This window comes from Cavia porcellus, unplaced genomic scaffold (assembly GCF_034190915.1).
Source record: "Cavia porcellus strain 051 isolate PalLab524CR breed Dunkin Hartley unplaced genomic scaffold, mCavPor4.1 scaffold_14, whole genome shotgun sequence".
Taxonomy (NCBI): domain Eukaryota; kingdom Metazoa; phylum Chordata; class Mammalia; order Rodentia; family Caviidae; genus Cavia; species Cavia porcellus.
The window spans coordinates 7,272,945-7,345,033 of NW_026947497.1; the positions used below are offsets into that span (position 1 = coordinate 7,272,945).

General features: G+C 39.4%; 1 long non-coding RNA gene across 1 annotated transcript; it reads right to left on the minus strand.

Moving 5' to 3' along the window:
• Nucleotides 1-24,201: 24,201 nt before the first annotated feature.
• On the minus strand, nucleotides 24,202-45,146 carry LOC134470374 (uncharacterized). The gene is made up of 4 exons (XR_010039224.1): nucleotides 45,054-45,146; nucleotides 34,823-34,961; nucleotides 26,867-27,045; nucleotides 24,202-25,668 (listed from the first exon to the last, which is right to left on the minus strand). It is a non-coding gene; the product is annotated as an uncharacterized LOC134470374 (long non-coding RNA).
• Nucleotides 45,147-72,089: the final 26,943 nt, after the last annotated feature.

Consider the following 72,089-nt stretch of genomic DNA (forward strand, 5'->3'; position numbering starts at 1 on the left):
CTGGGCCCCTCACCCCCTCGGACTGGATTCAGCTGGCAAAGGCGTGTCTGCCCTCGGGCAGTTACCTGGATTGGCGAGCCTGGTACGCAGAGTTCTCTGCAGAGCAGGCTGAGAGAAACGCCAATCGGGGAAACCGGGGGTGGAACAAGGAAATGCTTATGGGAGAAGGTCGGCACGCTGATGATCAGACTCAGTTCCCCGGCGCTGTCTATGAACAAATCAATGCCATAGGGCTCCGCGCCTGGAAGCAGGTAAGTGGTGCCGGAACAGCCTCCTTGTGTCTTTCAAAAATAATTCAGGGTACCACAGAGCCATTTGTTGACTTTGTGGCCCGAATGCAAGATGCTGCCGATAAGATATTTTCTGATCCGGGAGTGGCTCGACTGCTGGTAAGGCAGCTGATTTTTGAGCAATGTACAAAGGAGTGCAAGGCAGCGATAGCTCCTCATAAGAACAAGGACCTCAACGCCTGGATTAGGATATGCAGAGAGATAGGGGGGCCGCTCTCCAACTCGGGAGTGGCTGCTCTCCTGGCCGCGGCTGTACAGCAGAGGGGACCTCGCGGGTTAGAAGGGGAATGTAAGGCTAAAGGGTGTTTTGCCTGCGGGGAGCCAGGACACATTAAACGTCACTGCCCAAACAATGCAGATGCTAGGCCCCGTCCTAGGAATGAAGAACCATATGTTTGTGGGCGATGCAAGAAGGGATCACACAAAGCTGAGGAGTGTAGGTCGGTCTTTGATGCTCAGGGCAACCGTATTTGTGGACAAGATGCTAGAGAGCCAAAAAACGGCCAGAGGGGGCCCCCTTCACAGGCGGGCCCCCGCCCCAGAGACAGGACAGCTCAGGGTGGCAGCCTTCAACAAGGGCCACCCCTGGGTCAGCAGGTGTGGACCTCAGTGTCGCCTCCAGACTTATACAGAAGGTCACCATTAGGACAGATGGCGTTAGGACCCTAAATGACATGCAAAAACTATTGGGAGACATTAATTGGATTAGGCCATATTTACATATACCAAATTCAGATCTCAAACCCCTGTTCGACCTTCTGAAGGGAGACCCAGATATAGCCTCCCACAGGAGGCTCACTCCTGAGGCAAGAGCTGCCTTACAGAGAGTGGAAAAAGCCTTAGGTGGGGCTACCTTACACAGAATTGAACCAGGGCGACCCTTTGATGTCTGTTTGCTACAGACTAGTCTACAGCCTACAGCGGTGATTTGGCAGAAAGGACCATTACTGTGGATACACCCTAAGGTCTCACCTGCAAAAGTCATAGAGCATTACCCGGAGGCAGTCGCTTCATTGGCCCTTGAAGCGCATGATAGAGCTGTCCAACATTTTGGCTCAGGACCACAAGCCATCCGAGTACCCTATACCGCCAGCCAGATCAAGACCCTGGCTGCCTGCATAGATACTTGGGCCATTCTGAGATGTGTTTTCCATGGGGATATAAACAATCAATACCCTAAAGACCCTATCTTGTCATTTGTCACTCAGCACCCTATAATTTTTCCAAAGGTTACTGCCTCTGAGCCATTAGTCCTAGCAACTACAATATACACAGATGGCTCCAAGACGGGGATAGGCGCCTATGTGATCCTAGGCAAGCCCCCGGTTACCATACAATTTGAACCAGATCAGCCTCAGGTGGTAGAACTGCAGATCGTTAAAATGATTCTTGAACGGTTCTCAGAAGCCATTAACATTGTCTCCGATTCTAGGTATGTGGTCAATGCTATGCAAGTGCTTGAGACTGCCAGTTTAATTAGATCCACTTCCACAGTGGCTGGACTGTTCCTGTCTATCCAGACATTGCTTCAGAACAGACACCATAAGGTCTTCACCACCCACACAAGAGCACATACATCCCTGCCGGGGCCCATGGCACAGGGGAATGCGGCTGCTGATACTGCCACTCGCCCGTTATGGATTTTTACCTTACTAACACCAATCGAGCGAGCCTGTGCCTTCCATGATAAGTTTCATGTCAATGCCAGGACACTAGCAAACCATTTCCATGTTTCCAGAGCAGATGCACGAGATATCGTGCGACTATGTGACTCCTGTGCCACATACAAACCTGCCATACCGATGGGAGTAAACCCTCGAGGTTTGATCCCTGGTGATGTTTGGCAGATGGACATCACACATATACAGGAGTTTGGGACTCTTAAATATGTTCATGTTTCCAGAGACACCTGTTCTCACGTCATATTCGCAACAGCAGAAACAGGTAAAAAAGTGTCTAATGTGATCAATCATTGCCTGGCGGCTTGGGCCGCATGGGGCAAACCAAAAATATTAAAAACTGATAATGGACCAGCCTATATAGGCAAAGCCTTCAATGAGTTCTGCAAAATGATGGAGGTTCAATTAAAACATGGTATCCCATACAATCCCCAAGGTCAAGGAATCATTGAGAGGGCTCATAGAAGCCTCAAAGAAATTTTACAAAAACAAAAAGGGGGAGTAGGCCAAGGCCTGGCCCCAAAGGCACGATTATCCATGGCACTATTCACACACAATTTTTTAAATTTAAATAATGATAATCGCTCCCCAGCTGTGGAGCACTGCAACCCTTCCCCCAACCATAAAGGGTGGGTGAAGTGGAAAGATGTCCTGACAGGACAATGGATGGGCCCGGATCCAGTGGTCAGCTGGAACCGAGGCGCGGTTTGTGTTTTCCCACAGGAACCGGGACGAGAACCACTGTGGATACCGGAGAGACTGACACGGGCAACAAAGCCCTCGACTGAAGATCAGACCTGCTCTACTGGAGATCCATCACAGACCAACCAATAAGATGAATAGAAATAGCGGTAGCCCGAAATGGACAAGAAGATCCTCAGGCATATGCATGGCTTGCTCAATTGGCCCACGACCGAGTCTAGATATGGCGGGCATCCCTCATTCTCCTCCATAAGGTGACAATACACAGCAGGGTAGGTGAGTCAATGACGGGTAAGAGCGTGCCTCCCCAGCACGACTCGACCTAAGCCAGGCCCTACCCCATCCTGCACGTAAGCCGCTGGACTGTTAGATGCTGCCCAGGTCTAAATTTCTCTCCGAGGGGATTTCTTTACGGAGAGGAAATGAGTGCAAGCTTGTGTGCATCCAGGTTCCGTCCAGTTTGTGCCTGGCCCTAGAAAAAGGACGAGGGCCTCAGGGCCTTGGCAGACCATGGGACGGCCGACCAGGGTCTAAGCCAAGGACCTACGGTGGGCCTACGCATAGGGCATAAGCCTCTGCACCCAGTCCAGGAAGGGCTACGATGCGCACATTCATAAAAAATAAAAAAGGGGGAGATGTTGGGAGCCGCAGCCCCGAGCCCGGTCGCCTCACTTGGCGGACGTGAGGCCTGTAGTAAAGAGTGAAGCCTGAGGTAGATTGCCCCTCCCATCGAATATGTTAGTTTCCTGCTTACCGCGTAAACAACCCGCTCAACAATATAGTCTGCCTGGCAACTGATGATGTTAGCCAATCAGCTTGCCTTGCTCACTTTAACATGATTGGACACTGTACCCGTATATATACCGGTGCCACCCCTGGGCGGAAGAAGAAGCCAGGTAGAAGCCCAGAAGTAAAAGCCCAAAAGGAGCCGCGGAGAGCGGACCGGTAGAGGCTTTGGGGCAGACTGAAGCACAAAAGGAGCCGCGGGGAGCGGACCAGAGGAGGCTTCAGCTGGGAGAACCCAGGGCAGGCTGTACGGAGAAGGAAAATAAAAAGAAAAGGTTGTCCACTACCAGACTTTGTCGTGTGTCCTTCCTGCCGGCCGGGAGCGGACATCGACACTATGAGAAAAGACATTTCTGTTATTTATACTGCCATCTGTGGTTGCTACAGTCCTTGCAAAATAATTTAATATACTTGTAAAATTTCATTCTTTTATACACAACTATCTAGTCAACATGTCTTCTTGGATGATCTAGTAAGCATCTTAACCTTAATATACCCCAAAATAACTTGCCTAAGGAGATGGAAAGTGTATATTCTCACTTGCTTACACCAAAAGGTTTGCAGCCATCCCCAGTCCCTCTCTTTCTCTTTTATCCAAGCCAATCCACTAGCGATCTTGTAGATTAAACTTTCCAAACAGACCCATATGGGACTCTCTGGAACCTCCATGGATGCGGGCCTGGCCTCGGCTCCCTGGTTCCTCACTGGGGTTATGCTGAAGCTTCCTAACTGGCTTTCCTCCTCCAGCTCTAGTCTGCTTTGTTGATCTCCTAGGCATCTCTAAAATTAATCAAGTGACACTCGATTAGTCCTCATACCATTCAAAATAATATACAAAATTCAAAAACAAATAAGAATCATCTTATAAACATGACATTGTGTAAAATAAAGAAAATATCAATAAACTAGGAACATTGTGATGTCACCTTATAAATGTAAAGGCTGTAAAATAACTATTTAAAAGAGAAAAAGAAATGTATCCAGATGATAAGGGCCTAACTTATGTGCATATATCCTTCAGGGAGAGGGAAACAGGCAGAAAAAGGCACAGAAGGGATTCCAACTAGGTTTATAACATGTCCTTTGTAGAACCACTTGTAGACACCTAGATGCCTACTTGAATAGTCTTTATACATTTGTGTTTGTCTGAAATAATCCCAAATAAATGTAAACACAGATAGTGTATGTACATAGACTATAATGTGTGCCACCCAGGAAGAGCCTGCTGTCTCCCCTTGAGCACCCCAGCTGGGCAAGTTGTCTGATGTCATTCCATGAACAACGCGTCTCGTGCCTGCAATTCTGCCTTCCTTGCTGTGTGGTAAATCCGGGTGGACGTTAAAACCTTGGTACAAAGAAAAGAAATCATTTCCTGGCTAATTGGTTTTTAGTCTTTAAAATAAACTGTAGTTATTTCTATCATTTATGTTTCCATTCTATAATAGCTGCAAATAAAGCAAAATTAGAAACATAACTAAATCTCTTTCATCTATGTTTTCAGAAAGACACTCCTGAAGAAATCATTAGGAAATACAGTTTGCAATCCAAACAAAATTTCTTCTTATTAGGCCAACTTGTACAACTTGTTATGCTTAACTCTTAATAATCAGGTCCTCAAGGATACATAAAGGGGGAAAACATGATATAAAATTTGGCATAGTAAGATTAAAAGCGGCAGCAAAATTTCAAGGTGAGATTCACTCTTGCATGTCTCAGGGAGTACAAGTATTACAAAATCACAGACCATAAAGGCTAAAAATGAAATGTACAAATCAGCCCTCTCATTTTACAGAGAGAAAGCCTCACATCCAGGTAGTTCAGAGTCTGTTCCAGATGGCCACTTCCCAGATGTTAGGCTGACAGTCTCACAATATTCCCAGGAAATGCAGCATTGAACGATGTTGCCAAAGAAGGGAAGAGAAGAAGCCAACACTTTTCATGACCCATGCTGGCTGCTGCCAGGTACTTTAAAGAAAGCATCTTTTTTTTGACTCTCACAGCTTTACGAGTGGGGAATTATAGATCTTTCTTGCTGAAGACAAAACTGGGGTTCAGAGAGGTCACTGTCACGCATCCTAGTTCTCATTAGAAACAGATGAGAGAACCAGAGTCTAGGGAGAACGTTGAAAACCCAAAGCTATCTCCATTCTGACTCCTCCTATACATGGCTAATAATGGACAGTCAGGTGTCAAAACGCACATCTGTAATCCCAGTACTCCAAGAGGCTGAGGCAAGAGGATCCCTGTGAGTTCAAGCCCAGCCTGGGATACAGAAGCAAGACCATATCTCAAAAAGCAAAAACAAAAGAAACAAACAACAGCAACAACAAAAATATACACATATGTGCATATGTAATAACATCTTGAAATGGGGGTGGTGGGGATGAGACAGTCTAGCATTAGTCTGTATCAGGCAGTCTCAGCAAGGGTGATTTCTTAAGGCAGTAAAAGTTCTTATTATAATGCTCATGGTCCTCAAAGAGTCCTAGAACATAAAAGGCTATGAAGTCTGTCTATAGCATTAAAATTTCATGGGACAAGGGGAGAAATCAGAAGGAAAAACATGTCTCCATGGTTTACATAGGGGAATGATAATGGGACAAAAAGGTTCTTGTGTCACAAGAACAAACATGCTAGTTAACTATAAGACATTTCTTAGGCTATGTGTTTCAAATCAAAAGTCAGAATGTGTGCTTCTCAATTCTATTCACTGAGTGGTTTCCAGGCCCAACAGTTCTTTCCTAAGCTCTAGGCTTTATGCTGAGCATTGATTTTGGAGTCCGGCAGACTGATCAAGTGGGCAAATCAGCTCAGTTATTGATAAACTTTGCAATAACTGGACTTTCAGTTTCATCTCCAGGACCATGGGAATAATGGACTTGGAGACCATGTGCAGTGTCTAAGATAGAAGAACTGTAAGTCCTTTCTCCCTATGTTTGGCTGTTAATTTGTTGAATAACACATCTCCACGATTAGAAGAAAAATGCAAGAATTGGTTAAAATAAAGATTGTTTTACTTTGGGGAAAGGGCTTAATATTTTTGACTTTGATAAAATTAGGATATTTACAGGTGGTTGTGATATCACACTTAGAAATTGTTGGAGAAGGTTACAAAGGATTATAGCAGTGGGAATCTATGAGGTATTTTTTTTCAATGAGGTATTTTGAAGGAGACCCACTTTAAATGGCCTGAGATGGAGAAATATGAAAGATCATATTTATTTTGGTTATAACCGTTGGTGGCCAGAAAAGCCTATGTTTGAACAATAAAATCATAGCAGATAAATATCTACCAGGAAGGAAAAACACAGGAAGCAGATAACCTTCTTCATATTGGTAAAAACTAAATTAAAATGTAGGCTTCTGCTGGGCGTGATGGTACATGCCTATAATCTCAGCCCTCAGGAGGCTGAGGCAGGAGGATTGTTGTGAGTTAGAGACCATCCTGGGCCACAAAGTGACCTTAAGGCCAACCTGAACTGCACAGTAAGACCCTGTCTCAGAAATCTGGGGGGGAAAAGCTGCATTAAGATTTAAGTTTCAGAAATTGTGGTGTTACCGAGTGTATCTTATCACAATTCCAATACATTTTAAAACTACAAAATACTTTAAAGAATTACATGGCCACCCTTTAGGCTAGCTGCAGAACATGGCTATGAGAATTTTAACCTTTAATATTATTCATATTTAATATTCACATTTCCTTCTATGATGGATGATAAGAAAATTTAAGTAAAGATAAGCTTGTACTACAATTCAGTCTTTAAATTTTTATTTTTTAATTTGAATAAATATACTATCATGTACATAAGGAAAACGTAACACCAACAAATTTCACATGTCAAAGAACTTCTAGTTAAGCTAATATTATTATCAGTCCCCTTAGATTTTTATTTTATAAATCATTAAGAAAGAACACAAGTAAAAAGGATCAAAAATGATGTAATATAATATATGCATATATATTCCAATGAGTGAACTATACGTCCTTACTCTTATCCATCTAAATTTCATGTCTTACATGTTTTTAACAATCTTGCTGTTAAAAACCACACAGATATTATACACAGGCAGATTTTATTTCTCCAAGAAGTAAGGAATATCTTTTCAGCTCTGTGCATAACAGGCAGCAATTTATAAATCCAAAGGATCAAGTCATCAAAGAGTGACTGAAGATCTGAGTAAAAAGATACAGTGAAGAAAACTTTTGAAAGAACTTGTTTGTCTGCTATCAATAAAAAGAACCATCATTGTAGTGGATGCACAGTGATGGCTATAATTATGGGAGAATAAATAAGCTTGTCCAGAAGGTGTCTATCACCTTAAACTGTCTTGCTGTATCTGCAAATAGAAATAGTTTTCTCCCCAAGGGAAGTAGACGCAGGTCCCAGCTACTTAACTCTGTCATGACTCCATGTTCGCAGCACACAATGCTCGTGTCTCTCGCGGGAGTTGGTCCCTGTGCATGACACATCTGAATTCTTCTCCTGCTCCCTTCTCCTGCCCTCTCTGCCCCTTCTCTCCATCTCTTGATCCCTTTCATTTGAATTACCTCTCCCTCTGTTTCTTGTTATCTGTTTTTTATTTTGCTCTTTGGAGCAGCATCCGTTAGAGTGTCTTTTCAGGCACCATACCCAGGGTCAGTGCTCTGGTCACCACCCAAACCACTCCTCGCTACTTAAACCGATGACTGGAAAAGCTGCATCCACAACATTCTTTGCCTCTCTTGTTTTTTCTTACAAACATGAAAATGTTACAAGAATCTGATGATCGTGTTAAATTTAAAGAAGTAACAACTTTTTTCTCTCATACCCTGTCTCAGTAAGTTTCTGAAATATGACAGAAATACCCTCCTGATGGAAGTACCCTCCTGAGTTTTACAGCAAGCCTAGACTTTTGACTAATTACTGTCCCGAGGGTCCTGGATGAGCTACTTTGTGTTACTGTGCTATAATGGTATTGCAAAACCATTAACACCACTTCCATGCAACATTTCCCATAAATGTGTTGACTACAACTGATACGGTGGCTCAGAAGTTGTGGAAATAGACAAAATTCTAAGTGGAAGTTAGTCTGTCAAAAATCGTCTTGTTTAGGTGAATTGGCTTTTCTTTTCTTTTTAGTTGCCTAGTCTCTACCTCTTGTCTAGAATTCAGTGGAACTGAACCATTACCTTGGTAGCCACACTTTGGGGGAGGGGTGCACATTCAAATGAAATGATAAGTTATCATGGAAACGATGAATCCACATTTAACTGTATCACTTTCCCTGTCTTGGAATTTGCATAAGCTTTTTAAGTCATATTATTAACTAGTTTATTTGGGATGAAATACATTACTATTTTATCTGCTCATAAGGAGTAAAATACATGCAGAGCTTTGCACATGCCACAGGCATAAGAAAAATGAACATCCCCAAACTTTTAAAGTCACTTTGTTTTGAAATAATTTACAAGAATGATTTTACTATCTTTTCAAATAAGTATTTCTGCTAATTTTCACATTCAAATGCCATATTCAAATAATTTCCCTTCATGTCAATTAAAAATACGCTGATCAAAACATACCTAACACTGCAAAAAGGGTTCATTTACACCACCACAAGGTGATACTAAAGTCTGCAGAAAACAAACCTGTATTCCTGCTGAAAAAGAGCTGGACCTTTCTACTCTGATCGCAAAAGCTTCTCTGAAATGAACATAGCAGAACTTTGACATAATCAATAACATAATCAATAAACAGGGTTTAAAATCTAAAACATATCAGTGTCACCAACATACTCTTCATAAACTTTAGGTGAAGATTCAAGGTCCAAACTCAGGAAGCCTTCATTGAGTAACGTCCACCTAGTGCCAGCCACCTAGCTCAAGCTTAGTTTGAAAGGGGCTGGGAGGAAGTCAGCTTCCCGTCCGAAGCACTGAGATGGGTTTATTAGGGTAACCTTAGGTGTGAGGGAAGAATCACAGTTTGTTTTCTTCGTGTCTTCACCATATGCATTGAACTCATTTGGTTTGGAATCCCAAGAAATGTTCCAACTTTCTTTCTGCTTCCTTTTCTAAATTATTGGAAAGAAGTCAGTTTTGACCTTCCAGATACCCTGGCAAATGCCATAATATTGATATATTAGCCCTGACATTTCTAATGTTACACAGAAATAAAACATGGACCCATTCTGAACCACGGCAGTAAATGCTCTGCATCAACAAATAAATTTCTAAAATATAAGTAAGTTAGAATGACAGGAAAACTAGTTTAAAAGGTGCCTGCAGACAAGAAGTATGTACCGGAACATAGCTTGACTTAAAGGACGCTCTAGAATTAGATGTGAAAGACTTACTAAGTGAAACAGATTTTGGGGTCCAACCCCTATCAAATATTCACTTTCATGCCTACTTTCTAAGTGCTCCGTGCCAGGGAGAGTGATAAGGAACAGGAAATGAGATGGTCCAGATGTCTTCTGATTAATTTGTTCTTGTAGCATACTCTCATATAACGGAACAATGCTTCTTTAAACTATGACATAAAAAATGGGCCAGAAATATAGAAACCAAGTGCACCACCCACAGACAGGTCACTTTGAAAGGAAACATTTGCTAGATTCTTCTCACGGAGATCAACAAGTCTTTAGCCCCATTAATAAAATCAATATTGTGTCCACCTCAGAGTCCACTACTTGTCATAATAGATTTATTTTCCAACCAACTCTCTTTCAACAAATAGCTGTTTCACAACCACTAGGTAACAGGAGCTGTGTCCTAAGCACTAGCAACACAGCAGTGAACACAAGGAGGTAAAGATCACAGACAAGGACCCAGAGAGCTCCAGTGGAAACACATCTGGGCCACTCAGCATGATGGTAGATGAAGAAAAGAGGAAAAAGTCACACAAAATAAAGGGGGAGGAAGAACAAGACAGGAACACGTGGGTAAGAAGCGGGCCTCCAGTTAACTAGGGTAGGGAACCACCAGGAGGTTCTAAGCAGACAGCAGGCCAGTTCTGTTGGAGATTGCAAAGATATAATTCTGGCTATTGGATAAATAATGAAATAGAGGTGAAGAAGAAAAAAAAATGAATGTCATCATGGATCAATGAAGAGATAATGAATGATCAATGATAGAGGGAGAAATAAGTAGACGGGTATATATAAGATATATTTTGAAGGTAGGCTCGGTAGGATTAGAATTAGAATTAGAATTAAAGAATTATAAATAAAGAAAGAATTAGAAATAAAGAGCAACATGGGAAAATTAATCAAGGACTCTGGGGTTTTCATTTGAGTAATCAGATATGGTTCCCCTTTCAAGATGGGAACTCAGAAACAGAAGATCTATTGCTCAGAGATGTAATAAGCCAGTCTACTAAGGAGAAGCACATACCCAATTCTTTTAAGTTGCTCACGAGAATAAGTCACTAAGTCTAATGCTGCAAATGTTAAAGACACAACTTTATCCACTTTCTACTTCTGACCACCAAGCCTTCCAGCCCTGTCACTGATCTGTTTGTTTGGACTTACACAGTAATGGAAGAATGGTCTAAGATGGACACACCAAAGTGTACACGTTAAGTCAAATGGAAACTGAAGAAGGATTTCATTAGACTGTAGAGGCCAGCATAAAGTCATGTTTCTGAGTTCGTTTTCATTTTATCTCATCTCCACATTAGGCTAACACTAAAAGTAATGCAGTATATCTATATATTTTTGATTAAGCTATAAATAATAGCCCATCTCTTACAAAAGCATTTATATTATGGAGTTGACATTAGAGTATTGGAAACCAGTGAGTTTTTCTAATACAAGGAATACTAAAACTGCAGGCAAATCACCTTGATATCACTGTATAATTTGAAAGTGTATAACATTTTAGTCGGTTTTGTGTCTCTGTGACAAAATAGATGAGCTAATCAACTTTAAAAGAGGAAACATGTTTCAGAGGCTTCAGCCCATGGTTGCTTGTCCTTGACATTTGGGTCTGCGATGACATTGTACATCACAATCAGGGCAGGTCACCTGCCTTTGGCCAGGAAGCAGAGAGACAGAGAGGTAGCACTGAGAGCCCCAATGTCCCCTTCAGGGACACAATAGCAATCACAGGAACCCCTGTCACAAGACCTCACCCTCTGAAGGCTGTGCTGCTCCCCAATAGCAGCACAGCTGGGAAGGGCCACACAGACACTTTAGGTCTAAACTACAGGAGGTGCCCAGAGCTAAGTGCAGCTCAGAAAGAACTAAGATCTAACTGTCACGCTAAGCACCAGGTACACTTTCATGAAGCCCTAATCTAACACAGTTTAGCTGCCAGGACATTTGAAGTCCAGAGCTCTGCTGTTAGTTATTTTGTCGGAAGACTTTTTTTTTAAAATTTTTTTAATTTAAAAAAAAAGATTAAGATAAAAGAGGACATAACAAAACAGGTCAGAACAGAACAATTTAAACAACATAGTGTTTCACCATAAGACAACTTGACATAACAGCTGCCATAGTGTCTCTTTCCTTGAAATATTTCAGTATACCTTCATATACTATAGTATCAAACATAACAAGACAGTGTAAAACCATTCAAAAGAATAAAAGTATTACAGAGTATACAGAACCAACTAACAGAAAACAAACAATGGTTACTATCCTATCTCCTAGTCCATAAAAATTTTGTTTATACTATCACATATAATAAAATCCAATAAGATACAACATGATAAAACCGATGGAGACAGAAGAACAAAAGCTTGGTGGGACTTCAAAACAAGATGATATTAAATCATCACTAGCTATTATAATGTTTGTTTTCTTCAAAATAGCTGTTAATACCATCACAGACAATAAAATCAAACAACCCAGAATAAAACCATTCCAACTAATGAATGAAAACACTATAAGTCTTCAAAGTAATATAATGGGGAATCATGATTACCACATACTTTTATGTATTCTTACCAATTCTTACACTAGGGAAACTACTTGGTAATTATACATGTGAATTTGATTTATTTTGCTTATGAGTATGGTCTCAAGCTGTGTCCATTTATTTATAAATATCTCAATGTGATCATCCTTTATAGCTCCTTTGTATAAAAATACCACATTTTTTATACATTCCTCAGTTGATGGACACTTAGGTTGTTTCCAAGATCTGGCTATTACAAGTTGTGCTGCTATAAACATGGGTGCACATATATCACTGTGGTAAGATGTTTTCAGTTCTTCTGGGAATATGCCTAGAAATGGAATAGCTGGAACAAATGGGACTTAATCCCAGCTTTTAGAGAAATCTCAAAACTGACCTCCACAATGGTTGCTCCAGTCTACACTCCCACCAACAATGCAGGAGAGTTTCTTTTTCCCCACAGCCTCTCCAGCATTTGTTGTTGGTAGTTTTCTTGATCTTGGCCATTCTTTCAAGAGTGAGATGGAATCTCAGTGTAGTTTTAATTTGCATTTCTCTCATGAGTAATGATGATGAACATTTTTTATGTATTTATTTGCCATTTGTATTTCTTCATCTGAGTATTGTATATTTATCTCAGATGCCCATTTTTGGATTGGATCTTTGAATTTTGGGGGACTGATTTTTTTTTTTTAAATCTTTATATGTTTTTGACAGAAGTCCTTTGTCTGAGGGACAGTTCACTAAGATTTTTTCACAGTTTGTGGGTTTTCTTTTCACTATGCTGGAGATTTCTTCTGACGTGCACAAACTTTTTAATAAGACGTGATCCCAGTTATTGATTCTGGGAAGTATTTCCCGTGTGTTTTGAGTCCTGTTCCTGAATTCTCTACCTACCTCTATGTCTTCAAGGTTTTTACCCAATTTGTCTTCCAATAGATTTAGTGTTTCTGTTTTGATATTCAGATCTTTGATCCATTTAGATTTTAATTTAGTACATGATCATAGGCATGGGTCTAGTTCTAGTTTTCAGCATATGGAGAGCCAGTTTTTCAAATACCATTTATTAAAGAGACTGTTGTTCTTCCAGTGAATATGTTTGGCCCCTTTATCAAAGGTAAAGTGGTTGAGTGTGTCTGTAGTTGTGGGTGTATCTTCTAATCTATTATACTGATCTTTGGCTCTGTGTTGGTTCCAGTACCATGTTGATTTTACTACAGTTGCTTTGTAGTATAACTTCAAGTCAGGGATTGTGATGCCTCCTGCCTTGCTTTGCTGTTTAGAACTGTCTTTGCTATTCTAGGTCTCTTCTTGCTCCAAATGATTTTTAGGAGTGATTTCTCTAGATCTGTGAGGTATGTTGAAGGTATTTTTTATTGGGATTGCATTGAATCTGTGTGACAGTTTTGGGAGAATAGTCATTTTCACAATATTTATTCTTCCTATCCATGAGCAAGGGATGTCTTTCCATTTTCTGAAGTCCTCTTCAATTTCTTTTTTCAGTGTATTATAATTTTCCCTAAATAGATCTTTCACTTCTTTCATGAGATTAATTCCTAATATTTCATTTTTTTGATGGCTAGTGTGAAGGGTGTGGCTTCCCTTATTTCTCTCTCTGTGATTTTGTTGTTAGTGTACAGGAATGCTATTGATTTTTGAGTATTGAATTTGTATCCAGCTACATTGCTGAATTTATTTATTATATCTAGGAGTCTTTCAATGGAGTTTTGGGGGTCTTCTCTGTAGAGATCATGTCATCTGCAAATAATGATAATTTAACTTCCTCTTTTCCTATCTTTACTTCTTTTATTTTTCTCTCTTACCTAATTGCTCTGGCTAGTATTTCCAGTACTACATTAAATAGGAGTGGTGATAAGGGACATCCTTGTCTTGTGCCTAATTTTAAGGTAAAGGCCTTCAGTTTTTGGCCATTTAGTATGATACTGGCTGTTGGTTTGTCATAGACGGCCTTTATTATATTGAGGTAAAGACCATCTATTCCAATTTTCTGTAAGGTTCTTATCATAAATGAATGTTGGACTTTATCAAAAGCTTTTTCTGAATCTATAGAAATGATCATGTGATTCTTACTTTTGGCTTTATTGATATGGTAGATTACATTTATTGATTTATGTATGTTGAACTGCGTGCCTGGGATGAATCCCACTTGGTCATGGTGTATAATCTTCTTGATGATTTGCTGCATCCTATTTGCCAATATTTTGTTGAGGATTTTTGCATCTGTGTTCATTAGGGAGATTGGCCTGTAGTTCTCTTTTTTAGTTGGGCCTTTCTCAGGTTTTGGTACTAGAGTAATATTTGCTTCCAGGAATGACTTAGGAAGGATTTCTTACCTTTCAATTTCATTGACGAGTTTGAGGAGTGTCGGCATTAAGTCTTCTTTGTATTTCTTGTAGAATTCTGCAGTGAATCCATCTGGGCCTGGGTTCTTCTTTGTAGGTAAGGACTTAATTACATGTTCAATTTCATTAATAGAAATTGGGTTATTCAGCAGTTTTACGTCTTCTTGACCTAGCTTTGGTACCTCATATGTTTCTAGGAATTTGTCTCTATTTCTTCTGTGTTATCAAACCTTTGAGAGTAGAGGTTTCAAAATGTGAACTGCAAACCAAGAATGATCAGTGTTTGATGATCTTCTGTATTTCTACAGAGTCTGTAGTGATTTCACCCTTTTCATACCTTATTGCATGAAATTGAGCTTTTTCTTCCCTTTTTTAAATAAGGTTGGCTAGGGGCTTTTCAATTTTATTTATTCTTTCAAAGAATCAACTCTTTGATTCGTTGATTCTTTGGATTGTTTTCTTAGTCTCTATTGCATTGATTTCTGCTCTGATTTTTATAATTTCCTCTTTTCTTTTGGCTTTGGGCTTGACTTGCTCTTCTTTTTCTAGATGTTTGAGGTGTAACATCAGGCTATTGATTTGTATTCGTTCTGTCTTCCTGATGTGGGAACTCAGTGCAATAAATTTTCTTCTGAGGACAGCTTTCATTGTATCCCACAGGTTCCAGTAAGTTGTATTTGTGTTTTTGTTTGCTTGTAGGTATTGTTTAATTTCTTCACTAATTTCCCCTGTAATCCACTGATTGCTTAAGAGTGTGTTATTTAGTTTCCATGTGTTTGTGGGATTTTTGTAGTTTATTTTATCATTAATTTCTAGTTTCATGGCACTATGATCCAATAACATGCATGGGATAATTTCCACTCTTTTGCATTTATTAAAATATGTCCTGTGGGCTAGTATATGGTCTGTATTAGAGAATGTCCCATGTACTGCTGTGGAGAATGTGTATTCTGATGTTGTTGGATGGAACTCTGTATATGTCTATCAAGTCCATTTGTTCACAGGTGTGATTCAGTTCTATTATTTATTTGCTGATTTTCTGTCTGGTTGATCTGTCCTTTGGTGTCAATGGTGTATTAAAATGTCCTGTTATAATTGTGTTACTGCTAATTTGGTTTTTCATTTCTATTAATACTTGCTTTACATAACTGGGTGCTCTGAAATTTAGTGCATATATATTTAAGATTGTTATCTCTTCCTCTTGAAGTTTTCCCTTAACCAGTAAGTAATGACCTTCTTTATCTCTTCTGATCATTCTTGGTTTGAAGTTCACATTGTCTGCAAACAGGATAGCTACCCCCACTTTTTTCTGGGTTCCTGTTTCATGAAGTATTGTTTTCCATCCTTTGACTTTCAGTCTGTGAATATCCTTTTGGGTTAGATGGATTTCTTATAGACAGCATATGGTTTTATATATTGGTTTATTGTTGACATGTTATCTTTCTGCTGTTGCATCTTTATCTTTCCATTTTGTTTAATTGTCTGCTTTGCTTAGTGGTTTTTTCCTAAGTGTATCTAAACGGTCTTTCAGTATTCTTTGCAGGGTTCGTTTGGTGATCATGAAGTTCCTCAGCTGTTCTTTGTCATGGAAGTATCTTATTTCTCCATCAACATTGAAGGACAGTTTTTCAGGGTACATCAGTCTAGGTTGGAAATTATTTTCCTTTAGGATCTGAAATATTTCACTCTGTGCTCTTCTTGACTTTACTGTTTGTGCTGAGAAGTCTGCTGTGATTCTGATAGGTTTTCCTTTATAGCTGATCTGTCTTTTCTCTCTGACAGCTTTTAATATTCTATTCTTATGTTGGATTTCTGGCATGGTGATTATATGTCTGGTGTAGTTTTATTTTGGTTATGACTATTTGGAGTTCTATATACTTCACTGATCCTGATGTCAGTTTCCATTCTCATGTTTGGGAAATTTTCAGCTCTTACGTCCCTAAATATCCTCTTGACATCCTTTATGTTGTCCCCTTCTTTTCCATTTATCCCTATCAATCTTATGTTGTTTTTCTTTGCATCATGTTGCAGCTATTGAATTGTTATTTCCTGATTCCTTGTTATTTTTAAAAGATCTTTCCTTTCCTGTTCACTAGCTGCAATCTTGTCTTTGAGGTCTGAGATTCTAGCTCCACTTTCATTGAGGCAGTTTTGACAACTGTCACAGGAATTTTTGATTTCCTGTATATTCTTTGAATCTGCTTTATGTATTCTGTTTGTTTCTTATATTGTTCATCCATGGATTCTATCTTTTTGTTTAGTTCCTCCAATTTTTTAACTGTGTCTTCTTTAGATATGTTCAGCATCTCTTTCATTTCTTTTATCATTTCTTCTTTTACCTGGGAGATTACTAGTTTGAATTCCTTTAAAGCTTCCCAGAGTTGCTTCTTTATTTCAGTTGCTATTATTTCAGGTATTTCAGGTGTATGGCATATATTTTCTTCTATGTACACAGCTCTTAGGGTTTCTTGGGATGGGCTGAAGTTTGAGATTGTAATTTGGTCTTTTGTTTTGTCACTTTGCTGTATTTCTGTGTTTCAAGTGTTATTCCAAGGCTTCCCCTGGCCTGTTGGAAATCCTCTTCTATGCCCTCAGCTTCCTATGACTCTGGCTGCTCATTTCCCCAGATTGAGAAAGGGTCACTGGGAGTAGGGCAGGCAGGCCCAAGACCTGCAGAGCCAGTGGAGTATGACAGGAAGCTGTGAAGTTCCTTGGTTGGTGGGAGCAATGATTTTAAACTCCCGGGGCTCAAAATGGTGCAGAGACACTCACCTCTGGACATCCGGTTTCCAGAATTGATGTCAGATTCCAGAATTGAGGCAGGCCCAAGATCCCCAGAGCCAGCCAAACACATGGCAGGAAGCTCTTGTCAGAAGAATCTTAAAAAATAAATTCTTTGGGATCTATCTCAGATGAAACAAAAAGACCCTCATTAGTCTATGTCGAATAATTTCAAATATGGTCCTTGCCCAAGTCAAACCCAACTGGATTTTTATTTAAACAACATATAACTATTACACAATGGCTATATGTGATAATTAAACTTCCAGACTACTGAGAAAAGTTGGGGAAGAATAGAGCCAATTGTTTCTTGGGAGATGAGAAAGAAGTTGTTCCAGTTGTCACAGACTACTTTACAAAGCAGGTGGCTCCCAAGGCAATGGTGCATTCTGAACTAATGCCAGTCCCATGTATGTCCCAGGGCACTAAGGCTGCATGAGCCCTTTGTGCCATGGGGTCTAATATCAGCCTCTAATCATTTGGCAGGATGGTAACTTTGGCTGCCTTTTTCCCTCTTCTTTCAGGTTTAGCTCAAAAATTCTCTCCTCACAGAGTTCTTTCCTCATCACCTCTCTTCATTTGGTATTTAAAACTGTTTTTAAAAAACTCACATTCAATGATTCAACCACAGTAGGAGTTCATTTCTTTCTCCAAAATGAACCTAGAATCTCCAAAATGAATCTCGCAGATTCATCCAGGCCACAAACCTTTGCTCTGCACAGCCATTTGGGGACCCAGGCTGATGTCAGTTCTGCCATTTTTAACCCATGACTTCCAAGACAGTTTGGGTCACTCCAGCTACCACTGTGGCCCTCCCAACCCACAAGAAGAAATGGAAAGCATCAAATAGCATGGGAAGGAGGTTTTATGAGCCAGGCCTGGAAGTTTATATATGTTGGTGGGCCACAAGATGAATGTACTCAAATGGCCACTGTACCATTTAATGTTAAAATTTACAAGTTTAGTGTAGGTGGGCAACCGTGTTGTGGTGAAAGAAAGGGCAGGTGGACTTTGTTTGTCAACTAGCAGTGCCTAGTAGCCCATGCTACTTTTAAGTCACTTCTGTTTGCTTCTGTCTTTTCCATTAATATATAAGATCTTAAAAGTGGGAGCTTTGTCTGACTTTCAACTTTTCTGTACATCCAATATCAGAATATTACTCAGCACCTCGAAGCCACTCAAACCATATTTGAAGGCTGGTTGATTTACCAGAACAATGCTTCCACAGGACTCCAAAGAATGAAACAAGTACTTTATGGCCATCTCTCACTGTTGCCTAAGAGGTTGCTTTCTGAAATGATGTCTTTCATCTGCTCTTCCTTTGTGTCCTGCTGTTATTAAAGAGTAGGACAAGGTCTAGCATCTACTAAGTAGATGTCACAGACCATACACTACAGTAAATACATGCTTCACATGTGCCACCCTATCTAAACTTCGTAATAACCCTTAGAAATGAAGAAAGTGAGGCCTAGAATAATAGTTCTACATATGTCTCTAGAGGCTAAGCTTTCAATTGTTAGGTTATATGGCTTTTCACAAAGTCTGTATTTGTTTAAAACTCTACTGGGGGTAGCTTGGGCAATGTCTGGAGACATCTTTCATTTTCATGCGTTCAGTGGGGTGCTTGCAGTACAGAGAGGATGCTGTTAAATATCCAACAATGGAGTGACCCCTGCAGTGAAGAACCATTCAGCCCTAAGATGGAAACCCAGAGTTAGAGACACACACTGTTGATGATACATCACCTTGAACAAGCCATATGCAATGCCTTGTGAAGCTGAGTTTCCGAAGATTATTTTTGTGCATTTGGATATTGTCCTAATCTCTGGTTTACTAACTTCCTTGCTGACACATTGGTCCTCCCTGTAATTTGACCCTGGATATTTTACTCAATACCATTTCAAGACTTGAGTTGTCTCTTGTGCTACTTCCTGAAAGCCTTTACTGAGTCTCATTGGGTTACTTTTCCGTGTCCCTCATCTGTAATGACCCTCTCTCTACACATGAGCAACCTTCACAACGACCTCCCCAACCCAGCTTAAACCAAATGCCCATATAGCTTCCCTTCCCATTTGCTTACCAGACACTTACCTATCTGAGCCACTGTGTACTCTTGAATCCAGTTGCAATTTAATGCCTTTTCAATGTAGACCCTCCAACCTTCTGAAAACCTAAACAGAAAAAAACAAGTCAAAATAAAATACAACTCCTGGCTTGAAGTTGACCATTATTTCTAAAATACCATTCTCCCCACTGCCCAAGAAAATGTCCAGATGCATTTGTATGTTTTCATATTATCCTTTTTGGTATGGGTGCCAGTGACAATAAAGTTAGAAGAATGCAATAGTTTCTGAAGTTGTTGGGAATAAAATGCCTTGTATGTTTGTGCATTAGCTCTAAGCACATGTGAAGATTTTTATTGCAGAAATCAAAGCTGCTGATGTTTACCTGTCAAGCTGTCCTCTTCTCTGACTTCATAGGCAGTGGAAAAACATCCTCGGTACGGCTGTACCTGGAATGTGTCATTTTAAGTATAGTAGTAACTATGAAGTTTGGTGATCACAGGGAACAGAGAAAGCCTGGACGGTGAAAAGAATGGTGAACTTTCTCACATGTTCTCTCACACACTACTCAGAGTTTTCATTTGAACTAAAAGTGGTTGGGAAGGGCCAGGTGGAGTTACAGAATGGAGACAAGAGGTGGGCAGTGTGCATGATTGATGGAAAGGGATTGTCAGTGGAAAGAGTTAAAGAGAAAAACAAGGAAACCAAGCTAAGAAAATCCGAATGCAAATGGTCCCAAATGTGAACTTATCATCATCAAATATGGGGTTTCCAGGTGTTTTCTTTTGCTACATAGATAAAATCATCAGAATGTCAAACACCTAGGGCCAAGTGTGTCGTTACATCCATCTGTTTCCAATTTATTGTGTACTTTCTCTCCAGATAGCTTTACCTATAGCTAAGCACACTTGACATGGTGACCCGGCCATAGCAGGACGGATGTGTCACACTGCCAGCTCTGTGCTCCTTTCAAAGGGAAACCATGCCAGCAGCAAACCCTTGCCAGCAACCCCTGAGGCAGGGAGCACATCTAATCGGAAGATGCTTCCTCCTGTGAACTTGGCTGCTGTTTCCCCATAATTATCTTAGAAGCTCTACAGGTGAAACCCAGGCAGTCTCATGGATATGGAATTTTTATGGAAGTGCGCATCAGACACGGAGAGTAAGCTTCTGTCAGTGGTGAAGAAGCAACAGATGTAAATGAGCAAGAGGGGAAAAACAAGAGGGAACAGATGGTTAACACCCTTATGAAAAATCAATGTGGATCACAGAACAACTGCCCTCTTGGTAGAGATAGAAATATTGTAGAGAATTGGTGCTGGGGTTTCTCTGTTCCTATGACCCATTATTTCAGTTTCTTGCTACTTTATTTCGAACAAATGTGGGACCTTTGCAAGCCCAAAGTGTTGCATTAGTCATAGAAAAATTTGCAAACCACGCATTTAGTAAGTAGGCCTAATCATGAAGTCACACAGCAGATTTGAATGATTTCTTGAGCCTATGAACTAAGGACCCTCCCAAAAAAATCCAGGGAGCAAACCCTGTAAGATACTTCCAGGAAAAAGAGGGGAAACAGAAACAAAGACAGATGTGTAGGTGGTGATTAGATATCAAAACATCACAGAGGCACAAAAAGTTTGATTTTCTGTATAAATCAGCATCGAACATTTCACCTGTGATTAAATCCACATTTTCTCCCCTTAGGCTTTGCAAGATACAAGTCACTGGTGTGTGCACATACACATTTGCAATGGATGTAAAATCATGATACATGAATTCCATATGTTCAGGACATAATTTAAGATATAACTTTTCTGTACGTAAAACTATTCAATGCAGTTTATCACAGTCCAAACTGAGACACTGTTTCTTGTACCTATAGTCCATTCTGAAAAGTACCCCATACACACAGAAGTGTCCCTTAGAGATCTAAATACGAAGTTGAAAGGAGAGATAAGAAACAAAGGCAAGTTAGCTTTAAGACTTGTTGCTTTTCCCTAAACTATGTTTTTCAGTGTGAAATAAGAACTCATAAAATGTTTTTAAAGGAAGAGAAATGAATGGAAAAGGAAGAAATCGATTTTAACCCTAGTTGGTCTAATGCTGAAGGACCCAATGAGTTATTAATATATACTATAGTGTAAAGGGATTATATGATTAACATATTTCAAGATTATCCAATAAATTCTCTGTAAACTGAAATCTACCGAAACCAGTTTAATGTGTGTGAAATGAATATAAACAATGACCTTGCCTACCTGTTACACTGATTATGAACTCTAGGCTTAATAAAACACTTGAAACTCCTAGAAGATAATGTAAGAAATTATGTTTTTGATAATATTACACATGTACCTAGTTCATGGATTCTTCTGAATGTGTTAAGCTTCTATAAGATTCCAAGGCTGCATCTTTAAACAGACACCCAAATAAAGCTGCTCAGCTTTGGCAGTGGGTTACATTTGCATGTGTGAGTAATTAGAATATAATTTAAAGCAGTATTCCCTTGTTTAAACCTTTTACTCTGCCTCCTACAATGAAATTAAAGAAAGATATATTGAATTTGAAGTACCTTTGTCTTCCTTTTAAAAATATTTAGTAGCAAAGTGCACTCCAAAGGGTTTCCACAAAGGCTGGAGGGATAAGTGACACTGGAATATGACGGCCACACACAAACAAGAGTCACCAACCAGCACTGTCACTGCATTTCTTAAAATGTCACCTCCAAGACACACATATGGAGACAGAGAGACAGACATAGAGACAGAAATAACTTTATTTCTTGAACTGTAATTTATATATAACCATATTTAAAATTAATGTTTTTTTAAATCCATGTCGTATCTCTTGAGTTCTAATTACATTCATTATATGTTTGTGTATACATTTATGTGTAAAATGCTCATAATAATCGTATATACAATATACATATACAAGATATAAAAATTATACTTAGTATAAGTATTTTTAAAACCACTTTAGAATTTATACCATGGATTCAACATAGTGACCAATAATAAGGCAGGTTATTTGAGGAGATAAAGAGAAAGAGCTATAAGTTCTACCACGTCAGCAGTCAGAGAGCAAAGAAGACGGGACCATCACTGAGCTTGCATCGTATGTGTGCACCTGTGAGCCTGCCCAGCACATCGTGGGGCTCACAACTGTCACTCGTTAAACATCCAACGTCTTCTAAAGTAAGGCTGGGGATGTAGCTCAGTAGTAGAACACTTACCTAGCATGCACGAGGCCCTGGGTTCAGTCCCACTGCTTTAATAAAAATGTGTAAGTTGATGGTTAGTAAAAGCCATTACTTAAGCCAGTTTTAAAAATATTTATGAAGACTTAAAGCTTCTTTTATAAAGGTTACTTTGACAATACTGATGTACCCATTTTTCCTGCTCTAAGTTCCAATGGCACCTAAAAACAATGTTTCCATGTCCTCACACCCAGTCTCAGGCATTACATTACAAATGTTCTCTCCAATTAACCATCGGCATGTTGTCTCTCCATTAAGAACAGTCTGAGTCCATGTGGTGGTGACAAAACTTTATGTAATGCCTGATTCGCCAGTGATGCTTAGATAAGGAATTGAATTACTTGTGGTTATTGGTACGGTTGAAAGAAAAGGGGATTTAACCACTTTGTCTTCCCATTAATTATATAACTTGTCCTCATCTGTGAAGTGGGGATTGATTGAATTGGTGTCATGGTCTATCCTGTGCCATAACAAAATGTACAACTGGCTCTCTCCCCTTTCTGGATGAAGCATAGATAAGTAAGTAGATAGATAGATAGATAGATAGATAGATAGATAGATAGATAGATAAATAGAACAGAAACATCTAAAATATATTCGGAGTATGATGACCAAATTAATCATAGTAACTATTTTAAACAATTATCCTTAAAAACATAAATTTACTAAATGAGTAAAAGAAAAACAACAATTTATATGTAAGCTTCTAATATCTTTTGATATATTAAAATATGGCTTGGCTTCCCATTTAGGAACCCAAAAGCATGCAGATTAAATGTACAACAATTCTTATAATCACATGCAGTTTTTAATTCTGGAATATTTTATAATCATTAGCTCACTGAGTGCTCTCAACTGTTATTTCTCTATAGTAAACACTGTAGATGTAAGAAGGACCACTTAGTATTTTGTAATAGTAGGAATGATAGTTAATATTACTATTGAATGCCTTAAAGTCTTTTTGTGTGTTACCTCAGGAAGTTCCCACCAATCTTAATGTGGGAACTACTTTCCTTGGTGTACAAGCTGGAGCCCTCACTGCCTCATAAGAGGTGGAAATAGAAATGAAAACCCTAAATTTGTTTCCGAGCCTGAATTCCACTGTCAAAGCCTGAACACTGTTAGCCTCACCAACCAGAAACTCAGGGAGTATTTCTCGAATTAAATTGGATATAAGTGGAAAGAAAACAAATTTGAACACAACTTTTCCCTTCTTGATCCAAATTTAAGACTATTTGGGTCCGAGGGAGGATTATGAACTATCATATCATTTTCAAAGTTACAAAATTTCCTGTAATGGCTAAATCTTAGAAATAATGATCACCAATTAAGGAATGGGTAAAAAAAATGTGTTTTTTTAAATATAACAGAATACTATTAAGTAATAAAGAAGGATAAGCTTGAGACTTTTATAGTTAAAAGTATGAGACTTGAGACAATTCTGTTAAGTGAAATAAATCAGACATGTATGTGTAAACATCATATAGTCTCACCAGTGTGAGAAGTCGAATTAGTAAATAAACTCTAAATGAACAACAGATACTGTGAACTGGGAAGATGTTTAAAAGAAAAGAGAAACTGTGATGAAGAAGAGAAAGAAGAGAAAAAAATATATATGCAAGATAGTTAAGAAAGTTATACTGTGAGTTTCTCTTAGTTCATTGAAAAGTAAGATTTGTGCTAATATTGTTTGGAAAATATGCCCATATCTTGTACCCTGAGTAATTACTCTGAAGATAATAATATGCAATGTATTAATTATGTTAGTCTCCTAATATCTTGTTTTGAAATTGTTTTACTTTTTTCTTCTTAAAATAAAAAACAATTATACAAATTCCATGAAGAAGAATTTGAAAACAGCTGAACAGCTGTTATTAACAGCTACTTATTAACGTTAATAAATGTTTAAAGCACATATTCTAATCTAGAAGTTTCACACCTAAAGTTTTATTCTACACATAAAACTCATTTAGGTATGAAATACACAAATAAGGCCATGCGTCTTGTAACATATTTCCCCCTCAACTAACCACTATTGGAGCAAATCTAAGATTGCCATAAAGAAAAATGTAATCCAATGTTTAAAAATAACAAAGCATTTCTATAACTACTGGGAAATAAACAATGCCCAAATGCAGTAAAGAAACAGAAAGAAGTACGAAGGTGTTATATTCAGGAATTACAAGGAAAACGACTACATACAGGAGACATAATTTACAGTATTATTTTATAACGATCAACCAGTCAAATACAAAAGAAAGCACAGGAAATCTGTCCACACAAAGATACAAAGAATCCATCTGAGGGCCTGGATCCTGTGGCAACATTCTGCATGAGTCCAGCTGAAGACCTACAACCCATAGCAATGCCCCCCATAAGTCTAAGTGGAGGCCGGTACACCCCACAACAAGGACTCATGAAAGTCTGTTTCATGGATCTGTGCGAGCAAGGCCCAAAGTCAGTGGTGGCAGCCAGAAAGTTTGTGCCACTGGGATGAAGGGTTTGTCCAGGAAGTTGAGGGTTCCGCACTGAAACCAGGAAGCAATGCTCAAAGTTAGGACCAGAGCTCCCCCAAAGAGAACTGCAGCCATCCACAGTGAAAAACAAGGTCCCAAGTCCTCTGATGATGAGAACAGCCAAGTTCATATCAGGAAAGAAGCTCAACAAGCCCCTCCAGGAAAATTAGCAGCAACAGGAGAGCCAGCAGCACACTCTTCCTCTCCAGGTCTCCTTTTTATGTTGGTAGCAATCCTCACGTGGGCCATCCACACTCAGCACCACACTGATTCAGTTCAGCTGGTGTTACAAGGGGACCACCAGTTACCAATCCACCACAGAAGGTATGAAGTGAGATGTGTTTCCATCTGTGTTTTGAAAAGAAAAAAAGGAATATGAATATGTACATAGAAAATAGCTGGATAGATCTAAAAAGATCAGGTTATCGTGATTCCTCTGGAAAAAAAGCAAAACTGACTCCAGCATCACTGCAGGAAGAAAAAATACTTTTCACTGAAGTGTCTCTGGTACATTTAAATTTTAGTGTCGACCTATGTGTTGCCATTGAAATGTAAGTTTAAAAAAATATTTTAAGTATATTTTCCAAGAACGGAAATTCTGAGAGTAACAATCACGAATTCTATCAACTATGACTTTTCAACTTTGAAGAGAAAATCAATCGTAGTAAATGATATAAAACCAAACATTTGCTGACAGTGTGAGGACTGTTTTTAATCATACAATATGGGTAAAGGTGTCCCGGGCAAAACTAGACCTGCTGGGTTTCCTCCTGAATGAATGCAGTGGATTATCTCCAGCTTCTCGGTCTTCGCCCTCTCCCCCCTCCTTCTGTCCATCCTTTTTTGCTCCCCCACACACCTCTCCCTCTCATTTATTCTTTGAACAGTGTAGTAAATAGCCAATTGATTCCAAAAATGGCATCAGGGCCACAAAATGCAATGATTAAGAACACCCTTGCTTTGTACTTTTCTCGTTGCAGATATGCAGGCATACATCAGTTTCCCCACCACCAAAGTACATGTTTTTGCTTAAATAAAATCCATAGGGGGTGAGTATTCGCTGAAGGTGATGATTAAGTTCTGTCACCACTGCTTGAGCATCCGTTACTAGGAAGCCCATTTTTCACTGTGTGTCTCAAAACAGGCTTAGCTCTTTACCTACAGGAAGAAGAGCGCCAACCCCTCTGCTTCCAATATGCATACAAAGTCTCCATCCCAGAGCAAAGGCAAACGTGAGCGTGCTGACACAGAGTCGTCACACTCAGGATGTTCTTGAGATGCTCTGCATGCCAGGCTGCTCCTCCTTTGCCCTGTCCCACGAGGCTCTCGGTGTTCCCAAGGTAAGGTCAGTGAGAGGATAGGAAAAAAGGACGAGTCAGAACACAGAAGGCTTGCCCTCTCTCCTGATGGGAGGGAGGAAGGGAAGGAAGGAAGGAAGGAAGGAAGGAAGGAAGGAAGGAAGGAAGGAAGGAAGGAAGCAAGAGGCCTTGGCTGCAGGGCGTCTGTTTTATACCCTTGGGAGGCTGAGCATCGCGGGAAACCTCACCTCCTCATAGCTTATCTACGTGGTTTGTCTCAGGTGTTTGTGTTCTTGGGGCTGGCCTTGTCCAGTCCCATACAGCATCCATCTCCAGCTTCCGCCGCTCCCCACACTCCTCTGCTCCTTCTTGCTCTTTCCTGATACATGGTGATGCCTACTGAGAAGCTGAATCCAAACCAAATCATCTAGAAGAAAACACACAGAGAAGTACCTCCTGCCCCAAGGGCTCACCAAAGGAGTCAAATCTACAACTGACTGAGAGTAAGGGAGGCTTTTGAAACATTTTCGCATAAAGGCAGAGAATCTAATCAGATACTCATCAGATAGAGGAGGAAGACTGGCCCTCAGAAAGCAAGCGATGCTAAGGATTTATTACAAATACGGTTGTTTTAAGAAATTTTGACTGCAAGGTTTTCTACAAGATTTGTGACTGCATCAATTGGCCCAAAGACAGAGATCTCAACTTTCAGAAGAGAACTCCTGAGGGTCTACTACTTTTAACACTGGCCAGCTACTCTGTAGATCATCTGATGGTAGCAAAATTATGTTCATGAGAGGGCAGAGCAAGATCTGAAGACAAATTCCAATTACTTGTCGTGCTCATCCTTTTCCCTGAGGTCTCTGTGGCCCTCCAGCCCAGCTAGAGGATCCCATCCTAACCTTCCTTCTCTTTTGCATGTGCCCTCATTGACTTATCTTAGGTGTGCAAAATTGTCCTCCTTCCTAAAGTCTTGGATCCTCTCAGCCCTCTGGCTAACTCTAACTCTTGTGTGTGTGATCAAAATTCTCTCTACTTGTCCCAAGTATCCACCTCTTACCTAATATCTTGCTCACGGAAAGCCACTCCCTGTTCATTCAGTAAATATTCACCAAATAATCTGTGTCAAGCAGGGGTGAACTATGAAAACCTCCATAGTCAACAAAGACAAAAAAATGAGACCTCAAAGTAGCCAGAGTAAGAGCAAACCTCACAAAACCACCTCCCCACATGGCCTTCGTGATACTGGTTGGAAATTTGTTTCTCAGACTTCCTAATAGTATCAACTCTAGGCATCTCCATAAAAGTGAATCATCATATTTCTTATCTGTACTTGCACAATCTTATCGTTGACTCAGGATTCAAACATAGTCTTTACCAAGGAGGGTATTCACAAATACTTACAGCAAGCTCTCTAGAAAGACACAGGAGTGGGTTGTCTTTGAAAATAATAGGGTCTTAGCCCATCTGCTGCTGCTGTAACAGAATACCTGAAACTTGATGGCTTATAAAGCAAGACATATATCTGACTTATGGTTCTGGAGCCCCAGGAGCACAGCACTAGTAGCTAGTTGGAATCCAGTGAGGATCACTAGCTTCCCAGTATGGTGGAAAGAAAAAAACTCACAAGCACAGGCAAGAGAGGAAATTGGAGACCAGTTTCAATAAGAACCGATCCACTGCTGCACAAAAACCACCGATGCACTCATGCAGGCCCTGCAGCTCCGACCTGAGTGCCCTTTAAATGCTCACTTCTTCTCAACCCTATTACACTAGGGACCAAGCCCCAACACAAACTTTAGAGGGCACAAGCTACACTCAAACCATTGCTCAGACTGTAAGAACTATGACATGACTGCTCCTGCTCAGCATGAAGGGGACACAGCTGATCTGTCCTGCTGTTCCACCATCCACTGGGCCTACTAGAACAGGAAGAAGCCCCTGTCCAGATTAGGCTCCTTTCCAGCTACCCTGAGCCCCATGACCTGGCCCTTGTGGATACACAGGGCTTTGGTGAGGAACGTTTGTGGCAAACACTGCTGCGTGATGCACCGAGCATCCATCTCTGATGCCTTCTGCTCAGCTGCTGTGCCCCAGAAAGGTCTGGAAAATCACATACAGTCCCCTCTGTGTGTGCAAGGGGGACAGGTGCCAGGATCCCCGCCCACATCCAGGTCTTCAGCTGCTACAGTCCCTATATAAAGTAGCACAGTACTTGTATAGAACCTGCGCTCACCCTCCTGTATACCTCAGATCACCGTAGGTTACTCAACTGGACTTTAAATGCCACAGAGCTAATTATTGTTAGAGGAATAATATCAAAAATAAATGTGTGTGTGTGTGCTCAGTACAGACATGAATTTTCTTCATGTTTGGAATTCCTGCAGACTTTGTGGGTTGCACGGATACTGAGAACAACTGCTTCTTTTTCCCTGCATCCCTCGGAAGTGGACGTGATGAGGGGACACGTGTAATAAGATGGCAGAAAAACTTGCTGCCCTGGGAAAAGGTGGCTCCTGGAGAAGCTCTGCCATCCCCTCTTTTTTGCTCTGAACGTGAAGGTGATGTGCTGGGCAGTGAAAAGTGAGCCCATGTCCCAGCTTCAAAAGCCACAGTGTGCAGGACGGCAGAGCAGCAAGGGGGAAATAACCGTGACCTTGTTCTGGCCATCGCTCTTGCCCAGAACAACTCCCACCATACACCCTCCTGCGTGGGAAAAGCAATCCTGGGAGTTTCCTCGCTGTCGGCTGTCGGCTGGGTTTTGGGTACTCAGTAACGGCATGAGCTCAGAAATCAGGCAAATCAGAGCTGAAATCCAAACTCAGACCTTGGACACTGGTGCTCTCAGACACAAGAGTCCTCTCGTGGTTCCAGTGTCACCTCGGGCCCCTCCCACACCTTCACAGATGCCTTCAGTCCACCTGTGCTGTTTGTCATTAGAGCGCTTGGCTCTCCATCGGGGATCAGTGCATCTTGTCCCCGAATCATATTACTGCTCTTGTGATAAAAACATCTGTTAAGAGGAAGCACGTGACATGTGAGAGCAACGGAAAGGGAAAGACAGAGACCACACAGGGAGAGGCCACACTGGAATGCAGTATTGTAGGCCAAGATGCATTGGAAAGTGAGTGCTTAATAAACAGAAAGTAATAAATAACCTCCTCATTTCACAGTGGCACCTACCTGAATTTTGGGCCACTTAGAGGCTGGAGGCCCCTTGAATGTCGTGGGGTGAAATGGGGGTAGGGAACCCAGCCCAAAGAGGCAGCAGTGAGATGACCCCAACTCTGGTGAAAGGCATAGTACAAACTGAAGCCAGAAATGCACATCAGGATTAAGAGATGGAAAATCTGGAGGACAGATTAGGACATCCAAGGGAAGAAGGGTCCCAAACTACAGATAAATCTACTGTTCCCATCCCACGATCCCACACAGATTTTGGGAAATGTCTATCTGCTTTTGTCAATGTTAGCCCTGGGTAAGCAGGAAAAACAAAATGAAGCAAAATAAAATGAAATAGGACAGGCCAAGATGTTAGCCAGAGAATGAGGGCTTTGTGAACGCAAGCCAAAAGATCATATACTTAAGGATTTATGTGTGTATTCCTTGGTCAAAAAGATTAAAATCAAGGCCATTATGAGACTTCAGATGTATGCAGATTATCTCACAATTGTGTTAAGCAAAAGAAACAGTAAATACCATTCCCTGGAAAGCTCCAATTCTGTCACTGAGAAAAGACCACCATGAAGGCAATAAGATATACTATGATGCCCAATATGGATTGATTATCATCCTCTTTTTTTTTTTTTTTGAAGTCCTGTAAGGTCCTCAGTGTAGATTTTATTGGTTTTGTTCCGTATTGTTTTGATCAATTCTATTATACCTGGTGATATAGACAACTCAATTTGAAAATAGCAAGAGGCACAATGGTAACCACTTTTGATCACCTAGTATTTTATTTTTGCATCACGTGCTATGCCCACCCTTCTGTTCTGACTCTGTTTTGCTTAGTCACATTTGTTTTTATTCCCTTCAAAAAAGTAATAAGAACCATGAGAGTAATAAAACCCTAAAAGTCTAATTGTTACTGTAAAAAAGAGAGGAAAGTAAAGTGGACTAAGGGATATAACCGCAGGTATGTTCGAGAGTGGAGGACGGAAAATCATATAACTGAGCTTTTGTTGGATCATTGAACGGAACTGTCTCCAATTCCACTGTATGAATGTTCACTTTATATGCTTTAATTTAGTGATATGGACAACTGTTTCTGGGAAGATAATGTGTAGCCTGTTAACTGGTGATTTCGTACTGTATATATTTTTTTCCTAGAAATACTGTATTATTTGTACCCTTTTACTGAATTGTTTTTTTTATGTCCTTTCTTTTTTTTTTCTTCTCTTTAAATAAAAAAAAAAAACACCACAATAATCCACTTGATACAACCTGCTTTGCAGCACCGGAAATATCAAACCCTACACCTTTTTTAAAACTGATGGGGCCCTGCAGACCTGAGAGTTTCCATCATTAAAATCCCAAAGACTCCCTCTCTGCCACCCGCCTCGCTTCTCTAGAGCTGGTTCTATCCTCACTCAGAGACAAACTAGGAACTTGCATTACATATAAAATTCCGTCCCTTGTTCAACTCCTTGAACAACCTCTTAATTGTCTTTCCCATCTCACTGAGGTATACAAAATAAGGTAAGAATGTTGCTATCCAATACCATGCATAGAAGACCCTAAAAACTCCATTAAAAGATTTAATCACCAGATGTGGTCGCAAAACTGGACACAAAGTCAATGCCAAAAATGAATGGCATTCCTGTACACAAATAATAAACTCACTGAGAGAGAACTTGGGGAAACCACACCTTTCACAAAAAAAAAATGAAACATTTAGTAATGAATCTAACAAAGGAAGTAAAAGAGCTCTACACTGAAAATTATAGTGCTCTGAAAAAAAGAGATAGGAGAAAATATCAGAAAATGGAAAGATATCCCTTGTTAATAGGAGGAAGAACCAAATAGTGAAAACTGCCATACTCCCAACTTGTTACACAGATTTAATGCAATCCTAATCAAAATAACACCAGCACACCTCATAGAACTAGAGAAAACATTCCTAAAAATCCATTTGGAACCAAAAGACTAGCAAAAACAATCTGCGCAACAAAGGCAAAGTGAGTGGCATCACAATTCCAGACTTGCAATGATACTACAAAGCTACTGTAAGAAACACAGCATGGTACTGGCAAATAAACTGACCCACAGATCAGTGGGACAGATTAGAAAATGTACCCACAACTCCAAACACACTTGGCCACCTTACCTTTAACAAAGGAGCCAAGCATGTTTACTGAAAGATATTCTCTTTAATAAATGGCCCTGAAAAAACTGGCTTTCCATATGCTGAAGGCTAAAACTAGACCCATGTCTATCACCATGCACCAAACTAAAATCAAAGTTGATCAAAGATCTAAATATTTAAAAAGAATTTTGTTAAAAATGGTAACTAACATTTACATATTAGTCAGTCTTCTAAACCGTTCAAGCACATGATCACTTCACTGATAGGTTAAAAATCTGTTTTAGAAATGAGAAATAGAGGATTCAGAGATTAAATGACTTGCCTAAAACAAAGCAGAGTCAACTAAAGTTTCTACTTAACGTATCCTATAAATCACCATTCCCACTACTCAGATACAATATTCAACACCACGAGAGGAAGGTGACCCTAAGGTCACGCCTGCAGGACCCCTGGGACACTGCCAGAAGTGTCTCAACCCAGCCCCAGGGCGGCTCTTGAAGCTGATCACATGGATACTCCATCTAAACTGCCACAGCTACTGGCCACAAGACCAGCATTCTGAAGGTGGCCTTTCAGTGACAGCTTCACCTTTAGGAACATCCCAGGAATGTTTCTCGCTCTTCACTAAGGACTTAATAAATTACACGTATCAGTGTGTCACAGATGGGTAATTCAGTAAGGAGGGGCTTTGTGAAAACCTTGTCATCTTAATATAAACAATAACTTTCTTATACACTCAAGAATATCTTCTACTGGTTTCCTATGAATTTTCTTATTTTGCTAATGTGCCCCTTTCTTTAATATAATACATTGGGGCTGGGGGTTGGCTCAGTGGTTGAGCTCTTTCCTTGCATACATAAGGCCCTGAATTCGAGCCCTAGCACCACAAAATATATATACAGATATAATACAATATAATATAATAAATATATATTTTCTACCAATCTGCCCCCAAAATCTGGGCCCCAGTAGCTATCCAACCTTCACTTACTGTCTCAAGATTACTACTGTGTGAGAGAAAGAGATAAGGAAATGGAGTCTGTTTTCTATGGAATTCGATCTTTTTTTAACTGAAAATGCCCGTGTTGCAAGCCCAGCAGGTGGCCTTCCCACTCCACTACCTCTCAGAGCAACAATTTACAGAGCTGGGAGCGAAGGTAATGACCGCAGCACAAATGTCTGACACAAGTGCCAATACGCTTCAAGCCAGCCCCTTGTCATGAAGTCATAGATGAGGAAGAAAAACAAACTTCAGAATTTTCTAATGAAGTACAAATATATAACTGGGTAGGGCAAGTGACAGCTCAGTACAGTACTTAAAAGCATTTCCCATAGAGGAAGGAAATATCTTTTGTTAAAATTGTTTTAAAAAAACATTCACAGCAATCAGAGCTGTGCAGTATCTGATACATCCTACCTAACTCAAGGTCCCAAAGATTTCTCCTCTGTTTCTTTTGGACTGTTTCTAGTTTTAATTTTATTACTTATACCAATGATTCATTTTTGACTAAGTTGGCTAAGGGTGTCATTTTTTGTGTGGATATATAAAATTTTTCAGGTCCCTTTTAGAAAGGTCTCAGTGGTCTAAAACAAGATATCAGCAGGGCTGTGCTCCTCCCAGGCCCTAGGGGAGAATTCACTTTCTTGGTGCCATAGTTTGAGTCTTTGATGCTTCTGAAAGGGCCTTGTTTTGAAGCCTTGGTCCTGGCCTTTGGCACTTCTGGAAGGGGTAGAACATTCAGGAGGTAACTGGGAGCGTGCCTTCTAAGCGAAAAGGGGGACCCAGTCTCTGCTTTCTTGACCACTGTGGGACACTCAGACATCCTCGACCCAGCAAACCTGCTGTGACACATCATAATGCCAAACGCCCAAGCTGACCATGGACCGAAACCCATGAGCCAAAATAGACCTTTCCTGCTTTTTTAGTAATCTCAGGTATTTTGTCACAATAAGGGAAAGCGACTCACACACTTGCCTTCTTTATCATCCAGAGGCTACTCTGAGCTCAGGGGACGTTCTTCCATTTTCAGCCAAGTCTGTTTCATATCGTCCTCTCTCTGATTTCCTCATGCTCCTCTCTTCCACTTACAACAACTTTTCTGAGTAGATTGAGTCTTCCTGGATAATCTTAGGTCATCTCATTTCAGATTCCCCTAATTAGCAAACTTAATTCCATTAACGTCTTTGCCATGAAACCTACCACCTCCACCAGCTCTTGGCGTTAGACGTGAGCACCTTCAAGATGGACACTATTGATCACACATGTTTGCTAAAATTCATATTTTCCTGCTCTATAATCCTTTTCCATCCTTTATGAGTGGTCTATTACTTTTGTCATCATTTCACCCCTTAGAGATTAACTGCTTTTCCCTTTACAAGTCACACTTTTCTTATGAATAATGTCTTGCTTAAACATATGAAAATTAACATGTGTCACAATGTACAACAAACTGTGTATTTAATTTTATAGAAGCTTCCTAACATGTAGCCTTTCATGCACAAGTTGACACAATCTGCTCTTATGAAATTCCTAATTTTAAATATATCTGACTGTGCAAGACCAAAATAATGATTAAATGACTATTTACTTGGTATTTCCTGTGTACTAGACATTCTGTGAACCACTCATTACCGTGCTCAATCATTATGATAAATGCTGGAAGGTAGGTTTGTTAACCGCATTAGAAAGCAAGGTCCTAAGAGGGGAGGGAGACTGTAAATATCTTTTCTACAGCATAAAGCAGCCAATTTACTGCCCGCTTTTTGTATCCATGATGTCACCCTGCTGTGACCCTACACCAGAGTTCCACGAACAGCTTCTCTTGCTAGATATCTAGAGGTCAGAACCCTTATTTTTAGACGAATCTAAAGCCAGCCCTTGATCTGTGTATAACCACACCTTTGATCTTTATTAGCCGGCTTTGTGCTGCAGTGACAAAGGATCACAAAACTTCCGTGGCCTTCAACAGTGAAGAGCAATTTCTTCTGCACTTTGAGTGGGCACCACAGGCTGCGCTGATCTGGAATGGTCTGCTGTTCTGGAAGGGGAAGAACAAAGATGGGAAAATTTGCAATCATTCTCCAAACTTCTGCATGAAAGAAGCAGAAATACAATCATCCATTTCACTTACTTTCTTTAGGCACGAGGTCAAGGGCAAGGGATGTCCATTAAACTAAAATGCATAATCCTCACTCAGAAAAGGGTCACGTGAGTGTGGAACAGGAATAAAATCTGTCCCAACCCTACCACTTCATCTTTCCATTCTCCTGGCTGACTCCGAGCCCTCACACTCAGCGCCTTTCTCCACTGGTTTTTCTAACTCTCCAGCTCACCCTACATCTGTCCTTTGTCACAAGGTCCTCCTCCCTGTCTCAGGGCTTTCCAGGTGCAACATCTGCTAAATGAACCCCTTCAGTTAGGTCTGGGGATTTTCCCCTATAAATGGCTCTAGCAGAGCCCCGGCGTCCAGGGATCCACTTCTCTGGCATTAGTTTACATACATATTTCCTGAATTTACTGAACGACTTGAGTCTGAATCTCAAAAGTACATTCCATACTGCACGGCAGATAGTCTCTCTACATGCTAAAAATGCACTCTGCTTCCACACAAAATTCACTGAGAGGAAAACACTTTCGGAGCATAGTTTCCCCTCTAATTTCTTGCACCTGCCCATGTTACAGTCATTATCAGACATGTGAGGAGAAGTTGCAGGATTATGACCCGTGCTTTTCATTTCTATGTAAAATGGAATAAACGTGCTCTGCGTTACAGAGACTGCCGTCGTTTTTAACACTCATTTTAAAATGAGTTGTGCCTTTGTGTAAGTCTGTATAGTCATTTTAAAATAATGTATACTATAACCTGATCTGCTTATGGTGTTCATATAAAACTGTTTTAAATTATACAGTAAATTTTCCATCTCACAGGGAAAAAAATGTAAACAATTTTGTGAAAGGATTCCCAGTATAGCCTCAAAATTTACATTTATCAACAGCCATGAGATTGTTAGACATCTTGGAAAATGGGAAGTCAACTCTTTGGTATTTCTCCTAAGATTTAAGTCCATGCTCCCCTCTCCTATTAAATGCTCACACTAGGATGTCTATTAATCGTCTCAAACTTAATGTGTCAAAGGACACTGACCATTTTCTGTCGATGTTCACCCTTCCCACCTGCTCTCCAGTGCCATCCAAAGTCCCTCTGCACCTCCCACACTGTTAAAATGTGCCGTTGCCCAAGCACCCTGGTGCACGGCACCAACATGGGTGTCCTATGGATTTCCCAGTGCCTCTTCTTTTTTATTGATTCTGTCTGAGCTCTTAATCTTGCACACCTCTCAAAGCTGCCAACAGTTGCTATGTCTACTCCGTGTCCTGCTTTTAGACCTTGCTAAGTCTTCTGAGGCACCTCCTCTTGAATGTATTTTTCATGCTCAGCTGACACTGAATTTGTGAACTGCAGATCTCTTTAATACACTTTACCACTTAAAATGCTGCAATGATACCAACTATTTCTCCAAACCTACTGCGGGAGTCATTCTAAGCATGGTCCATACACCAGTCCACTGGGTTCTCACAACAGCCTTGCAACAGAGGTACTGCTAGTACCTACAATTAGATCTGAGAATATCTATGCACAGAGAGGACAAATGGTTTGCCAAAGACACACACAAGTATCCAGCCTCAAGTTCAAGGTCAGAAAGTCCACTCCCAGGGCCCACCTTCTTAACCATGACTCTGTATTATATTTTATGTTTCTGTGTCTATTTATTCAGTCCGCAAGGATGATGGCCCCTTTCATCTTCAGGATAAACTACAAAGGCACACAAGGAAGGCCCTTTGTGGTGAGTCTCATCCGTCTCCCTCCCTTCTTCTTTCTCCCCTTTTCTGCTGGCCTGGGTGTCGTTCAGCTCTTCTGTCTGCTCCGTGTGTCTCACTCTGTTAAGACTCCCCAATGCCTTGTGCTTTCGCTTATGCTCTTCCGGCCCCTGAGATATTCTTTTCTCATCCTCCTTTCTTATGAACAAATTCAGTGTCACCTCCTCCTCCATACATGGTCCCAGGTGCCCCTCTTCTGGGTGCTCTTGTGTCATGCGCACCACACACTGTACCTTTCTGGCATAACTGGTGTAAAGTGCTTGTCTACTTGTTATGGGTGTGTACTCTACAGCTACTTGAGGGCAAGAACTGTCATGTATTTGTGCAATATAAGAACTTAAAAGAGTGCTGGACACAAAATGTTCAAATATAGGTAGATAAATAGATGGGTGCATGGAAATAACCCTTGGAGGTGCATTGCTCAGCAGGTGAGGCAAAATACAGAACACTCACAACTTATAGGAGCAGGAATTTATTCTGGTTCTTGTTTCTGGTCTGTAGTCAGCAGCCTCCAAGCCAGGAGGATGGCCAAGGGGTGAGGCAGAAGGAACGGGGCTTGATTCAGGATGGTCATGTAACAGAGAAAGGAGCTGGGCACAAAGATATACCATCCCCAGTGACAGTTTCTACCAGGGCCTCTCCTAAAGCACATCGAACCCTGAACCCACCCCAGGGTACATCCTGTATTCAGTGACCCCAGGACTCAATCTTCTTCTTAAAATTTAGATCTAAATCATAGTAAGCCCTTAAAATGTGGCTACTCCAAATCCAGATGCACTTGCCAGAAGCATAAAATATATACAAGATTTTTGCATAACAAAACATTGAACACTTCAGGAATAGTTTTCTTTTAATTATATATGTTGCAGCAAGCACCCCATGTCACAGAACTGAAGACTGGGTGTCATTATTTTGTAAGATATACCAATGGAAACTGGATCATTAGGGATAGCATGGGACAGCAGTGAAATATAAATCAAGAAACCACTCAAGGGCTCACACAGCCACCAGCCTGTGCTTGCCACGATGTCTGGCACACAGCCAGTGTTCAGTTAATAGCTGTAGGATAGATGGGTTAAGCAAAGCCAGGTAGGTCCACACACTGGGAAAAAAACAACGGAGTTTAGTTAGTGAATTAGAAAGGGCTGCTTAAATCTGACACATCCTTAGCCTCTGTTAGCATCCAGGTTCTTTAGTTTAGGGTTCTTAGGGGAGCTGTTGCAGCCCAGGTAGAAGAACATACTCTGACACTGGGTTCACTCAAGCAAATGTGAACTTGGCTTCAAGATGTAGACTTTCCATCCATAGCTCTTTTTCTTAGTCTAAGATTGTTTTTATTACCATTTGTTTAGTGTTGCCTTGTTATGCTTATTTTGAGGCCCAAAACCTAAACACACATATGGTCTGACTGGAATTCTTGAGCTCAGTAAAACCTAACTCCTCCTTGGTAGAGGATTCTCTCCTCCTCATATTACAGATTTGAGGATTGCCAAAAGTTGCCCAAGGAGTGGGTTTGGAAGCCAAGCCTAAATCCTATTTGCAGACTTCAATGGGGTCTTTTTTCACTAAGCCAAATTGAGAGTGCTATTTTGTACGAATGCAAATTCAGAGACAGCATGAATGCTAATCTCACCGGTGGAGTTACAACAGGCAAGTGAGCCTAAAATTTATTGACATCTAGCAAAGTGTTAGGGCTGGGACTCATCTAGGTCAGTGTGGCACCCCTCCCTAGACCTTTCACCAAGGAGCAGCCAGGCAGCCTCAAAGGAACAGGTCAGGCTGGAAAGAACAAAATTATCACCCTTCTAGGCTCTGTGACATGAAAGCCTTTAGATCTTTCCTAACAAAGCCCATTAAAGGGGTCCTAAGCCCTCGGGGCTGAAAAGAAACGTGACATTTGGCTGTATTCAATAATGATTTGCTTCTGCGCATTTGTTTGCCATTATTTTCTGTGCCCTTTTGTAGGATTTGCGCTGAGATTTCCCTTATTGACAAGCCAACATGAATTCATTGTAAATTCTTTTGATGATTAATACCTTTTTGAATAAAATACAACATAGAGGGGAATGGGCATAAGAAAAAAATAGAGGAGTTGCATTCAATTAATCATATTTTTGTCCATATAAAATTGAGAGCACAAGATTAGTAAAGCCAGGGTAAGGAAAAAAGTATGTCAGGAATATGGTTTTGATTACCTGGACTTCTTTCATTCAAAAAATAACAAAGATGTGACAAGTACCATGCTTGACTCTATGAAGGTAGGTTATAGAGTATTGAATAACTGACCAGTAACTCTGGCTGAATGTATATTATGATTAATGTTCAGTCATCCCCTAATTAACAAATTTAAACAACTGAGTATTGTAAATCTGGCTGAGTAACCTACCTTCATTTTAAAGTTGTCTTCCTGAACTTAACAACTAACAAGGAGAAGAGCTAAATGAGTTGACTTTGGAACATAACAAATTGGTCCCAGAAATACAGTGGCTTAAAACAACCACTAATTTAGCTTGAGACCGTGGTCCAGTTTGGCTGACATCTCCTGGGTCCTTTCATGAGCCCGTGTTTACCTGGTAAGTCTAATGGCAGTGACAAGACCTAAGATCTCTTACAAAGGTATCCAGTAATTGATAGGTTACATGCAGGATATCACTGAGTATGACAGTCACTTTTTCATTCTCACTACCTGAGATATTCAGTTATAAGAAAGAAAAGTTTGTTTTGGCTAATGTTTTCAGGCTACAGTCCATGGTCACAGGGCCCATTGTCTTTGGGCCTGTGGAAGGGCAGTATATCATACAAGAAGTGTGTGGGCCAGCAAACTTCCCACTTCATGGGGGCTGAAAGGCAAAGAGAGGCAGAGGAAGGAAAATCCTATCTGAGGGAAATCTTACCCTAGAAACAAAATTCTAACAAACAACAGAGAAATCAAAGGGAGAAGATCTTATCAAAAGAGTGAAGCTATGGACTACAAGAAATTACAAGTGAACAATTGCAGAAAACTTTTAGAATATAATAAAAACATCAAATCCAGAGTAAGAGTTTAAGGTAAATGATGAAGCATTACAATAACAAGAAATCCAAACAAAACATAGATAATGAAAACAAAATAATTTTAGAATTAAATAATAGATTTCAAACAGCAATGTGTTCAGTAGGCACCTCTGGGTAACTGAGTGTGGGCACAGGGAAAGCTTGATATGAGAAGAGACCCCTGCCTTCCTTCAGGGAGAAATCAATGAATGAGAGAAGCAAACGCAATCATTGATGGATGATTGCCAAATATGAACCAAAAAGTGCAATATACGGGATCAGGTTTTTAATGAATGATGTCATAAAAAAAGAAACTTCTGAAATGAAGAAAAATTGAATTTTGCATTGGAAAACGAATGTAATTTACTCTATAAGTTACTATAAACTTATATACTTTAACAATTTGTGAGGAATGAACCCAAGCTTAAAGTAAATCATGGACAAGAATAACATCACAGCATGGCCTCAAATTTTTCCACGGCAATATGCTATAGAAGAAGACAATAAAATATTATACACAAAATTCTGAGGGAAAGGAAGTATGATTTAATATTACAATTAGTTTAAATGGCATTCAGGTATCAAGGCAATAAATAGCAATCATTTCTAAATATGACACAACTTGGAGGATACATAATTCATTAGTCTTCAGAAAACCACTTGAAAAATATGAATGTCAAAAAAAAATTCAGCAGGAAGACTTTGGAATAGCAAAGTCCTGTGTTTTAGTTGCTTTTCTTGTTGCTGAGAAAACAAGACTCTCAAAGTTAAAGGAGTAAAGGTTTATTTAGTTCACAGTTTATAGAGGTTTCAGTTAATGGTTGGTTTCAAGGCAGGGTGACATTACAAAGGTGCATCACAGACGAGAAATATGCAGGGAGAAGACAGGAGGCAGCAAGCAGCTAGTGACAAGCAACAGCGACTCCCTTTCTGTCTCTTGTATGTTATCCGGGCTACCTACCCTTAGGACATGTAGCACTCACACCCAGAGAGGGGCAATCTTAATCCTTGAATTGCACCATGAATCAATCCCAGCACCACATCCTTGATCCCAGCAGGACACACCCTAGATGCAGCCACCTCCAAAAAGCCCCACCTATGACCACATGAGGCATTGGGGGGACATCCAGCCATAAGCCATAACACCCTAGTAGCAGTACAAAATGTAGAATTAGTTTTTAAATTCCTATGAGAAGCATATTAACTAAGACAAATGACCTTAAGGGATGCTTAGCCCTTGAAGGGACAGTGGCTATGATAGACACTGCATACGATATTCACAAATGACCAGTTCTATTGAGGAGAGACAATTGCTATTGCATAAAGTTAAAGCTAAGAATTTAAATTCCTTTTAAAAGCACAAAATCCAGCCTCTTCCCATTTTTTTCCTATTTTCTTGATCTATTTTTATTATAATTATGAACATATATTAATTGTGCAAATTACTAAATTTCATGTGACATTTTCCTTCACGCCTATAACATGCTTTGATCAGACTATCTTCTTCTACACCTGAGGAAAACCTTTCAGGACAAAAATATTGCTTGCTAGTGAGATGTATATCTTTTGTATTTATCTGTATTGCTTGCGAGTGTATCTGCATATCCATGTATGTAAATATACATATATATATATATCACAGACATGAAGTTTTATGATTTGTTTGTATCTGCATTTAATTTGGTTTTCTTATTCAAATTACATATAAACTTTTATCAAAATTGTACCTGTAACATGATCTCATTTTTGTGGAAATATTTCTATCTTTTTTTTAATATTTATAGGACTAAAAATATATATATATATATTAAATGTGAATGACATTTGCTTTGGGGTGATCATGATGACTGAATTTTTTCAATCTCTTTCACCTTAGCTGCACTGGTTGAGCCCATAGTATGAGCACACATCAAGTTTGTAAAAGTATATGATGATTCTTTTTCCACCAAAACAATGAAAATTGGGAGCAAATAAAATACACAAAAATCAACAGTTGTTTAACGTTGGTTACTTTCCTGTAAATCTGTTAAATTTCTAAACTTCACTTTTTGTTTTAAGCTGGAAGTAAAAAGAGATATGAGTCACAAAAACAAAGTCTTGTGGACTTTTTAAAACCAGTTTTGTGGTTCTCTGCTGTTATGTGCTCAGACCCCACTATAAAAACTTCAATTACAGTGAAGTCACAAGCAGCTATAAGAAGGTGCAGGAATATGTAGAAGAAAACAGTGACCCCACAGTCAGCGTCCACTGGATTTGGTATTGAACTGCAAGCCATGGGCAACAGAAGACTCGAGTGGCAGAGCAGTTGTGCAGAGGTAAGGTCCACCATCAGGAGAGAGTGCGGGGCGGCAGGGCCTGCCTGCGTGGAAACAGCTCCTCCGCTTCCAGCCTCTGCCACCGCCCTGGTTAGAAGTCCTGCTAGAGAATACCTGACTCTATGAGAGGCAGAAACGCGGTTTCAACCAAGCTCGGGGCTGAGACTTTGAATGAGTGGAGTTCTAGAAATCTTTGAAAAATTCAAGCTCTCGAAGCAAGTCCTGCATGAGACAGTAAGAGTATCATTCTTTATGGTGAAGAACTGCAAAGTCTAGGATATAAACTACCACAAATGCTTCTGCATGGTCAAAAGAAACCACAGGAATACAAACGCACTTTGTATCTGACCATAAGAAACTGTGATGAATCCTCTCTTCCAAGGCAGGTGCTGTGTGCGCATGGCCTCGCATAATCCTCTACGGCAGCAGGCATTGCAGCAGGCATTGCTAACTCAGTTTCCCAGAAAAACTGTAGAGAAACCAAGCAACTCACTGAAGGTAACACGAATTCAGTAAGGACCCAGAACCAAGGAGACAGGACTCCAGAGCCGTGCCCTACCTCTTAATATTAGAAGCCAGTGTTTTATATACCTTTAATTTTACTATTACATGCTTGCAATATATAATGATTACATTCATCATGGGGAGCTGGTACGTGGACATAAAACATCTTAACTGTAAGCAAAGAAATTCTCATTACTTCATCGTGTGACAAAACTGGGAAACCTCAGGCTAGAACCCCAGGAACACGCCAAGGTTCTTTCTATTATAATTAATCTGGACTCCATTCCATGCTTAAGGTGGGGTTTTGAAATGTATGACTCAAAAATAATTAAATTGTGGTTTTGAAAAGTATTTAATTTAGCCAAAGCAGGGGCCGATCCTGATGACAATGAATGATATTGATGAAATGGTTTTTCTGTAATCAAAAATAATCTTGATGAAATCTCCGCTGATTTTGACAAAAGGACTTTAAACACATCTGATGTTTGTTTTAATAGAGCTAAATATCAACACATTCCCTTTAAACTCCTTCCAGACAGTCTATTAAAAAAGACATATTTCCAAAAGAAAAATAAGATCCCATTGTACAGCCAAACTATAAATGAGCACATATTGGTCAAATCTGCCATGGAAACACTGGAGATACTTTTGAAAATCATTCTTTTCCATAATGGAGAAAACAATGCATCTATGAAAAAACACTTCTGAGAAACCACTGTACCTGAAAGCAAGGGTTTTCATTTTTCAGTATTTTAGCATATCGTGATATGTCTTAGGGACCACCCCGTCCCGGCATAACGCCTAGGAACTTGACGTCTTTCTCCGTTCTTATCTGGAGATACATTCTGTGACCACTCAGCTATAATTTCGCCTTCCTGTCCTGTTCTTTCCAGTGACATTCAGCCACAACCCTGTGCCCAGGACAGTGAGCAGGCATTAACTAGTGCTCATTGTTAGGGTGAAGATGACATGCATTACCCACCACGTAGGGTTACTTTAAGTTTCCACATGTTTAGGTTTACAGCAAAATTACACCAGAAGTAAGGACTGTCACACACACACCCCAGGCCCTGCCACTGCCATCATCCTGTACTACAATGGTACATTCAACACAACCCAATCGAGGGACCTTCATTGTTACACCAAGGTCACTCGGAGTCCTAGCTTCTCCTAAATGGCATCTTATTGGACATATCTAGTGTCTAAATGGCATGTTGCACAGTTGTCCTCTGGCATGGAGTGACTTCCTGTACTAAAGTCCCCATCACTGGGTTTGACATCAGATTCTATCACCGTCTACCCCAGCATTCAGTCCACTTTGCCCTAACCCACTGCAGCCCCCACTGCCCCCTAATCCTTAGTCTGCCTCTTTGGGCTGTCATAGAGGTTGGGACAGACAGTGCACGGCCCCTTCAGACCAATGGCTTTCGCTTAGTAATACAAGTTAACATTTCCCGATTCTTTTGTGGCTGGATAATCCATTTCTCGTTAGCCCTGAATAAGGTTCCTGTGGTGGCTGATTGATTGCCAGCCGGAGAGAGGGCACCAAGCTGAACCGAGGCAGCATGGTTCTGGGTGTGGAAAACCCATTTTAAGGACTGTCATTGTCCTAACCGTTTCAAAGGAAAACAGGAGGGAAGCATTTCCACTGATTTCCCCTGGCAGAGCTTGGCTGGGGCTGATTTTCCTTGAAGGAGCTTTGGCTGTAAAGGAGCTCCTGCCTTCACCTGGGCCTTGGGCATCGCCTCCTGGCTTCCGGCTACGGACTCCTCGGCATCCAGCACTGACCCCTCAGCCTCCAGGGCAGATACCTCACCTCCTGATGCGGATTCAAACAGACACTGCCATGGGCTCCAGGCGCTTGGTTGGAACCTTCATGTCTCCAGCACGTGGACAGATCTTTTGCCCTCATCTACCTGTGACTCAGTGGGTGGTCACAGTAGGCCAGTCTCATGTGTTTCTGTGCCCTGCATTACATCTGATTCAGAGCACGTGCTGTCTTTCACAGAGCCTCGCCCAGCCCTGAACGTTCTAGTAAGCACTAACACAGCTCCACTGTTTGCATGTATGACAGTTTCTTCGTGGACATATTCTTTAAGATACATTTTTTAAAAAAATACTGTGCCCTTATATCAATAATGCAGTTGTTCAAGTATATCTCAACATTTTCAGCTTGATTGTGTTTTACGGCTTGTTTTATGGGTCACGGAGACCTACTGGTCTCTCTTTTCCTGCCTGTCTCTCTCTCCATATATATATGATCTCACCAGTCCGAGGACATTATAAAAGTATGCGGCGACACTAGCTGGGACAGGGCCAAGTGTCACAGCCACAGTGGGCAGCTTGCACCTGCTATCTCAGAGTCCTCACATGACTTGAACTTGATGTCAAATACTTACTTCCTTCACAGAGAGACCGTGAGTCAGAGAATTTCCAGACAAGTAAATGTTTCTTTTTTTCTCGCCTCTGAAGACCAATCAGTGTCAAACTCAACCCACACACTGAAATTTTGAAAAGAAAAAGACAAAACATCTGTTTAAATTTTCTCTTTGGTTTGGGCCCACCCCAAACCAAAGACTGACTATACCCTTAATGAGCACCAAACCAACATTTTGGGATCAGGGTACCACTGGCTGCTCTCTGATCTTCCTGGCCAGACATGAGCGAGCAAAACTGAAGGACTCCTCTCTCAAAGAACCCCAGGGTCTCCAGACATTGGAATGAGAAATGTGACTCGCTTTGCTAATTTTTCCTGTGTTATTGTTATGTTGCAGCATATATCATTTCTGGGAGAATCTGAGTTCTTGCTTATTTTATTTCTGAGCATGCAAAAAGAGCATAGTACTTCTCCATAGAAATATGATTAATGCTCTTCAAAATTTGATTATTACCAAGTTTTAGAAAAGATACTAAAATAGAAAAGGTCAAGAAAGAAGAGACTTCACAGAAATCAGAAACATGATCTCTCCGTGCTCTCTGGTCATTTTTTCTTCAGGCACTAGTACACCTCACTGACCTGAGATTATTTTAACAACGCAGCTACAAGAAATTTGGCAGACAAGGCAGGAGGATGTGGTAATAGCTTTCAACTCTGGGTCAGCTAAGATTATGCTGGGTCTCTAGGACAGAATGGTAGAGATATATCATGATTTCTCAGAAGCCACAATTCTTTGATAACAATGATTATATGAAAACATCCAAGATATAATCTCCTATGCACAACCACACCTCATCTAATAAGTCCAAGTTAATCTTGGCAAAAAAAAATTCAAAATATTATCTTAAAAGAATAAAATGTGATGCACTTTATTCTCCATATCATTTTGCTGAATATTTACTAAAAGCTAATTCTGAATGTAGTTCAGACCTAATGTTGTAGTAATTCTGTGCCAAACATTGATTGTTATTCTGGAACTTATTAATTCAGTCAACCTTTCATCTTTATACATGAAAGTTATTTTTAAAAAAAATCAAAAAAATCAAAAGGACTTCTCATTTGGTCCTAAATTTCAACCTTCAGGTCAAGAGCTACCCCACACAATTTCAGACCAACATAAGACAAATATAGCAAACACAGGGTTCATTTAATGCACATTAATCAGAGAACTTCTGTTCCCTTTTGACTTAGAAGACATTTTACACATACTGACATCTAGTTTCTTCACTGTGTCAGAGCTCTCCAGATTACCTTATATGTGTGCATATATGTTTATATATGTTTATGCACTTACACACACATATACATAGAAAATCATTTAAAATCCCAAAGTAGTAAAATTTCCTCCCAAATTGAGTCTTCCTAGGAAACAAAATCTACCTTCATTGTTACTGTTTTTAACTGTTATAAATCTCTCTACTCACTAAATTGTTAGAACAGTTGATATGGGTCTAGTTCAGCTAAGTAACGAAGAGAAATGTTTGGTGCTTCCTATAGGGAAACTGTCTCTTGGAATTAATATTAAATCATGAAAGTATAATCCCAAAGTAAGCAATCTGATGGAATTTCATTCCATATCAGGAAAATAATTCCCCATGATGAAAAACTGCTGTTATTTAGGCATCTTCATCTATGGAGGTTTCTTGCAGAGAGTGTCACTGCTTTCATTATAAGTCAGTGAGTATTTTGCTTGAGGTAAAATGTATCTTAAAAACAACTTATCTCTTCAGAGCAAACACTGAAGGTCAAAGTTAATAATTTACAACAAAAATAGGTAAGATTGTAAGTTAAAAGTGTTTTTTATTTGAAAGAAGCTAAATCACTTACACTTTCTTGTACACATATCTTGAACAAAAATCAGCCTTAAGTTTATGACCTCATTTCTATCGAATAACTTACCACATGTATATCTGAGAACTATCAGAAGCTTCTGAAATCAGAATGCCTTTCTGATCAATTTCTCCCTCTAGGAAAGGAGGGTGTTAGTAAGAACAGGTGAAGCAAATGCCAACACAGCTGTTCGTGATTAAAGTTGCTAGGTCTTACAGCTTAGCTCCCCTGTACAGCTGATTTCCTTTCTTACAATTTTCTGTTTCGCAGAAATAAAAAAAAGGGAAAAACATGGATAAGCAACTCTCAGAATTCAGGCAACAGAATACAAAGGCAAGTGGCACAAGCAAAAACATTCTGGGATCAAACGCTTTCTGCCAAAATGAGTCAAGTGGCCAAGAATTGCATTGCCCTGCTAAGGTGTGCAGAGTTCACTGTGAGCGTTTTCATTTCAGAGAACAAGAAAATAAAAAACACCAACTGTCAGTTAAAGAATCTGGAGCCACCTAAAACCTTTTCTTTCTCCCCCAAACGCCTGCAGAACTTGGCTCACAAACCACTCTATCACTGTAAAAATAAATGAGAGGTTTGTGCATAATACCACCAAAATCCCAGTTAGTGGTGCATGGAACGAGATCTGCTTTCCTATTCTCAGAGGATGGAATTAAGACATGAACTGCAGGGAATGCTTTCAAAATAACTCTGTTCATTATAGATGCTTTTGGAGAACGAATCCAAAGTGCTCCAAGTCCCAAGGGCCACTCTGCTACGCCGTGCAGTCTTTGGATTGACATCCCTAACAGTCAATTCACAACCAGCCCCGGCTCAAATCCCACAACACTTCCTCTGGCCAGAATATTTTTATCATAGGAAGGATCAAGCAAATGGCCTGAAATTGGCTGGTCATATATAAGTGAGAGTAAGGTTGGATACTTAAAATCTATGAACTAAATTTGTCCTCTGTCAGGAGTGCAATGGTATCTCTCTTTATTGAGATGAGATGTATAGAAAAGACAGCCATAAAACTATGCGAAGTTATACATCAGCCACATATGTTATATACACAAAAAATATACAATTTTTGAGCCAAAAGGAAAAAAAATCTCAGCCAAAATTGTTTTCATGGAAGAAATCAGTTGTGAATCACTTGTGAATCGTTTGATTTTTTTATAAGATGCATAGTTGATTTATAAAAGAAATCACATCAAATTTCTATATCAATATATAAGAAAAACTATTTTGCCATAAAGAAAAAGATTTGGAAGTAATATGCTACTACCTAATGGTTACAAATATTCTATTTTAGAAACTCAAAATTCATAGTTCGTATTTTTAGCTGTGACATTCACTCCACTGTATCTGCCAGTAATCAATTTTGTTTCACCTTGACTCCCATGTCCTGTATCATAAGTCTATTATCCTTCTTCCTCATGCAATTTCACTGTCAGGAATTCAGAAAAACAGGCACAATTAGTTCTGTTCCATGCTAATACATGCTCCAAGAAACAGTTCCTATTAAACAGTTCCTATTAAAAAACTCAGCTCCTCTTACTGAATTAATGTTACTCACCACAATGTGCGGGTACCACCTTCTTAAACTATCTGGCCCCAAATGAATCTAAGGATTAAAGGTTATCTCGAGTTTTCAAGATCTTTTTTCACATTTTAGTTTGCTTATAGACAGCACCCAGGTCACCTGAGACTGTGTGTGGAATCCCTGCCCAGTGATCAAAGGCGACAAAGCCCCTGGTTAACAGAGGAGATCACCCCGCTGGGACACAGGTTGGCATTTGGAGGGTGCAGCGCCATCCTGAAGGCGCAATCAGACCTTTACTCAATCTGCTTCCCTAGCTTCTGGTCACGAGTCTGCTTTTACACTGAAGAACCACAGATTTTTCCGAGGAGTAAAGTGAATTCCTTCCTGTGCATAAGAGCCAATTACTCTAGATAACTGCCTTGAGAGTACAAATAGAAGATTTAGATGAAACCATTAAAAGAAAATGATCAATTTCCCCCAGAATGTGTTCCTTTCCTCTGTCAAAACCCTTCTGAATTCCATACCTCTCAGTGCTACTGAATCATCAGATCCTCATTAGTAGTTGCGCTGCAAGAAATGACACCAGGCAGGAGAAGAAGCTGAGGCTCTGAGTCGTAGTTCTCACCCTCGGCGATTGCAACCCACCCTGCACTGCCCACCTCAGACCTTCAACTATGAAAGCTGAATCTGTTTCTTCTCGCTTGCTTAACGGAGAGGTACACACACTGTCAACACCCAATTAATAAGCAGTGGTAGGAAGTCCTCAGAGGCGATCTGTGGTCCAATCCCGGACGCCCTTTCTTCCCTTTGGCATGGCTCGCTGTGCAGTGATCGATCTCACTGCTATTCCCATTGAAAGGATGGAAAAATATCTGACACCGCACCCACACAGAGATAAAAACCTCTCTATGCAGAATCACAGTCTACCAAGGTGGGAGGCGGCAAGGAAGACAACTTCTCCTCACCTCTGTCAGAGACAGTGAAATCATGCACCGCTTTTGATAAAAACTGCACAGATACATTGCAAAGGATTTACTTCCTCTTACATCCAAGTGAGTTTCTCCAGAGAACATGAGGTGTCTTAGAGAAATTAGACACTTCTTACTGATCATGATGGCATCATATGACATCCAGCTTCTTACTAAACGTTGAGGTCATATATTACACTATATATTGAAACATGGAGATTAAAAACTCCAGCCACAAAGCACAAAGTATTTTCAAACACATAGGCAACACCGACAAGTTTTTTTCTCCTAGAAATAAAAGTATCTCCTTCCTCTGCTTTGTTACTCAGTGAGATTTAAAATGAAGAGGTCTGGAATTAAATATATGCATTTCTCCTGCACGTCTACACTTTCACTTAAGAAGCAAATCATGAATTCATTAAGACCAGACCACTGGTTCACCTAAAGGAAGTACTATTTTAGAAGTATCCATTTGGTATACACCTGCTTTTCTCTGGACCCTGCCCTTTTGGCATGTCCCTGACTGTCCTCCTCCTAAAGCATGAGGACCAAGGGTGAACGCATGCCCTATTTGATTTGCTCTTTCATTAGTTGAACTGAGGAGTCTACTTTAGCAATGCAGGACAGAGACAATGTTGCCACGTGGCTAGAGCAGTTATTTCATCACAGAGAAGAGAGCAAGCGAGAAGCTTAGAACAAGAGAGTTCTCAAAACAAAAACTAGAAAGATAGAAAAACCCACGTAATTCCAGACGGATTCTGAACGCGCAGTTGCCTTACTTTCTAATGCCTTTCCAGGTTTTTACTTCTTACCCTACACATTCTTGATTTCCTGATAAAAGATTTTTTTGTGTATCTTAGTCTGAATGGATGCCTGGAAGACCCAGCACTCATCAATCATATTTTTCATTTGCTAAATAGATGAAATGAAAGATAGTCTGCAAGGCACTGTGGGGCAGTTCATGATGGGAAAACATGTTTACTGCTCTGGAAAAACACATTCAAAGTAAACTGCAATACACTGCATTGTAAATGCCCCCAACGAGGCACACGAGTTGAGTCAGAGTTGATCAAATGTTAGTGCTGCAGATGAGTCCTGATACCCGCTGTGGGCTTGATAACTACAAAGTGACATTAACAACACGTCTGTGTCCCCACAAATTCATGTCAAGACCGTAACCCCAAAGCAGTGATACTTGGACCTACGGCCTTTGAGAAGGAGTCATGTCTAGAGAAAGTCATGATCATGGGAGACTCATGAAGGGACTGTTGTCTTTACACGATAAAGAGGCCAATGGGTCTCTCTTCACCCTGAGACACCATGATGAGGACCAGGTGTGCCCAGAGCCAAATCTGCTGGCACTTTGAGCTCAGACATCCAGCTTCCAGAGCTGTGTAGAATAAAAATTTGCTGGCTAAGTTGCCCCGTGCTGGCAAAGTGATATCAGTCATGATGCCCACGTCTTGCTAAGTGTGTAGTAAGTGGTAATGATCATCATTCCAGGAGGACGGCCACAGAGGGGGAGCTCGTGGTTAGGGTTCACCAAGGGTGACCCTTGAGTGAGTACTGAAAGATGCAAATCATTTCAGAAGAAAAGGTGTTCTCGGCACGGGAAATTGAAGAAGTAAGGATACAGAGATGTTAAAATCCATATGGCTGCATGAACTCCAATAGAGGATTGCAGAAATGCACGGGGTGATGTGGTTGAGAGAAAACAAATGGTAAAAGCCTATTAGTGCCAGGGGATGGGAACTGAGTACTATTACGAAGGAAACAGAAGAATGTCAAAGACTGATCTTTTTAAATTGTGGAGAAATAATCATGTCTGAATTTGAGGAAAATAAAAGCATTAAAATATGACAATATTGAGGACAGAATAAAGAAAATGAGATCAGTTAGAATTCTGTTGTTATGGCCCGGGAATTTCCCCCTAACTACGTGATGGTTCTTACATCAAGAGGAATACAAAGTTGGTTTCTGCATTTGAGGACCAGATGTTTAAAATACCTAGGCTTACCCAAAGGCCATTTTATTCATGAATTTCTACATCTAAAACATATGTTCCACTCCTTAACACCCAGTTCAAGATACCCAGGGGGAAGGAACCATCCAAAAATGGGCTTCCTAGATCCAGGCCCTAATAATAGATAACAGATCTGCCTTAATGCCCATATCCAGGATTTACTAGAAGTTCCTAAACCACACCTGGCATATCAAAGACTGGTACTAGGAGGATACTTTGTCTATTTATTATTTATCCTCTGCTTTTTCCCAGGGTGGTTTTTGAAACAACATACCCTGAGGTACAAATGCATCCATCCACCGTTCTCCTGAGAATCTAAGAACTACCATGAAGAAAAGCACCTCTAAGTTATAGGCTCATCCTAGATTCCTGTGCTCACAATGTCTTCCTCTGGGAAATTCACATAGACTTACATTTTTGTTCTTTATAATGAATAATGGCAAAAGAATAAAATAAAGGATTAGATTGAAGGAGATCAGAGTTCAGTTAAGCAAAAGATGAGAAAGACTAAGACACAGCCCAGTAAAACAGTGGAGGGAAGGACACAGCATTGAGTCAGTGAGCACAAAGGAGCAGTTTTGCAAAAGGGAATCAAATTTTAAAAAGCAGTCAGCAAAGAGAATATAAAAAGAAAAACCTACAGGAAAATAAATTCAATCAAAATCCCTGCAGGATTCTTGTAGGAACTAATGACCTGTTCTAAGTTCTTACTGAAATGCATATGCTCTAGAGAAGGCAAAAGAAGTTGAAAATAATTTTTAAGTGAGAAATTTTACATTACCTAATTTCAAAATGTATTAGTAAAGCTAAAAGATTAAAGTTTAGAATTTTCTCCACACATACATGCTTGATTGAGTTTTGACATATATAAAAGCAAATCAGTGGAGAAAAGATAATCTTTTCACTACATGGTGCTGAAAGAATTGAACAACCAGATATTCCATTAGTCGGTTAATTAGTTAATAGTTAGGCAGACAGCTATCAAACCACACCATCCAAAACTTCAGCTCAACATGAAATGTACGCCTGTGAAACCTAAACTAGAAAATGTAAGAGAAAATCTTTTGTCCTGATTTGGGCAAATATTTGCAACATAATTTCAAAATCGCGTCTGATAACATTTGTACTGCATCAAATTAAGAACTTCTTTCTTTAAAGAAATTGCTAAAGAAGGGCAGGAGGCAGAGCTCAGTGGAAGGGCACTTACCTAGCATGATGAGATCATGGGTTCTACCTTGGTACAGTAAAAACAAGAAAGAAAGAGATGATGCGAAATGAATGAAAGAAAGGTATTTTCAGGAAAGACTTGGGACAAATGGACTATAAGAATACACTCGTATTTGCAATCATATCTCAAAAAAGACTTGTATACAGAGCATGCAAAGAATTCTTTGGATGACAAATACCACAAAGAAAGCCATCCAACCACACTAGCCAGCAGGCAATGTGCATTAAAACCACAATAAGCTATCACTGCACCATTATTTAAATGTCTAAAACTAAAAAGACTTATACCAAGCAAGGACAAAAAAGTAGAGGGAAGAAAATTCTATACACTGGAGTTAGGCATGCAACCCAGCATGGCCATTCTGGAAAATAGCTTGGCAGTCTCAGTCTATCTACTATGCCTACTGCATGACCATTGGATACACTCCTAGGAGTGGTATACACTCCTACTCCATAGGTAAACAAGTTGCTATTTATGTGATGGAATCCTGCTTAGCAATAAAATGAGTGACATCCTGATACCTACAGCAGCACAAATGAATCTTGAAGTAGTTGTTTTGAGAAAGAAAAGTCAAGAAAGAAAGCAAGAGTACTTATCATACTGTTCCATTTATAGAATATTCTAGAATATCAAATTAATTCATAGTGATAGAAAGTAGACTGATGGTTTCTGAAGCTAGTAGGGAAGGACCTCAAAGAAAGATTTACAAATATTGTAATAATGGACCATTCATGAAGCTGACTGTGACAAGAATTTCACAAATGTGTCCCTGTGATTAAACTTAACACTTGTGTATTTTAAACATGTGCAACTTATTGTATGTCAATTACAGCTCAAAAAAGCTACTTTAAAAATAAAAACCACAATAAGATACCATGACAAACATATTCCAATGGCTAAAATTAAAACTAAATTAAAAATCAAATGCCAAATGTTGGCAAGTATTTTGCACTCAATATGGACACTCATTTTAGCTGGCAGGATAAAAATGTTAACAACTTTGAAGAAACTAAAAGTCTCAATGCAGTTAAAAATTTACCAACTTTATAACCCAGAAATTTCACACATAGGCATCTGCCCAAGACAATAGAAAACATTTTTCCCTCAAAAAAAAAAAAAAAAAAGAAAGAAGAAAATAATAACCTTTGGGGAATACAGCTCATTCAGCAGCTTTGTCTGGGGAGAATTAGAAAACATAAATGCCTATAAGCTAGAATACAAACAAGCAATGGAAACACTTAGCTATAAACAGCAATAACCGATCATGGGCGTAGCAACACTCATGACTCTCAAAATCACATTGTTGATCAAGAGAAGCCAGAAACAAAAGTGTACTTGGTGAAATTAATATAGGATAATAGAAAACTACAGTAATATTTACCCAAGAAAAGAAAAAAAACAGGCTGAGGATGAATATGAGAGAGATTTCTTGGATGACACAAACATTTCATATCTTCAGAGGGTTGTGGGTTTCTATCTGGGTCTCTATCAAAAGTTGGAACTGCACACTGAAAACATGAGCAATTGATTGTCTATAAATTATATCAAAATTTATAAAAATAAATCATTTTAGAGATTTAAAATTAATAACTTATGTATTCAAATTATGTAAGTTATGATAAGGACATATGCCTAGGCTAGCAAATATGACTTGAAAACAGACTTTAAAAATCTGAATACACCCATAACAAATAAAAAGAATGAACTAGTGATTTTAAAAATTATACAAAGAAAAGCTCAGGCCAAATGTCATTTTTAAATTCTATCAAATATTTAAAGAATAATTAACCTTCATAAAACTCTTCCAGAATGCTCAAGAAGGACCAATTTCTAATTCATTCTATGAGGTTCATATTAACCTGATACTAAAACCAGACAAAGACATTTGCGAGAAAAGAAGGCTAGAAGGCAACATCTCATAAATATAAACTCTCAAGAACATACCATCAAACTAAATCTAGCAATATATCAAAAGGTTTACACAGCATGATCGAGTGGGATTCATCCCGGGAATGCCAGATTATTTTAGTGTCTGGAAATCAACTAATGTAAAGCTACCATGAAAGACAAAAACAACACAATCATCTCAATAAGTACCAGAAAAATATTTGAAGATGTCTTCTTAATAAAATATTCAAACAGGGAACAGAAAGAATTTCCTCATCCATAGAAATCCAGACATAATATTGGAATTAATGCTGAAGATTGAATCCTGTTCCCCAGAGGTTCTGGAGATAAGGCAACCACTCTCACTTCCATTCAGTTTCGCATCTATACTGTACAGCACTCTGGAGGCTGAGGCAGGAGGACTGTTGTGAGTTCAAGACCAGCCTGGGCTATAAAGTGAGTTCAAGGCCAGCTCAAACTGCATATTGAGACCCTGTCTCAAAAAAAAAATATATACTGTAAAGGAAAAAGTGACACTATGTTAAACTTGCAGATGATGTGATCTTATCTAAATTATTAAAACAAGTAAACATTATGATCAAGGTTTCTGCATACATCAACACAAAAAAGCCAATTGTGTATATCTTCACTAACAAGGAACAATCTCAAAATAAAATTAAGGAAACAATTCAGTTTATCATAACATCAAAAGTATAGAAGATTTCAAGATAACCTTAACAAAGGCATGAAAGGATTGTCAATTGAAAACTGTAAATATTCTTGAAAGGAATTAAAGAAAATTTCTAAATAAATGGAGAGAGAGCCCACTTTCATAGATCGAGACTTGATATTTTTAAGATCTGTAGATTGAACATAATCAAAATATCAGTTAGCTTTATTCCAGAATTTTATTAGGTGACCCTAATGTTCACAGAGAAGTAAACCCAAGGGATTTAGAATCCTAAAACTTGGTTTCCTTTCTTAATAACAAGGTTGAAATAGGCATCCACCAAGGGCCTTGGGCATGCTAGACAAATGCTCTACAGCTGAGCTATGTCCCCAGCTCATGAAGAAAAAACTGAACAGAGATTGCTCAACAACTGACGCTAGGATGATTAGATTACTGAAGAATGAGCCTGAATCCCTACCTCAAACCATATGTGCAAACTAATTAAACCTCAAAGGAAGAACTAAAACTAAGCAATCCTTAAGAGTAAGATATAAGAATAAATTATTATGTCCTTGGGCATTAGCAGTGTACTCCATACAATTCCAAAATTACAAGCATACAATAAAATAATTAAATAATGAAAAGTAGTCATGAGCTTTCATACATTAAAAGATATCATCTAGAAAGTAAAAAGACAACACAGGAAATAAGAATAAATATTTACCCAACAGAGGTTCTGCAGCTAGAATATATAATTCCTACAACTCAGTAATATAAAGATAAATAACTCAATTTTTAAAATAGGCAAAGAACTTAAGTAGATATTTCTCCAGGATACACAAATAGTGAAAAATACATGAAAAGATGTTCAGTATCATCAGACTACCAGGAAATATACATAAAACCTGTAGTAAAATGCCATTTCATACCATCAGGATGATGCTAATCAAAAGGACAGTGTTCTCAACAACCAGTAGAAGAAGAGAAGAAATTGATGAGCTATTCCTGGGCCTGTAAATGTATAACCACTTAGAGAACACTTTTGCTGTGCTGCATGACGTCAAACATAGCAATACTATATAAATCAGCAATTCCAACAGTTCCTTACCTGGTAATCTATTTTTTTTGTTCAAGAAAAGAAAAAGAAGCAGTTAAGTACTGATACACCCTGCAACACAGATGAACACTGAAAACATTATGCTAAGTGAAGGAACCCAGTTACAAAAGATGCGATTCTGTTTACATACTAATACTATTGATACAGTGAAGGGGGAGACCACAAGGAAATGGAAGGCACTTAGTACCCAAGTAGGTCACATGCTATTGTCTCCAGGGAGGAGGCCTGAATGAAAAATGTAAAGTTCCAGCCAGGTATGGTGATACACACCTGTAATTCCAGCACTCTAGGAGGCTGAGGCAGGACTGATCTCACGTTCAAGCCCAATTCCAGCAGGCAATTTAGCGACTCAATAAGACTGTCTCAAATTAAAAATAAAAAAATCCCAAGAGAAGGTTAAATGATAACATGCACAGAATATGGTATTCCAAGAGCAGCTTTAACAGCTGCCAGCACGAAGGAAGACTTAACAGAACCGAGACTTCGCTCGGAGTAAGATATGAAATTAGCAGTATTGAAACAATTCAGGTGTAGCTTCCGGAATGCAGGGCTCCTACCCAGTGGAAAAGAATTAACTGTGTGAAAGTGACAAGAAATTGCAACTTGAGTGCATACTACAAGTGCACAGAAGCACTGTGTCTGGCCTCCGTGCAGCCAGCGGTGGGCAAGTGTGCTGCTCAAGAGCTTCAGATGCGAAGAAGTCAGAGGAAGCAAGCAAGATTCCAGTGACTGAAGCCAGTGAGTAAAGCAGGTGGCCTCGCCTGAGGTCCTCGGGCTCTTAGCAGCGCTGGGCAGGCGCGATGTGGGGCGGGAAAGCGGCAGACTCCAGCTCTACCTGCAGCCGGTCACCCACCGCCCAGGAGCCAGGAGGGGCGTCCCCAAAGCCTGCTGGAAGAGGAAGCAGGGTTTGAACGGGAAGGAAAACTCAGTCAAAAGATGAAAAACTCAGACCTGCGAAGGAATAGACTGGTCGTTTGTTTGGAGGCTTTTTGTTTCATTTTATTTAAAAAAAAAAATAGGTGAATCTATGAGTAGTGATAAACTTGATTAAATAAATCACATGATGCTAAGTTTTGCAGAACCTTTCTTTGAAAGGTAATAAGCCCCCACCCCACTCCGGGTTGCTGCAGTCAAGGAAGGTTTCTATCAAGGAGGCGATATACTGGGATTTGTGTTTAAAATTGTGAGTTAGACTGGAAAGTCTCAATAAGCCACTCAGGAGACATAATTTAAGCTGGAGGAAGAAAAAGTAAAAACAGGAAAACCTGCAGCCAAAGAGGTTTCAGAGAAGGATTTGTATCATATTATTTTAATAGAACAAATTGAAATTCTTTATTGAATTGTTATTATATACTATTTCCCAAAAATACTTCATAAATTAGATTAGACTAGAATCAGGACTGACATTTCCAAAACTATTAGACCAGAATGAACCAAAAAAATACTCATAAAAATAACCTAACACGTATCTGGCTCATTTGTTCATGCAGTCGCCTCCACTTGATGTGTGCTACGTGCAAACCTCTGTATCAGATTCATTTTCCCTTTGGCAGGCAAATTACTGCTGACCTATAATTTCACTTGTTCCTGAATTACAGTTCAGAAACCTTAATTCTAAATTCCCAGGAGAAGAGTTTGGAATAAACTTCCTATATTTGTGACAGTCTTAGAGTAAACATTAAGGAATAATAAAGAGTAATTTTAATGTATGAAAGTATTTTTAATTTAGTATTTTCAGTGGTGAGTAGGATACCAGTTCATGTTGTTCACAGAAAAGAGCTGGAACATCTTTCTGTAGACAACCATCGGTAAATCTGCCTTCCTCCTTCAATTTCCGTCCCTTGATCCACTGTAGAATTTACTGCAGGAAATGCAAATCTCCAGAGCAGTATCAAGAAAGCAAATTCAGAAGTGTCCTCTAAACTATTCTTACTCGGAATCTAATAGATTTGCTTTACCAGATAATTCTTACCTCTAGAGAACAGGTGTCCAACATTTTGGCTTATCCAGGACAAAGGGAGTAAAGCAGAATTATCTTGGGTCCCCTATAAAACATGCAGTTAATGTGTAGAAGTAACAAAGCTTCTGGATCCTTTACGTTTTAAATCTTGTGCTAACTGTTTTACCAAATAACACAAACCCACATTTCATAATTATGCAGGAAAATTTGTGTGCCTGTAACTACACTGAGCACCTGTCTGCACAGGCACACATGCGCGCAGGTGGAGGGGGACACTGTTATCAGGCACATGGAGCAGGTGTCACACATGGGTTTCTGTTAGACGGAATGTGGCCGGGGCAGGACACAGAGTGGGTCCACACTGCCCCTTCCTATGCAGCCCTCCCATCGCCTCTCCATTCCCTGCAGAAAATCCCACAGTCACTGGGATCTCTTCTTATTAAAGCTTTTGCACTTCAAAAGAAATCACCAACAGAGTGAAGAGAAAACTCACAAAATGGGAAACAATTTTAGCTGGCATCCCTCAGACAAAGGACTTAGATCTAGAACATATAAACAGTCTTAGAATAAACATTAAGGCTCCCTAAATCCAAAAATGGGCATCTGAGATGAACACACACTTCTTAGATGAAGAAATACAAATGGAAAATAAAATATGTAAAGACACGCTCAACATCATTGGTCATTCAAGAAATGCAAATTTAAACACTGAATTTCATCTCCCTCCAGAGACAATGGCTGCCATCAAGAAATCAACCAATAACAAATGTTGGAAATGCTATGGGGAAAAAGGAACACTTCTCCCCTGCTAGTGGGAGTATAGACTGGTGCAGCCAATGTGGAAATCAGTGTGGAGATTCCTCCAAAAACTAGCATTAGAAGTCCCATTTAATCAGCTATTCCCCTTCAATTTTTCTTAGAAAAATTGAAAATGTTATGTCACAGCAATATATGTGGACCCATGCTTATAGCAGCATAATTTGTAATAGCTAAATCTTGGAAACAGCCAAAATGTCCATCAACTGCAGAGTGGGTGGAAAAGATGTGTATTTTTATACAATTGAATATTACTCAGTTATAATAAAGGATAATCTTGAGGCCTTTATAGATACATGGAGGGAAATTGAGACCATACACATAAGTGAAATAAATCAAACTCACATTTATAAATATCATATTGTCTCCCTACTTTAAAAAAATAATAAAAACTAAAAATATAAAATAATAAGATCCAAAATATTCAAGAGATATTGTAATAATGAAAGGGGAAGAAAGTGCTCAAAAAGACAGAACTACTTGAATAAGAGAAAGGAAGAAAGGAAAAGCTTATATGTTTGTCGGTAAACATATATAAATGTATGCAGGTTTATGTGTGCTAAATAGATAACTATACTACTAATCTCTGTTAGTTCATCAAAAAGAACAGTTTGTGCTGTCACTGCTTAATCGATCACTTTTGTATCTAGATTTTGTAACTTGAGCAACTAGTTCTTAGATAACAATGTGCAATATATTAACTAGTGTTCATTCCCTACTTCTTTTTCTTTTTGAAATTCTATATCATTTCTATCCTTTTTTTCCTGTTTTGCTTTTTAAAATTAAAAAAAAAGGAAATTTCACAATCAAGTCATGAAAAAATCACTAGAAATCACATAAAATGGAAAAGTTTATGACCTTATGGACCCTCAGGACAAGCTGTCCGTGTCCCCACGTGCCCTGAGGACCATGGATTAGCCACACCTGGGCTACAGGGCTCATGTCACCATTGCTGTGCTCTTAATCATTAATCACTCTTCAAAAAATAAAAGTAGAATCAAATTGATTTTGAAACCAAACAAGAAAAAAAAAACAACCAGTTGAATGAAGAATTGTTTTTTAAAATAGAAATTAATGGCCTGTAATCCCAGGATTTGGGAGGTGGGGGCAGTAAGATTGCTGCAAGTTCAAAGCCAGCCTGTGCTACCTAGTGAATTCATAGGACAGCCTGGACTACACAGCAAGACTCTGTCTCCAAAAGGAAAAAAAAGAGAGAGTAAAAACTAATGAATGATTTAGAAGAATTCTGAGATACTGTAATCATTCAGTCAAAGACTCAGGTTTACCGAGGCAAATGGATTCAGTTAGAAATCAAAGAGCTGGGGTTTGGTCCAACAATTCAACCATTAAAAAGAATTTTGATGACTGTGTAAATTGGAAATGTATCTGCCTTCTATAATTCCATCCTCCATTCTCTTGAAGTTTTAAAAAAATACTTCAGTCTAGCAAAGCCCACTAGAAAAAAAAAAATAATTGCAAACTAAGATTCAATGAGGAAGATGAGGTTTCGCTTCCAAGTGCACTTTCCAAACACAAAGCAGTTCTCTTTCCAGGACTGCCTCCACCCCGGCCAGAGCTAGCGTTTGCTGCCCACTCCTCACAACAGAAACCCCTGTGCCCTTTCTCAATCCTCAGCAACAACCTCACAAAGGACAACCTCTCTGAACCCAAAGGCTGAGAAACACAGACTACTCCACAAGACTGCGCTCAGGTCAGGAGTCCACGCCTTTCTCTTTACTTCTGAGCTTCCTTCCCAGAGGCTGCCAAGGTGCCCGCAGTGCTATTTCTGGTATTATATAGTATGTCAGGGTGCAAACATACTGTCTTCCATGCTATGGTAAATGAATGCAGTATTTTGTTTAACTAAATGACTTAGCTCATGTGACATTGCAATGTACCCTAAGAACGAGCAGACATAATCTATGTCATGGTTGCCAAGAGTAGAGGACAGACTGACAATGACACCAATGCAACCAGAAAGACCGAAGACTCAGTGTACTATAGATAAATGACCAAAGCGTGGACAAAGGTCCACATGTAGCTCTTGCCACTACTTCCATAGAAACCCTATGTCTTTCCTTCTAGGCAGGCCCCCGGGCCGGGTGGTACACCCAGGTTTCACCAGTTGATACCCAATGTCATGGTTTCGCTGATTGGGCGGACAGTGTCCCTGACTTTAGGTCTATAACTTTTTTCTTCTCAACATGTTTCTAGGCTAAGATTAGGCACAGAGTAGTAACTGCTGGATTCCTTTGCCAGTTTTCTCTAAGCCTCTGAGATTTCCTCATTTTACGGGACAGAATCTTTACAGTCTCCAAATCAAACATTTGCCATGGTTGTGTAGCAGTTGAGGAGGGGCCCACTCCCACATGGCAGTGCTGAGATCAAGCCAGCCCTCATCGGCTACTCCAGGAAGGACTTCATAACCAGCTACACTCACCTGCCAAGTTTCTCGTTTTCACACCCAAAATGAGCACCTCATATATTTGGAAATCATCATAATTGCATCCTGGAGCAGGACAGCATCTAAGATTACTGAGGACTCCAGAAGAAATTTAGAAACAATGAAAAAAATTATATTTGCATTTTTCTAAGAAATTACTTTGAATGCAAGTATGTGACATACTACTAAATTCCTGCCTCTCTCCTTCCAAATATGCTGCTCTAGCATTCTCCAACCTACCCCAACAGAGAAAACACATTTGTCCATTTCTTGCCCACTTCCTAGGTCTCCATCTTTTGTACCCATGTGTCTTAATTACTTTTCTCTCTCATTATTGGGACAAAATATCTGACCCCCAAAGTTAGGGAAGGGAGGGTTTATTTCTTACAGGTTGAAGGTTTCAATCCATACTCAATTGGCTCCAAGCAGCAGGGTGGCATATTGGGGCCACCATAAAACAGCAAGCGGGGAACAGCAAAAGACAAAGACACGTCTTCTTGCAGCTATTACGCTGTATTCTGGCTCCACCTCTGGGCGGGTGTAACGCTCACACCACCAATCCGAGCGCTAGACAATGAACCAATCACAAACCCTAGATTCGGCTGCATCCACGATTGCCTGAGACTTGGGGGGGGGGGGCGTGCCTGACATATAAATCATAACACTATGCAAAGCCTTCGTGCTTCTAAATGTACCCCTGGTCCTGCCCAGCTCCTGACATATGCAGCAGGGCCCCTCTGTGCACTGCCACCCTGGACGTGTTCTTCGCTTGCCCCCACTCCTTTCCATTCTGAAATCTTAACAAGATGCCTAATCATCTTTCCTCAACACCAACAGATCAGTAATGTGCTCCGTGGTGACAGACTTCGGTAGCATCAGTGAGCACATCCTTCCAGGTTCATCAGTCTTTTCCCAGTGACCGAGTCAACAGCTGGTGGCCACTCCTCTCAGGGACACCAACACTGTGTGACCCAGGCCCACTTTACCAGCTGCTCTCTCTAATGCTGACTCCATGGCCACGGGAGAAGAAAATTACCTGAAACTGCTCTATTCGAAATATCTTTTGAAAATTTCTTTAAATGTCCGTTTTAAAGATGTATCGAGGGGGATGATCCTTAGCTCCGTGGCAGGAAGAAGGCTTTTCTCCCTCCCAGCCCCGCCTTCTGCTTATGCACTGTCTCCGGCCAGGAAACTCTTACGTGGTGTTGGCTGGATCTTTCAAAACTCAAAAGACCTTGTACATTGAACAGCTATTTTTGTTTACTTTTGAGTGGAAGTTATTTATTTGAGGGTTGTAAACTTAAGGAGTTTGTGGTAAATTTGAGACATTCTTCTCTGTGTTCTTCTATGGGTTGTTTGGTCAGGGGATTATATGTAGCCTGAGATTCTTTTTTCTCTATTGTGATAATAATAATTCTCAAATGCTAATTTCAAACCTAAATTGTTGGTCACCTCATGTGGAATTATTCCTAACAGTAATCAACTGCACATAGGATTGGAAAGTTTCTTTCTCTCTTTCAAAATTATTCACTGGTGATTACATCCATGTAATTATACCTGTATATATCTTAATTTTGTCAAATGCCTTTAAATTATTTACTTTTTACCCAACCTGTTGATAGTGCCAAAAATGCAGTATTTCTGTATAATTGTACACCCTTTCACAGATTGTACTCCAAATGCAGATTCTTTACTTTGTTATCAAATGCAGTTTTGTTAATGAGCTCGTTTTATGATCTCAGAGACATCGTTTGGATATGCTTAACTTTGTCATTTAATATTTCAAGATTTATTTCAAGACAGTAAATAAAATATTTTACTTTGTTTGACAGTTCTTTAATTGGTACACTGGGTTGACTTTTCAAAGAGCCTCTGACTTTCTTTAACAAAACTGAACCTTCATTCAGTCCATGCACTAAAGAAGAGAGGTGGGCTGCCATGCAAAGACCATAGAATATTAGATGCTGAATTTGAACCTGGATGCTGAATTTTAACCAGAGCCTATTGATTCTTTGAGAATCTACATATTAAAAGTTGCATTGTTTTTGTTTTTGTTTTTTGCCTGGTACTGAATATTGAACCCAGTGCTTTTGCACTTAGCTTGTCCCCAGTTTCTTCGATTTTTGAGACAGAGTCTTGCTAAATCACTAAATTGTCCAGGTTGGGCTCAAATTTGTGCTCCTGCTGCCTCAGCTTCCCAAAGTGCTAGGATTATGGATATGCAGCGCCACAGCCTGCTCAAAAGTTTTACTGTGTCTTGTGGTGTGGATTAACTTTACCTCCCAAATGTACCACAAACACACTCAGCCCACAATCAGGAAGTCTAGGAAAGTGAGTACAGAAAAAAAGACAAGGGATATATCTAGTCCTGGACTAGACTGGACATACAAGATGGCTTGAGTTGTCTAGGAGTAGACAGTCTCATCCACATCTTCTCCTTCAGTAGCCATCAAAGATTGTCCTGTGATACCCTTAGCTCATCATCTGTCGCTGCTGTAACAGCACCTCATGCTGCCTCCAGACTCACAATTTCCATACCACTTGCTTAACTGGGTACCATGCACAGGTATCTGTATGAGACCTTGCACAGGTAGGCATGGCGGCCTGAGGTGCATGGATACTCTACTGTATCCTCTGGGCTGCTTGTCCCCATCTAGGTCATTCCATAGCATAGATATAGTCTGTCTCCAAAGGTCATGTGTTAACAACCTGGTCTTCAGTGTAGCACTGTCAAGGGGCAGTGGGAGCTTTAAGGGGCAATAGATCATAGGGAGCTCCACACTCATGGAGGGATTAATGGAGTCCCAGCAGCTGAGGTTGGGACAAAATAAGCCTGGGCCTCCTTTCTGGAGGTAACAGCCTAGGCCCTAGATACATACTCTTTCCCATGTGTGCAAAATTATTATGCAGAAAGACAGGAAGTCAGTGTGGAAGGATAGTTTCTGTAAGGGACAGAATGGGAAGAAAAAGAAACAGAGAAAAACATTAGTGATAAAAGGTACAGAGACCTGGAATACAGCAGAGCCTGGGGGTGGCATGGGATGAGGACTGTCAGCTTGCAGGAAGAGGTAAAAACCGGGTCTTTCATTTCTGAACCCCCACATATCACAGCACGTGCTGCGGAGTTGATGATACACATACCACAGAAACAATTAGGGACTCTGATATTCAGCTCTTTAATTACATTTCACATTGTCTATAAGAAACCAACATTAAATATAAACATGTAGGTTGGTTACCTGTAGAGTATTATAGTGATGCTTGAGAGACAACTAAGACTGATTGCCATGCACATTGCAAACTCAAGGCCAGCTACTAAAAAGCCAAGTAAAACCAAGTAAAAGAGTGGCATGTAAAACTCTTCTCTCTCACTCAAACATACAGTGAAAACTCCCAACATGCAAATGCCTTGTAAGGACAAGGGGGTCAAATTGGAAACAACAAGGAAACAGGTTGACCTTCACAGCTAAGAAGGCTCAGAGTCTTTAGGAGTGGAATGTGATAGAACGGAGGAGGCCCCTGCTGCAGGAGCTTTGCGAGCAGATGTCATGGAACAGCAAGCCTCAAAGTGACTGCTGGAGAACACAGGGAAGTCTACAGTGCAAAGAGTAAAGGCTTCAGCAAACCGATTTCAATGCCAGGATAACCACAACCCAACTTACTTATTATACAGTGAATCACATAATTATACAACATTTACAACTCAAAATGATGATCTGCTCCAGGGCAGACAAACACTTTTATCACAGGAGCCATTCCAATCAGCAACACCTTCCTGGAATGCAGAGTTAAACACATTTCTGAGATTGCAGCTGGGCCCATGGCAATATCAGGAAAGTGCAGCAGAAGTGAGAGCCAGGAAGCTGAGGAGTGATTTGGTCCAAACACCTCAGTGACAAGAAAAATACTCTCGTTTATTTTTCAATATAGCAAGGTTGAATTAGGAAGAAACAGAAAGCCCAAACATACCAATTCCAAAGGGATTGAAGTAGTTATTAAATTCTCCAAACAAAGAACAATCCAGGATCCAAGGATTTCACAGTTGAATGCTACCAAATATTCAAAGAATACTAGTTCTTTTTAAACTCCTTCCTCCCCCTTCAAAATAGAAATAGAGACACTCCTTTCAAACTCGTGTTATGAGGTTAACATCATCCTGATACCAGACAAAGACACTGCAAGAGAATAAAACTGTAGGCCAATATTTCTAGTGAAATAGACAGCACCATCCTCAATAAAATACTGGCAAACTGAATATAATGACATATCCAACAGATTATACATTGTGACCAAGTGGGATTTGTAACTGGGCTGAACATATGCAAATTATTCAATACGATAAACCACATTAACAGAGTCAAAGATGAAAACTATATAATCTCAATAGATCCAGAACACATACTTGACAAAGTTTAATATTCTTGCCTAATAAATATTCTCACAATTTTAAGCATGGAAGAAATTTCTCAACATAATGAAGGCCATTTCTGGAGAGACCACAGATTTAAAATTATAATCCATAGGGAAAAGCTAAGATCTAGAAAAACAAAATGCCTATTCTCTCTTCCAGCAGATTTAATGTTTCTTATTTAATATTTACATCTTCAATCCATTTTGATTTTAGTTTAGAGCATGGTGATAGACATAGGTTTAGTTTTAGTTTTCAGGATGAGGAAAGCCAGTTTTTCTAGCACCATATATTAAAGAGGCTATCTTTCTTCCAGTAAACATGCTTGGTCCCTTTGTCAAAAATAAGGTGGCTGATTGTGTTTGAAGTTGTTTCTGCATCTTCTAATCTGCCCCACTGATCCTCAGGTCTGTTGTTTTGCTTTGCTTTATTTCATTTCATTTCATTTCATTTTGTTTTGTTTCACTCTTTGTTGCTGTTTGCTGTTGTTGTCACAGTAGCTGTCTTGGTTACTTTTAAAATACCTAACAACCAAAGTTAAGGATGGAAAGTTTTATTTAGCTCACAGTTTGTGGAGACTTCATTCCATACACAGCTGGCTCCAAGACAGAGCGGCATACAATGTATGAACAAAAAGTTCATGGCAGGGAAAAACAGCAAAAGCAACAAGAGCAAAAATGGAGGAACAAGCCTCTTTTCCTCCTTTATGTTGTGTATAGGCTCTCCCCAGGATGGGCATAGCACTCACATACCATCCCAGCACTAGACAATGAACCAGTCATAAACTCTAGATTTACCTGCCTTCAAAAGGCCTGCCCCCTTCATGACCACATGAGGCTTTGGGGGAACATCCAGACACAAACCATAACAAGAACTTTATAGTATAATAATTTCAAGTCAGAGGTTGTGATGTTTGCTGCCATGCCTTTGTTGTCCAGAATTTTTTTTGCTACTCTAGGTCTCTTCTGGTTCCAAATGAATTTTTAGAATGTTTTCTCTAGCTCTGTGAGGTATGCTAATGTCATTTTTATTGGGAATGTATTAAATCTGTGTAACAATCTGGGAGTATGACCATTTTTACTGTGGTTTTTCCTACCTATGAGCAAGAGATATCTTTCCATTTCATGGTATCCTTGTTGACCTCCTTTTTCAGAGAAAGGTAATTTTCAGTGTAGAAATCTTTTACTTTCTTTGTTAGATTCCCAAGGTACTTCATTTTTATGCTGCTATGAAATGTATGGTTATGCTAATTTCTCTCTCAAATTGCTATTTGTGTTACAGGTATGCTATTTATTTTTGTATGCTGACTTTGTATCTGGCTATGTACTGAATCTGATTATTAAGCTATAAGTCTTTTGGTGGAATTTTTGATGTCTTCTTTGTAAAGTATCATGTTATCTGCAAATAAAGATAATTTAACTTCTTCCTCTCCTGTATTTATTCCTTTTATTTCCTTTTCTTATCTCATTGCTCTGGTTAATGTTTCCAAAACTATAATAGAAGTTGTGATACTAGACAGCCTTGTCTTTTTCCTGATTTCAGACAGAAACCTTTCAAATTTGGACCATTTAGTATGATGCTGGCTGTTAGTTTGTAAGAGATGGCTTTTATCAGATTGAAGTAAAGACTACCTATTCTAATTTTCTGTAGAATTTTTATCAGGAATGGAAGATAGACTTTGTAGAGCACTTTTTATGCATCTATTGAGATGATCATATGGTTTTTTACCTTGGTTGTTAATATGGTACATTACATGTATCGAGTTCCATACGTTGAAACCTCCCCACATCTGTGGAATGAACCCTACTTGGTCATGGTGTGTAATCCTCTTGATGATTTGTTGCATTCTGTTTGACAGCACTTTATTAAATATTTTTGTGTCTGTGGTCATTAGGGCGATTGCTCTGTCATTCTCTTTTTTGAGTGGGTCTTTCACTGATTTTGGTATCGGAATATTTGCTTCAAAGAATTAATTTTAAAGTATTGCTTTCTTTTCAGTTTCATTAAAGAGGTTCACTATTAGTGGCACCATGTTTCCTATAAATTTTTTGTATAATTCATCAGTGAATTAATTACGATCTGAGCTTTTTTTGTTTGTAAGTTTTAAATTACATTTTTCAATTTCATTGACTGATATTGTGTTATTTAGAATTTTTATATCTTCTTTCAGTTTTGGCAATTCATATATATGTAGGAATTTGTCCACTTCTGTGGTTTTTGTAATATTCAAGTAAAGGTTCTCAAAGTAGATATTGATAATCTTCTAGATTTTCACAGGATCCATGATGATTTTATCCTTTTCATTCTCAACTGCAAGAATTTGAATATTCTCCATCTTTTTTTTTATAAGATTGGCTAAGGATTTGTCAAGTTTTTTAAAATCTTTTGAAGAAGCAACTCTTCCATTCATTTATTTTTCACTTATCTTTTGTTAGTCTCAATTGTGTTAATTTCTCTTCTGATCTATAATTTCCTCTCTTTTAACAGCTTTGGGCTTGCTTTTTCTTTTTCTAGCAGTTTGAAGTTCAGCATTAGGTGGTTTATTTGAGCTCGTTCTGTTTTCCTGATATGAGAGTTTACCATTATTAATTTTTCTTTTATGACTGCTTTGATTGTATCCCATAAGTTCTGGTATGCTGTATTGGTATTACCATTTAATTGTAGATATTGTTTAATTTCTTCCTTAATTTCATCTGTGACACCCTGGTTCAGTAGGGTGTTATATAATCTCCATGTATTTGTGGAGTTTTTGTGGTTTCTTTTGTCATTGGTTTCCAGTATCACTGAACTACAGTCAGATAATATGCATGGGATAATTTCAGTTCTTTTGCATTTACTTAAGCATGTTCTACAGGCTGGTATGTGTCCTCTGAGAAGACTGTGTATTCTGACATTGTTGGGTGGAACACTCTGTAGAAACCTACCAATTTCATTTGTTCACAGGTTTGGTTCAATTCTGATATTTCTTTATTGATTTTTTTGTCTAGTTGATATGCCTGTTTGTGACAATGGGGGATATATATGTGACTGTTATCTTATGTTCTTTTAGTTTTCCCTTAATAAGTATATAGTCCTTCTTTATCTCTTTTGATCAGTCTTAGATTGAAGTTTACATTTTCTGCAAATAGAGAAGCTAACCCTGTTTTCTTCTGGGCTCCTTTCACATGAAGTATTATTTGGTATCCTTTGACTCTTCTTTTTGAATTAAATGTGTTTTTGAATTCAACATATTGTTGAATCTTGTTTCTTGATTCATTCTGTCAGTCTAGTTCTTTTGATTGGTAAATTGAGACCATTTACACTGATGGTTATAATTGATATATATTTGTAATATGATTTTCCTATTTATGGTTCCCTGTGTTTCCCCTCTGTTTAATTGCTTCCCTTGCTTGGTGGCTTCTTTCTATTGGTACTTTTTGGAATTGTGAGGTTTTCTTTTTCCTTTTTCTAGAATACTTTTAAGAATTCTTCATAGATTTAGTTTGGTTGTCATGAATTTCTTCACTTGTTCTTTGCCATGGAATTGTTTTATTTTTTCATTAATTCTGAAAGATAATTTTTCAGGGTACATCAACATGAGTTGGAAATTTTCTTCCTTCAGAACTTGAAATACTTTACTCCAAGCACTTTTTGACTTAAGGATTGATTTGTGTTGAGAACTCTGCTGTGATTTGGTAGGCTTTTTGTATAGGTTGTTTCTTTTCTCTAATAGCTTTTCATGTTCTATTCTTATGCTGAATTTTGGTGATCTTGATTATTATATAACTTGTAAATTTATTTTGGTCATGACTAACTAAAGTTCTATATGCCTCACTTACATGCATGTTGAAATTTTTTCCATACTTGGGAAGTTTTCTTCAATTACTTTTCTGAATGGGTATATTATGTCATTTGTGCTGAGTCTTGCATTTTCATTGAGTCCAGTCAATCTTACATTGTTCTTCTTTGCACTGTCTTGCAGTTGTTGGAATGTTTTTTCATGATCCCTTGATATTTTTAAGAGATCTCTCTTTTCGTGATCACTAACCATTATCCTATCTTCTAGGTCTGATATTCTGTCTTCACTTTTTTCCATACTGTTTTGAAAACTTTTAATGGGATTTTTGGTTTCTTGGGTATCTATTTGATTCTGTTTCATGGATTCCATTTCTTCCCTATGTTGGACAATTGTAGCTTCTATTTGTCCTCTATATCCCTCTATTTTTATCTATGTCTACTCTTGATTTGATGAACAAATCCTTCATTATCATTGGCATCTCTTTTTTACATATGAGATTATTTTATTTTAACATCCTCTGTCTTTTCAAGTATATGTTTACTTCTTCTACTGCCATTCCAGTAAATTCAGGTAGGTGGCTTCTGGTTTCCTCTTTCTCATAGTCTCCTGGATTTTTCCTTGGTGGACTACTTTGATTCTATGTCTTGTCATTTTCTATTTTTTATTTTAATTTGTTTTCTCTGTTGTTGTTTGTATTTTTTGTTACTTAGCTTTATCACTGGTATCAAATCTTCCCTAGGAAATAGCTACTCTTCCAAAATATCTTCTAGGTGTAGCTGGCTGTTGGTCTTTCCCAAGTTCTTATCTTCCCACTATATTAGAGATGATGTGCTTCTATTTGGCTCAGTCCTTTGGTAGCGGGCAATGGAGATGATTGTGATTCAAGATTGTCACAGTGTTATCATACAAGGGTGAACAACTGATTACAGCAAATACAGCATCTTGACTAAAGCAGTACAATTAGCAATTACAATATCATCAAGCATAGCCTAGAGACTGATAATCTGTGGTGACTGCTAATTTGGTATCTCTAACCATAGGACCAAGATGTGTGGTTACATAACAATATCCAACATAGACCAGGAATTTGTACACAGTGAGTTTCCTATTAGTAGGATGATTTTATCCTAAGGGGGAAGGAAATTTAACAAGCATAGGGAACAAAACACAGTGATAGCTGAAGAGAAATATAGTAGAAGGAAGGCTCAAAGACTAGGAATAATAAGCCTTCAAGGCCCCAATCTGGCATTAGCTCCCTAGTCTGAACTGGAAGCTGCACTGAATAACTCTACCAACTCTGCAGTAGGCTTACTGCTGAGTGTGGTGCTGATCTTGGCCTCATCACTGACTCCTTTACATGACCTGATGCTCGAGTGAGAGGAGAGCCATTGTCCACAGATATCCAAGGCCATTTGCCTGCTTGTCAGCAGGCAAGAGGTGGTACCCTTGTCTTGTCCAAGTCTGCTGTCCAACTGCCAGCTGTCTACTGTGACTAGACAGACCTTCCCTCCTTTCACTCCTTGATATTGGTGCTGAATCAACTCTACGGCTGTTCTGATGCTGGAATCCAAGCCTGGAGCACTTTGAGATAAAACAGTGCACCCATCCTGCAGCTGCTACTCTTGCAAATGGGTACAGGCACTGCCACTCTGATTCTCTCAATGGTCGATGACTGTGGGGTGGGTCATTCAGGAAAATGTTCCATGTTCTCTTTGATGCCTCTGAGTACACAAGACTCTCTTGGTCTAGGTCAGGTCTCTGTCTCTCAGTGAGGAGCAAAATCACTTTCACTGACTCTCCACTTACCAGGTCAACTGCACAACTGTTTCATGCATGCCAGTACTTATGACACATTTCTGAGTTTTTGGAAGGATTGTTTTTGTGATCACATTACTCTATTTTTTGTTTTAGTGCATGTTTTCAGTACATCTTAGAGAATTAGTATACATATACACTACAGTATGATAATATTTTAAATCCCTATCCTCTTTGCTCCTGTTTCCTTTTCTCTTCCTCTTCTATAAATCCCATTTACTCATTTTCATTCTTGTTGATACTATTAATCTTAGCCCATGTTTTGATAAGCACTGTTTACATTCATTGAGTTTATTGAGTTTCTGCATGTGGCCCATCTTTATTTTATTTCTTCTTCCCCTCATCCTTGGTCATGTGGGCCACTTCCTACTTGCAAGAGATCTATCCCTTTGTCTCTTATTCTTCCTCTATTGTACCCTAAGCCTTGCTTTACTACAATGAGAGATACAACACAGTATTTAAGCTTCTGTGTCTGATTATTTTTAGATATGATAAAGGGATGGGTCTGTGTCTCTTAG